This window comes from Bombina bombina, chromosome 1 (genome assembly GCF_027579735.1).
Source record: "Bombina bombina isolate aBomBom1 chromosome 1, aBomBom1.pri, whole genome shotgun sequence".
NCBI lineage: Eukaryota > Metazoa > Chordata > Amphibia > Anura > Bombinatoridae > Bombina > Bombina bombina.
In genome coordinates this window covers 965,878,126-965,950,214 of record NC_069499.1, presented here as the reverse complement: position 1 = coordinate 965,950,214, position 72,089 = coordinate 965,878,126, and the positions used below count along the sequence as shown (strand labels likewise).

Sequence of the window (72,089 nt, the reverse complement as noted above, 5' to 3'; positions counted from 1 at the left end):
ATTTATGGCTGTGGGCTTATGTTTTCTATTAAAAATAACTCTTTAAAAAATAACAGATCATAGATTTAGAGCACATGGGGTAGATTTATCATAGTGCGAGCGGACATGATACGATGTAGCGTATCATGTCCGCTGCACATTGATAAATGCCAACAGCATACGCTGTAGGCATTTATCATTGTACCAGCAGTTCTTGTGAACTGTTGGTGCAATGCCGCCCCCTGCAGATTCACGGCAAATCCGCCGCTAGCAGGGGGTGTCAATCAACCCGATCGTATTCGATCGGGTTGATTGCTGTCCACGGCCTCAGAGCAGACGGACAAGTTATGGAGCAGCGATTTTTAGACCATTGCTTCATAACTTCTGTTTCCAGCGAGCCTGAAGGCTCGCGCGGAAACAGGGGCATCAAGCTCCATACGGAGCTTGATAAATTGGCATCTATATCTCAACATAGAATTTTGAGGTTTAATATTGTTTTATATTTTTGCTGTTTCACATTTTAACAATTTCAACAAACAGGAGTTTTTTTGCTTAAATTGGAAATAAATGATGAAATTTTGTTTCCAAACTCTGACCAAAGTATTAATAATATATACCAATTGCAATTTAGCACACTTTCTTCTGTATAAAGCCTCAAATACTCAGGGGCCTATTTATTAATGTGCAAGCAGACATGATACAATGTAGCGTATCATGTCCGCCGAACATCGATAAATGCTGTCAGCATACGCTGTCTTGTGAACTGCTTGTGCAATGCCGCCCCCTGCAGATTTGCAATTAAATCTTGTGTCAATCAACCCGATCGTATAGGATCGTGCGGATTCATGTCCGCGGCCTCAGAGCAGGCGGACAAGTTATGGAGCAGTGTTCTTTAGAACACTGCTTCATAACTGTTGTTTCCGGTGAGCCTTAAGGCTCGCACGGAAACAGGGGCATCAAGCTCAATTCAGAGCTTGATAATTCGGCCCCTCAGTTCTAATTTATTTTTTTTTCTGATCCCCAAAATTATTTTCATATATTTATATCAGCAAACTGAAGTTCACTTTCTCTTAGGTTCACTTTCATCCATATAATAAAATGCATACTCTTCATTCTTGTGAATTAGTAAAACCATCAGTCAGAATGTGTTACCTTGGTGACTTTGCAAGCCTGATGATATCTGGTGACAACTGAAATATTTCTTATGTAGTTTGAGTTTTTTGCACAAAACATATCAAAAATATATAATAATAACTTTTTTTCAACTCATAATACCAGCGCAACCCGACGTGCACAAAAAGATTACTTGTAGCATAATTAGCGCTCTAGCGGAAGCCCTTAGTTGTTTGGCACTGAATGCATTTACAAATAAATGTAATGCTTGTTTGTTTTTTTGTTAGATAGCCACACAAATAAAAAAAAAATGTTTTTTCAATAGATATGAAGGGCTAGATTACAGATCATTTTAGAATATTAGTTTAGTCTGCAAAAGTACTATAATATAGAAAAAATAACCATACAAAAACAAAGTATGTTATGTTTCGTAACTAGTAAATACCAGCACACAAATCATAATTTTTAATAATCATAATATTTTAAACACATCTTATGGTCCCACATTTGGCATCAGTTCACTAGCTGAAACACCAATAAATTATTATTTTTGTCACTTTTCACCATCTGGCTTTTTCGTAGAGAAATAGTAGGTTTTAAATATCTAACCATAGAAAATATTTAATACATTTTCATTGATTTTTCAGAAAAGTGACTTAACTTATTTCAAAGTTGGAAATCCTTTATTAACATAAAGGGTCTCATACCCCCCTAATTGAATCAGAAACTTAATTATGGTTGAATCCAAGGGGATTGAATAACCTCTCATTTGAAAAACAGAGTTCTCCTCTTTCAAATGAGGGGGTCATTAAGGTCTAAACCCCCTATTCCGTCCTCCAAACTGTCATAGCTTATCTAAATAAATAAGACAACACACACCATTCGCGAGGGAGGGGACCCCCAGACCGGCGCCTGGCGGGCAGAACCCCTTCCTTATTTCCGGACCGTCACTCTTCTCTCTTTGTGCCCACTCCCCAGGGCATTGACCACCCGCCTGCTGAGGCATATCCAACCAACCTGGTAAGGCGACCCCTGTCAACAGAATCGTACAACCCAACAGCCAGGGGTGGATGGCTATATTAAAGACTCGGTCTTACTGCAGGCTAGCTCAATTAAACCTACCCCTGCCGAGTCGGCTTACCCTACTTAGCCGCTTCTTTGCCGCCAATCTCTTCTTCCATGGGACGGGTGGGCGGGAAAACCTTCTCCTTGAAGTCTGGAAACCGAAAGAGGCTGGAATCACTGCTGCAGGACCCTATAAAGGTAAGAACAGACACCGCCTCCCCAAATGCAACATTGTAACAAACATGGCTTTAGCATTTCTCCAGACTTCAAGTTGGTAATCCCTTAATGTTGTTACTGGCCCACTAGAGGGCCCTCCACTATCATAAGGTCTAAACCCCCTATTCCGTCCTCCAAACTGTCATAGCTTATCTAAATAAATAAGACAACACACACCATTGTTGGGAGAAAAAGGACCGGTTACGGTCCACGTTTATTAAATAAACGCTTTAACTAGTGCCTAAGCGTTACTCTAATTACGCTTAGGCACTTAATCAAACTATCATCAAAACTTGGCAACACGTTCGTAATAAATCATCGTTGGCAGCATCTCTCCCTATCCTAGCCCCTACTAGCAGATGGTCAAGGCCCCTTCCGATACCTGCAGCGTGCCACCCGGCTGACATGCCCAATGGCACTCAGAGAGAGTTGTGATGTTGAGAGATCTTCGGCCCACATTCGCGAGGGAGGGGACCCCCAGACCGGCGCCTGGCGGGCAGAACCCCTCCCTTATTTCCAGACCGTCACTCTTCTCTCTTTGTGCCCACTCCCCAGGGCATTGACCACCTGCCACAAGAGCCAGGCGAACTCTTGCCGCCAAAACAAACCAACAGGCACCTATTCATTAACCACAACCATAAACAGTAACAATATTAACTTAACAGTAACGATAATAACAGCAATAACATAACCACATTTTTGAACTTTACGAAATAACCCTCAATAGGGCTCCCCTGATGTCCTTTAGAAAAATGTCCAGCCCAACGTCCGTCAGGTGGACCCCATCTGGTCTAAATAGGTCCTTTTTGTCGGCCGTGATAGTTTCGTGCCTAACCACGAAACCCCCCAAGCCCGTGACCGTCCTTCCCATCTCCCTATTGACCTTTTTGCGCACGTTATACGCGGCCTTCTGGGTGACAATGTGTCTCCAATGCAGTCTTGCAACCACATTCGACCACCCCACCGTCACCTCCTTCAACCAAGTGTGCACCCAATGCACATCCGCTGACATTCTTTTTATCAGGTCCAATGCGGGCAGTGCCCCCAAATCATTTCCCCCGAGGTGCGGCACTAAAATATTAGGCCGCCCCCACCTCCTGTGCGCCTCCTGCAAGAGCGCCGGCAAATCAGCCCACAACAATCCCCTGCGCCCTAACCACCGGAAGCTTGCCTTGGACGTTGGGAATCCAAGTTGCTGTCCCTCCGGCGACCTCAGCGCCCTGATGTGAGCCCAGTGGACGTATGAATGCCCAACAATCCACACGCGAACTGGCGGGGCTTTCTCAATTACAACACCTGGTAAAACAGAGAACACCGTCATGAATTACCCGCCAAATTGGACCACAATTCAACCCCAGCCACCAGCAATTCCCAGCCCCCAAACTGCTACTTAATTCTGCCCCTTAGTCGGTCTAATGTATGTTTTATATTGCGTAGACTTCCATCTACCGAGACGTTTAATCTCAGCTGCTGGGAGGCACTTCTGTGCCGCACTAGTCGCTGCGCCTATTCTAAATGAATGCGGGGCAATCCTTTGAGGGTCCAACCCAGCTTTCTCGGCCACCTTGGTGAGCACCCTACGGAATTGGAACGCAGACAATGCTGACCCGTCCTCATGTATGAAGAACAGCTCACCTCCCGCCGGTCGTGCAGACAGGTACTGTTCCACGCAACTGGTCGGACAACTGTCAACACAATCCTGCTTAGTAAGTGGCAACCACGTCCCTCTACCCTCTTGGTCAGTTTTGGACCTTGGCACGAATAATAGAAGACCCCCGTCCGTCACCCGTACGTGTTCAAACCGAACTCCTCCTGAGCCTTTCACCTTAGCAGATGCAACGAGCTCACCCACTCTGAGAGCTCCTGCAAATGCCACTGCGAAGGTAGCCCTAAACAGCAGCCTTTCATATTCAGACTTGCAAACCAAAGCCACGCTCGAGGCTAACCGCCTCAGCCTGTCCTGTGTTATTGGCTCCCTCCGGTCCTTCGGCCGGGGTGCCACCCTTCCCCACCCTTTCAACACCTTCCTGACCAGGAAGGCTCCAGAGTGGTCCGCGTGACCCAGCGCTTTGTTAAAAAATGCAACAGCCGACAGTCTTCCTGCCGCACCTGCTCTACTGACCCCGTCACGCCTCAGCTGCGCCAACCAGTCTAAAATATGCACCCTTTTGGCCCTTTGTACCTGCACGCCCCTTCGTAGACAGAAAGCTTCCCAGCTGTTCCAGTGGCTCCTGTATGCTGACCACGTCCTGGGCGCCAAAGATGCCTTAATTAACGGTAAGATGGTTGCCCAATCTTCAACAACTGCCAAAGAAAAATTGGGCATGTTAGACCCTCAGCCGCCGCCATGGGAGCTGCTTCCCTAAACTGCTCCCCATTTAAATCGAGAGAGTGCATCAGCTATAACGTTATGCACTCCCGGGACGTGTTTAGCGGTGAAGTGTATGTTACGCTGCAAGCAGCGCAACACCAAGTGCCTCAAGTAGCACACGACTGCTGGTGAGGACGCCAACAACCTGTTAATGGCGTACACCACACTCATGTTGTCTGTCCAGAACACCACCGACCGATTGGCTAACCTGTCTCCCCAAATTTCAATAGCTACAACGATGGGGAATAGCTCTAACAAAGTAAGATTTTTAATGCAACCTGATGTCACCCACTCCCGTGGCCATGGAGCCGCGCTCCACTCCCCATCCAAATATGCCCCATAACCAAAACCCCCGCTGCATCCGTGAACAGGTTCAGCAAACGGTTAGGTACCGGTGGGCGTCTCCATAAGCACACCCCGTTAAAGCTCTGAAGGAAATGATCCCAAACCGCTAGATCTTCCCTCACCTCAGATGTGACGCATACCCCTTTGGAGTGGCCAGTCGGGCTCCTCAATAGGCCCTCCAACCGATGGTTAAAAACTTGTCCCATAGGTATAACCCGCCCGGCGAAATTCAGTAAACCCAGTAAGGACTGGACATCCCTGACGGTGACCTTATCCCTACTACTGACTGTCCGTACCGCCGCCAACATACGCGTCACCTTCTCCAATGGTAACCTGCATATCCGCATCACCGTGTCAATTTCAATTCCCAAGAATGTGAGACACGTGCACGGGCCCTGTGTTTTATCGTCCGCAAGCGGGACGCCAAAACGCCTCATCATATCCTGCATAATGCCATGAGCTGTTCGCACTCTGTTGAACCTGCTCTCCCTACCAATAAGAAATCATCAAGGTAGTGGGCCAATGCTCCCCCCCCTGAAGCCTTGAATACCACCCAATGGAGGAAAGAGCTGAAGCATTCAAACAACGAGCAGGACAGGGAGCACCCCATCGGCAAGCAACGGTCCACATAATATGCCCCCTCAAACTTCATGCCCATCAGTCTGAAAGCCGAGGGGTGCAGGGGCAGCAAGCGGAATGCTGACTCTATGTCCAGCTTAGCTAACAGTGCGCCCGGACCGCATGCCCTAACCACGTCCAGGGCCTTATCAAATGATTGATAATGTACCAAACTCATCTCGGGGTCAATGGCGTCATTGACCGAACTCCCTTTAGGGAAGGACAGGTGATGTATCAACCTGAACTTTCCCTCCTCCTTTTTTGGTACGACCCCCAATGGCGAGATCACCAGATCTCTCAATGGGCAATACGCGAATGGGCCAGATACCCTGCCCAATGCTACCTCCTTAGCCAACTTTTCCCTCGTAGGCTGTTTTCAGGTTCCTGTGCACCGCAGAACCCCTAGCCGCCCCTGTAATTGGAATGTGAAAACCCCCCTCCAACCCAGACCTAAGCAATTCTGCCGCTTCCCGGTCAGGGTAGTTATCCAGCCATATTTGCATGGCCGGTAACTTAATCGGGGTTGGTGCACTTAACCGCAATTCCCGGCTTAGGGGCTGGTTTGATCTGTCCCTGCTCTCTCCTCTTTCCACACTCAAGTCCTGGGTGTGGTCCCGCGCAGAATTTACAGATGTGCCGAAAGGAGCAATTACTCCCCCTGTCACACTGCTTGTCTTGGAATTTACCTGGCATTGCTGCGTCTGCCGTGCCACCACCGGGGAGGGGGAACCTCCCTCCAACCCCAGTTTAGACCACAGGTGCATATCCTGGGTGCCAAAATGCAGCAAGGGGTTACCAACCATCTTCCTCCTGAAGGCCATGTTATACTCCCGCCATGCGCCTTCCTTAAATCTCGTGTGTATATCCTCCACTGTTTCCTGGTATTTAAACAGGTTGTGTCCCTGTAAGGGCCACCTGTCTACATAGCACGCGGCTAAGACACGGAAGCATTTAAGCCATTCCTCATATGTCTCCGCCCTACGCACCCTCTTAGGGCCAGACCCGTCGGCCGCCCTCTCTTTTGCCCTATAAGCATCCAGGGAGAGGTCAAATACATTAATGTATTTACCCTCCTGAATCTTCTTTACGACCTTCTGTTTCAGATGTCCGTAAAGTGAGTGTACTAAACAGGGGTGTGTCCCCTTGCGCCGCCACCTTACGGGGCACCGGGCCCACGGGGGGCATAGTGCCCCCTGGTCCCTGTGCCCCTTGAGCCTCCATTGTATGGCCTTTGGCCTCAGTCCTGTCCTTAGCCTGCGCAGACGCCATCTTTTTATCCATCGGAACATTCTGCGCCGCCCCTTCCCCACTAGGCCTAGATCCTCCCCGCTGTCAGACCCAGACCCACTTGTGGAAGACCCTGTGTCAGTGTGCATAATGTCAGGTGCATTGCACTCACCGTCTCCTGGCATCTCAGCTCCTGTTGGCCCTTGCAGCGGTGCTCTCAGTTGGCTGTTGCTGGGCCCTGCCACCACCAAGACACTATCTGATCCTGACTCCATTCGTGCTGCCGACTGTTCCGGCACCTGCGGGGACAAAATAACTTGGGGAGTACTCCGTTCAACAGGAGGTGCATCAACAGAATCACCCCTCCTTTCCCCCCTTGACTCTCACCCCCGTGCATGCCCAAAGCTCTAGCCACAGCACTCCTAACAGTCTGTTCCTGCACCGCCCCCTCCTGGGCGTGAACACTGAACCCAGGCAGGGGCCTAGCGCCGTGAATCGCCCGCAGTGCTGCTTCAACTGCCCTCCTAATGGTGTCCTCACTCACCCCTCCTTGCATTGGCACCATATCATACTGCCTGTCATGCTCCATGCCAACCTCTCTCATACGCTCGACAGCCGCAACCTGGCTTGCCTGCTGATAACCATGCGTTATCCCTGCATGGGCCCACCCCCCCATGCATGGCGATACCCGTCTTGGGAACCATGTGGCAGATCTAACCTGTAAGTTTGTCTACCCTCTCTCTCCCTAGGCCCCGTGTGCCCACTCATCACACCTTCATTCCTCCTGGCCACCATTTGTCCCTCATCTGCAAACATTCCCCTATGTTCTCTGTATGTGCTCCGCTCACTCGCCGCAGCAAACACCTGAGGCCTTCTTCCCACACTTTCATACAATTGTGCCTGCGCCTGTGCGCTGGTGCCTGGCCTCTCATCCGCTCTCATCATCACCTCAGAGCCCATCCGCCACTGACCGCGATTCACCCCTGCTTGCGCATGCGCACCAGCCCCTGGCCAGCCCCTGGCCTGTCGGTCAGCCTCTCATCCTCACCACACAACTGCCGCGCCCTGCTCGGACCCGCCACCTCTGGAGCTCCGGTCGTGTGAGGGTGTCTCTTCCGGCTCCCAAGATGGAGGCCGCTACTCTCCTCCTCCCCAGATGAAATCTCGGAGGAGGAGTTCTCGCGTGAGCCGCCATCAGAGGGAGCCATTACCGCTGCGCACTCTGCACTGACTGTGTTAGGCCTCACGGTCCCTACCTCACCACCGGCAGCCACAGGGGCCCCCAAGCCCTGCGCTTGGCCTGATAAGGATTGCGCTAGGGCTAGGACTGCCACCATGGCCTCCGGCGACAAGGCCGCAAACTGTGCCCCAATGCCCGGCCCTAAGAAGCCCTGCCTACACTGCGAGGCCTCGTGGCCACTGCTGGGCCCACCCGGGGCCTCCCTGTCTGCTTCCCCTGACCTCTGGGCCTGCGATCCCCCAACGGGTGCTCCCTCTAGGGTCCCCTCACCCTGGGACTGACAACTAGGGCCTCCCTCCCCCAACCCCATCCCATTCTTCCCCTTCCCCTTATTGAAACGCCTGACTGGTGGGGACTTTTGGGGTGTGGGGGGTACCAGATCCTCAGTCTCAAGTTCTTGTATTTGCTTTGCAGGTCCCTTCTTCCTGGCAGTTAGCTCCACCACCTCCCTGTAACGCTTGGGAGGCACAGTTTTCCTCCTAGATCTCTCCATGCTCCACTCCTTTGCAGCAAACTTCAGAAAAAACTTCTCCTTGAAGTCTGGAAACCGAAAGAGGCTGGAATCACTGCTGCAGGACCCTATAAAGGTAAGAACAGACACCGCCTCCCCAAATGCAACATTGTAACAAACATGGCTTTAGCATTTCTCCAGACTTCAAGTTGGTAATCCCTTAATGTTGTTACTGGCCCACTAGAGGGCCCTCCACTATCATTTTCCATCTACCAAAAACAGGGGGAGATAGAAGCTCCATTAGATCCCTTTCAGCCCAGGGTAAATAAGTGCTGCTGTATGTTATTTTAACAATAATCTTTGGCATCTAACAGGGACATGCAACCCCTGATTTGAAAGGGCAGATTCTCTGCTTTCAAATAAAAAAGAATGTAAGTGATCTGGGTACTGAGATACGGGCCTTTAAAGCACCCACCAGACAGAGACTTACTCACATGCGATTGCTTTAGTGACATTATCACACATGGTGATGCCATTGCATCTTCTCCACTTAGGGCTCATTTCCTTTGAACCAATAAAAATGGAGCCATGAGTAGTTTAAAACTCTATTTTACTACCAGTTTCCAACGAAAAATGTTATGCAATGCGTGCAGTCACTCTTTTTGTATATGTATGTTAACTTTATAATAGCGATTCCAACCAATATTGGATTGATCGAAAATTGTGCCATAACAGGTTCATTGCTATGGTAATCTAGCCTTACATTATAAAAGTTACGTTTCGCATCTGCGCTCCTTACTTGTGATTGTCTCCAAAGAAAAAGACACAGGAGTTAGTTGTGGTGCTTCGATATAGTTATTTTTGTGCTAGGTTGAAATGAAGAGGTTTCTTTTCATATTTAATTTTATAGTAGGCAACATAATATTTAGGAACACACATACACGTTCATACATTAGTTAATATATACACATTAGTTTAAACACAAGCACAACCTCACACACACATGCAAACACACATTTTTTTATTATTATTAATATCACACATAACATTTATAGATATTTGTAATTTATTTTATTCATCTAATTAAGTCTATATCCCAGCCCCATCCGCTTTACTCCACGCTACCTAATAAAGTCGCGAAAAAATAACTTTCAATACATAATCTTGCACTCAGTATCACTCACGTAAAAAAAAACTGTGCATAGATTGCGATTTTGCGGAAGTGCAAAGTTGCGCTCTGTATGTAATCTAGCCAAACATCCATTAATGTTTTAAAAACATATATTTCCAAACCCTATGATGTATATTGAAATCCATATTTTTAACTCTTATGGATATGTTGATTTCATAACAAACGTACAATTCTATTTCTATTTTTCTTCAAAATAAAAGTAAGCCTTCTTTGTAAATTCTTAAAATGATGTAGTTTACTATGTGTTCAATTAATGAGACATTTTGTGATAGTATTAACTTGCAATATATATTTTTGGATAAACTGAAATAGGTAAATCAACCTGATGTGTAATATATGTTCAGGATACATTACAATGAGCTGCTAACCAGGCATAATACATATATAAAATTGGTATACATATACCTTTAAAATTTGGAAATTTAAGTATGGGTGGTCTAGTCACCGGTATGCAGTGACCAAGTGCGCATGCACAAAACGCGTCTGCTTTGGAACTAGACCACACTTACCTGTGTTTGCTTTTATATAGAGCTTCACCTCTTATGTTTTTGAGTTTGGATTAATACATTTTGAAAATTTTATCCGTTTGAGGATTGTCCTTTGTTGGGAGCCAGAGTGCACTACTTTTGGATTCCTATATATTTCCAAACCCTATGATGTATATCGAAATCCATATATTAAATTCTTATGGATATGTTGATTTCATAACAAACGTGCAATTCTATATCTATTTTTCTTGAAAATAAAAGTAAGTAATCATAATATTATTTTATTATGCAGGTTCAGAGGTTTAGGAGGAAGAGGCAGCTTTTGAGGAGCACAGCAATGTTCCATCCTTTAGAAAGGAAGAGGAGGACGTTTTTGGGCACACTAGCTTTTCTTCAAAGGCATACCCAGAGGAGGATGCTTCTGGTCCCTCTCCAGCATCTTCTGGGAAAAGAAACTACCAAGTTATTGGTAGCATAGAAGGCCCATAACAACCAAAACATCAGTATCAGCAGCAGTTGTCTCAGCATCCCCAGGAGCTATATCATTATCCAAGTCAGATGCTGCATATTATCCTCTGATGCATCATATATCACAGCAGCAGCAATCTCCGATGCATCATATACCACAGCAGCAGCAGCAACCTCCGATGCCTCATTTGCCACAGCAGCAGTTTCCTCAATGGTACTACTTCCAATGCAGCATCATCCCCCGCTGCATCAGCCACCACCACCCACCACCACCAACAATGTATGGGCCACTTTGCCACCAGGGACATATGCTCAACAGCAAAGACCATTCTATAAGCTAGGAACACCATCCCATTCACCACAACAGAGGCAGTCAACTGATTCTCTTATAGATTATGTGTGTGAAACTGCACCCAGCAGAACATTCCCTTTGCACCTGATGTAACAGTTGATGTTCAGTCATGACAGGAGAGACTTCTACATCAAATCTATTAGAACATGCGGCTATCCCAACTCCAAAAGAAACAAGCTTACAGGAGACAGCAGAACCAACTGGATATCTTTAATGTTACTCTTTTCTGCCTTACGGAGGCTATTGAAAGCCATACTGATAGGCCAGAAGCACCATCCTCACTCAGTGCTACTTCAGCTGTCATCTCACTGCAGGCACCAGAGTCTGGGGTTGTGCCCTCTCAAGGATTGGTTAGGCTTTGCACAAGGAGCCACACATCCACCCCACATACCTCTTCTCCCAGGGCCAAGTCACAATGCCGGCATTCATTTTTTTTTTAATAAAATAAATAAAATACATTTAGTGAGACTTCCAGCTCACACCTACACCAATTTAACAATTTTTTATAAAAACAAAACCTGAATATTCATTAAAAAACATGTACTTGTTTTTAATATTATTGAAGCAGCTATTTACTTTACAATGGCAGCTTAAAGTATGCCATAGTTTTTTTTTTCTTATGTTATCAATTAAAGGGACATAAAACCCAATGTTTTTTTCTTTCATGATTCAGAGAAAACATGCAATTTTAAACAACATACCAATTTATTTTTATCATCTATTTTTTTTTGTTCTCTTGGTATCCTTTTTTTTTTTAAAGCATATCAGGAGCTGCTGATTAAAGTCTGCATATGCATGCCTTATGTTATTGGCTCACCTATGTGCTTTGCTGTTTCTTCAACAAAAGATACTAAGGGAAGGAAGCAAAACAGATAATAGATGTAGATTGGAATATTGTTTAAAATAATATTTTCTATCTAAATCTTGAATGAAAAAAAATGGGTTTTATGTCCTTTTAATATGCATGTTTACAGCTTATCTAAAATTATGTGTCCTTTCCCTCTGAGCTGGACGCCAGATGGGGAACACAATGATTGGAGGAAGACGGATGTGTCATTGATCTGTTAAATGCAGTACGAGATGCAGGCGGAGGAACAGCTTAAAGGGATAGCATTGCACTACTGACAGGAAGCTAAAAATATATTTTTAGCTAATCACAAGAGACAAATGTGTGCAGACACCAATTAGCAGCAGCTCCCACTAGTGTATGATGTGTGCACATTAATTTTTTAACAAGGGATACTAAGAGAACGAAGCACATTTGAAAATGGAAGTGAATTTAAAAGTGTCTTAAAATGACATGCTCTATCTGAATCAGGCAAGTTTTATTTTGACTTTCGTATCCCTTTTGTCATTCAGTGGTAAATATTTTAAAAATGAAGCGTCTTTCAAAATGTTAATGAATTAAAGTGCCCCTGTTTTAATGATTACTTTTATATACTGGGCAGTCATTTAGTTAAAGGGACAGTATACTATAACATTGTTTTTCCCTTATTGTGTTTCCAATTACTTTTTTACCAGCTGCAGAGTATAAGATGTATGAGATTTGCTTTTTTATGGCTTATTTGTGTATATGAATTGGCTGATTTTGTGTTTTGAAGCCACAACCTAATAAAATGGTTTGAGCTTATAGGTATAATCAGATCTCATTACTTTATCACATTGTGTACATACACCTGCTTCTTTATCTAATATCTGTCCATAAACCAATCACCAATATTTGGAGACAACAATGGAACATTAACATTGTAATACCTTATCTCTTCTATAACCCACTGGGAGTGTAATTTCTTCTACGAACTGTGTTAACACAGCTTGGCCATGAGGCCAAAAACTTTCAGGATGGGTGGGGATACCACAGGCTAAATAAACTAATTCAAATGTCAATATATGGGTAATCTAAATACTTGTAAACAATTTATATACACTCGAGCAGGTAAAGTGGTCCTTGGGAACAAATTAACACTAACCTCTGAAGATCCACTTACAGTTTTTGAAGACCCGACATCCATCCTCAACAAAGCTGGCAGAAGTCTTCATCCAACTGGGCAGAAGTCATCATCCAGGCGGCATCTTCTATCTTCATCCCCGGGGAGCGGGTCCATCTTCAAGACATCTGGCGCGGAGCATCCTCTTCTTACTATGACTCTTCCAGAATGAAGGTTCCTTTAAATGACGTCATCCAAGATGGCGTCCCTTGAATTCCGATTGGCTGATAGAATTCTATCAGCCAATCGGAATTAAAGGTGAAAAAATCCTATTGGCTGATGCAATCATCCTATTGGCTGATGATAGTATCAGCCAATAGGATTTTTTCACCTTTAATTCCGATTGGCTAATAGAATTCTATCAGTCAATCGGAATTCAAGGGACGCCATCTTGGATGACGTCATTTAAAGGAACCTTCATTCTGGAAGAGTTGTCGTAAGAAGAGGATGCTCTGCGCCGGATGTCTTGAAGATGGACCCGCTCCACGCCAGATGGATGAAGATGCTGTCTGGATGAAGACTTCTGCTCGATTGGATGAAGACTTCTGCTGCTTCGTTGAGGACTTCTGTCGGCTTTGTTGAGGATGGATGTCGGGTCTTCAAAAACTGTAAGTGGATCTTAAGGGGTTAGTGTTAGGTTTTTTAAGGGTTTATTGGGTGGGTTTTATTTTTAGGTTAGGGTTTGGGCACTGAAAAAGAGCTAAATGCCTATTTAAGGGCAATGCCCATCCAAATGCCCTTTTCAGGGCAATGGGGAGCTTAGGTATTTTTAGTTAGGATTTTATTTGGGGGGGGGGGTTGTGTGGGTGGTGGGTTTTACTGTTGGGGGGTTGTTTGTATTTTTTTACAGGTAAAAGAGCTGATTTCTTTGGGGCAATGCCCTGCAAAAAGCCCTTTTTAGGGCCATTGGCAGTTTAGTTTAGGCTAGGGGGGGTTATTTTTTTTTGGGGGGGGGGGTTATTTTTATAGGGCTATTAGATTAGGTGTAATTAGTTTAAATATCTCATAATTTATTTTTTTATTTTGTGTAATTTTTGTGTTTGTTTTTTGTAATTTAGTTAATTGTATTTAATTTAGGTCATTTATTTAATTGTAGTGTAAGGTTAAGTGTTAGTTTAAGACAGGTTAGGTTTTATTTTACAGGTGAATTTGTATTTATTTTAGCTAGGTAGTTAGTAAATAGTTAAAAACTATTTACTAACTAGTCTACCTAGTTAAAATAAATACAAACTTGCTTGTGAAATAAAAATAAAACCTAAACTAGATACAATAAAACTATTAGTTATATTGTAGCTAGCTTAGGGTTTATTTTACAGGTATTTAGTTTTAAGTAGGAATTTTTTAGTTATTAATAGTAGGTTTTATTAAGATTTATTTTAATTACATTAAAGTTAGTGGGTGTTCGGGTTAGGGTTAGACTTAGGGTTAGGTATAGGGGTTAATAAATTTAGTATAGTAGTTGCGACGTTGGGGCAGAAGATTAGGGGTTAATAAATGTAGGTAGGTGGCGGCGATGTTAGGGGCAGCAGATTAGGGGTTAATAATATTTAACTAGTGTTTGCGATGCGGGAGTACGCGCTTTAAGGGTTAATGTGTTTATTATAGTGGCGGCGATGTCCGGAGCGGCAGATTAGGGGTTAATAATTTTATTTTAGTGTTTGCGATGCAGGAGGGCCTCGGTTTAGGGGTTAATAGGTAATTTATGGGTGCTAGTGTACTTTTTAGCACTTTAGTTATGAATTTTATGCTATAGATTTGTAGCGCAAAACTCATAACTACTGACTTTCAGTTTACGGTATCAATCTTGGCGGTATAGGGTGTACAGCTCACTTTTTTGCCTCCCAGGCAGACTCGTAATACCGGCGCTATGGAAGTCCCATTGAAAAAGGACTTTTTTAAAGCTGCAGTAATTACATTGTGTTAAGGCCAAAAAAGTGTGCGGTGCCCCTAAACCTGCAAGACTCGTAATACCAGCGGTAGAGAAAAAGATCCTTAATGCTGCTTTTTCACTCATACCACAAAACTCGTAATCTAGCCAATTGCTTGCTAATTTAGAACAAGCTAATAATGTTTATCAAGTTTTATATAAACTTAAAAATCTATTAATTATTACTTTTTCTATGTTGAAAAACCTTGCATTAATGCCTTCATTCATGTTTTTATTGAACATTTATAGATTCATGCCTAGCATGAATAAGGCACTTTTTTTCTCTTTAATAAAGTGCATCTCAACATTTAAATAACGTGATGTCTATGGAACATATCTTGTGAATGGCTTTATATAGAAATGGTGCATACATTTGATTTGGCTTCATATGAACAGGCACATGTTCTCCCTGGGACCAATGCACAATACATTTTGTGAAAATATAGCTCAGTCCATAATAAAGATATGACTTCACAATTTTGAAAGATATTACTTGAAAATCTTTTTCGAATCGGACAAATGAATGCAAAAGTATAGTATGCTTGAGTAGCCATAATAATAATTATAATAATAATTATTTAATTATTATTTTTTCTATGATATATAATACTAACATGTCATGATGTTTTTTGTTTTTTTTTTAATTTAAAAAAAAAAAATCATTTAGAAAAGGGATATGTTTGAATGAATGTAATTATGTAATAATAAAAGTTATCATTATTAAAAATGTATTACTTTTTCCCTTTAATATTGTTTTGTGATTTTCAAATATTATTACTGGTTTTGCAATGTGTCAGCTCAGTGGATTGGATGTAATGGTAATGTATGCAGCATCCAAGATCTGATACCAATATCATATTGTGTAGGGAGTGAGGTTATTATTATATTTTACACGTTCCCTTGCTCTATATTACTATAACTGAATCAGCCCTTGGATGATGTATATGTTCCTAATACATACACAGCACTGTATTTCAAATACATATTCTTACCTTATGACTTAAAGGGACATGAAACCCAAAATTTAAAATGAACGATTAAGATATAAAATACAATTTAAAAGATATGTAATAGCTAATAATATAAAATCATTGTATTCATTCTCTTGGTATCCTTATTTGAAGTTATAACAATGCACATTGGTGAACCGATAAAGAGCTAGATTATGGGTGAAGCTGTATTTTGCACTCCCTCTTGCACGTTAACTTGGAATAGCGCGTATTACATTACAAGTTGAATGTAAAAAGTTTTCACACAAGTTTTCACACAAGCGCACACAAAACACCAACCTTTGAATATCATGAACATGGTTCTGAATCACCATCTGCTCACTAGTGATGTCGCAAACATTTCTGCCGCGAATAGTTCGCAGCGAACATAGCATGTTCGCGTTTGCAGCGGACGGCGAACATATGCAATGTTCGATCAGCCCCCTATTCGTCATCATTGAGTAAACTTTGACCCTGTAGCTCACAGTCACAAGACACATTCCAGCCAATCAGCAGCAGACACTCCCTCCCAGACCCTCCCACCTCCTGGACAGCATCCATTTTAGATTCATTCGGAGCCTGCATTCTTAGTGAGAGGAGGGACAGTGTAGCTGCTGCTGATTTAATAGGGAAATCGATAGCTAGGCTAGGGTATTCAGTGTCCACTACAGTCCTGAAGGACTCATCTGATCTCTGCTGTAAGGACAGCACCCCAAAAAGCCCTTTTTAGGGCTAGAACATCAGTCTGCTTTTTTTTTTTTTTCCTGTGTAATCTAATTGCAGCCTGCCTGCCAGCTCAGGCTCACAGCGTATACTGTGCCCACTTGCCCAGTGCCACCACTCATATCTGGTGTAACAGTAGTATACATTAAAAAAAAAACAAAAAAACTTTTTTTAATTTTAAATAATAGCAGTCATTTTCCTTCACACGTGTGCATTTGAGGTCCTGCCAGGGCACAGTGTGACACCAGTGCAAGTCATGTCTGCTAAAAAAAGTAGTGTAAATTTAAAATAAAAAAAAAACTTTTTTTAATTTGAAATAATAGCAGTCATTTTCCTTCACACGTGTGAGTTTCAGGTCCTGCCAGGGCACAGTGTGACACCAGTGCAAGTCATATCTGCTAAAACAGTAGTGTACATTTAAAAAAAAAAACAACCTTTTTTTAATTTAAAATAATAGCAGTCAGTTTCCTTCACACGTGTGTGTTTCAGGTCCTGCCAGGGCACAGTGTGACACGAGTGCAAGTCATATCTGCTAAAACAGTAGTGTACATTTAAAAAAAAAAAAGCCCATTTTTTAATTTGAAATAATAGTAGTCAGTTTCCTTCACACATGTGCGTTTCAGGTCCTGCCAGGGCACAGTGTGACACCAGTGCAAGCCATATCTGCTAAAACAGTAGTATACATTTTAAAAAAAAACAAAAAACTTTTTTTACTGTGAAATAATAGCAGTCAGTTTCCTTCACACGTGTGCGTTCCAGGTCCTGCCAGGTCACAGTGTCACACCAGTGCAAGTCATATCTGCTAAACAGTAGTGTACATACATTTAAAAAAAAAAAAAAAACCTTTTTTATTGTGAAATAATAGCAGTCAGTTTCCCTCACACGTGTGCGCTCCAGGTCCTCCCAGGGCACAGTGTCACACCAGTGCAAGTCATATCTACTAAAACAGTAGAGTACATACATTAAAAAAAAAAAAAACTTTTTTATTGTGAAATAATAGCAGTCAGTTTCCCTCACACGTGTGCGCTCCAGGTCCTGCCAGGGCACAGTGTCACACCAGTGCAAGTCATATCTACTAAAACAGTAGTGTACATACATTTAAAAAAAAAACTAAAAACTTTTTTTACTTTGAAATAATAGCAGTCAGTTTCCCTCACACGTGTGCGTTCCAGGTCCTGCCAGGGCACAGTGTCACACCAGTGCAAGTCATATCTGCTAAAACAGTAGTGTACATTTAAAAAAAAAAAAAAACTTACACTACCTGAATGATACAACATCATACCTGATGTTTTAAAGCACATTATTCCAAACAATTTAGGAATGTTAGGTGATTTATGCCCTTTATGGATTAAAACCAGACTCTGCATCAAATATGTAATTTTCCATGGGAGTTTGCCATGGATCCCCCTCCGGCATACCACAGTCCAGGTATTAGTCCCCTTGAAACAACTTTTCCATCACTTTTGTGGCCAGAAAGAGTCCCTGTGGGTTTTAAAATTCGCCTGCCTATTGAAGTCTATGGCGGTTCGCCCGGTTCGCCGCTTCGCAAACTTTTGCGGAAGTTCGCGTTTGCCGTTCGCGAACGCAAAATTTTAGGTTTGCGACATCACTACTGCTCACTTATATCTCTGTAAAAAATAACAACGTTGGACAGCAAGGTAACGGTCATCTCTATATGTTTTACACCCAACTAGATTGACACAATAACTGAACCGGGCCTACGGTCCTAACCTCCATTCAATTGAGTGCGACCTTCTAATCTATTGCTCCAATAACCGTATGCCCTGCATTCCAAGATAATTGGATTACCTTCTCAAGTGTTCCAGACCTGATCTGACAGTTGATTGGTAACATTGAGCTGGACTACTGCAAAGCTTCTGCTTGCCTCATTAGCACCATTGGGTGCATTACACTTGTGAGTATTTTTCCAACTTTCTCCATTCATATCATCTGTTTGGGTGGTACTAGGCCATTGTGGTGCCTCTGTTTATCTTCTGTGTATTTATACAAAGGTTATATTCCCCAGAGGGTCTAGTAAGCTCAGACATAAAATAAAACTTAGAATAGCGGGTTTCATAGAGCATATAGTTAACATGCACTTATTAGATAAACACGGCTTCTACCAATCATATTGGTTAAAAAAACGGCTTCCATATAAACATCTTATTCCCAGCATATTAAGTATTAGCGGGAGAAAAACGGCATCCGAGCAAGATCCTTTATATTGCTCATTATATTCTTATTCAAATGATATGCGCTGTGTGAGCTAGGCATATAGCATTAATCACATATGTGTATAGAGAGAGATATATGGCTGTTCCAATGTTAGTAATTTGATAAAACGTCAGTGTGTAGTGCTAGGCAACAAACCGCCTCAGTATTGAAATTCATAGTCATACCTTGGATTCTGTTGCGTGATGTGCTCAAGCTACGTGGTAGTGTAGCGTATGTGCTGTTGCGGTCAGCCCCTCTCAGTATGCACATGGCTAATTAGCATATTGGTGACATGTGTAACAGGCTGGAATCGTTATATATCACAGGCTAGGATCATTATCAGTACATATCATTTAAGCAGCTTACTTGTCTATATATACCCAATCACCAACTCTAAGTATCTCAAAGGGTAAAATAGGTGATCTAAATAGAGTAGCTAGAAGTGAGTTGGCAGCTGATCACAGGTAGAAAGGGCTGTATATGTGGAGTAGCTAAGACGTTTGTTTGTCTCACTTAGATATGTGCCAAATATTGTAAGAGCCATACTGGTATATATAGTCCTATATGTCTGGGTCAGTCCTTGTATGTCAGTGTATGAATTTAGATTTAGTTTAATAGCTGGGAGGGCTATAGAAAAAATATGATAATGCAGAGACATGCCTTATAAGTTTGTAATACACAAAGATACATGTAAATACATACAGGAGATAAATTATAACATGGACTATATCAGTGTGCCAGACCCTCCATAGAGGGTAATATCAGACTACATATAGTATAATAATTGGTCAGATCTTTAACAAATGGCAATCAGAGATTTATGAGTGAGCTATATATGATAGATACCTTGTATTTGGTCCCATTGGGATCTAAAAAACGCCTGCATATATCTAATCATTGGTCAAGTGTTTAACAAGTGCCAATAAAGGTAGTGTATTTAACCAGAGTCAGGTCCCATTGTTGCCTTTTTAACTTGCTCCAAGGTAATGTGTATAACTACAGTCACGTCCTATCCAATATTTCTCAGTAGCAGTGTCCTCAGTATTATTCCTGGTTTCATTATCATGTCAGGAATATATACGTGCTGTCCATTTCTATGCCAACCAACGCTAACCCATATTGATGTTTATATCCAAGCCAAGGCGAGCCCCACTATAACATGGAGCAAGCAGTGGTATGGTACCCCAGTAGAAGGTTTCATAACATCAAGATTATTTGGTGGTACTCACCTTCCGACAGTGTTTTAAGTGTTTTCAATGAAAAGTGAGTAATTTTTCACTTTTTGGCAACTTTTATGTTCTATGGGATATATATATATACAGTATATATATATATATATATATATATATATATATATATATATATATATATATATATATATATATATATATATATATACAGTATCACAAAAGTGAGTACACCCCTCACATTTTTGTAAATATTTTAGTATATCTTTTTATGTGACAACACTGAAGAAATGACACTTAGCAACAATGTAAAGTAGTGAGTGTACAGCCTGTATAACAGTGTAAATGTGTTGTCCCCTCAAAATAACGCAACACACCGTCATTAATGTCTAAACCATTGGCAACAAAAGTGAGTACACCCCTAAGAGAAAATGTCCAAATTGAGCCCAATTAGCCATTTCCCCTCCCCAGGTCATGTTACTCGTTAGTGTTACAAGGTCTCCGGTGTGAATGGGGAGCAGGTGTGTTAATTTTGGTGTTATTGCTTTCACACTCTCAAACTGGTCTCTGTAAGTTCAACATGGCACCTCATAGCAAAGAAATCTCTGAGGCTCTGAAAAAAAGAATTGTTGCTCTACATAAAGATAGCCTAGGCTATAAGAAGATTACCAAGACCCTGAAACTGAGCTGCAGCACGGTGGGCAAGACCATACAGCAGTTTCACAGGACAGGTTCCACTCAGAACAGGCCTCGCCATGGTCGACCAAAGAAGTTGAGTGCACGTGCTCAGCGTCATATCCAGAGGTTGTCTTTGGGAAATAGACGTATGACTGCTGCCAGCACTGCTGCAGAGGTTGAAGGGGTGGGGGGACAGCTTGTCAGTGATCAGACCATATGCCGCACACTACATCAAATTGGTCATCCCAGAAGGAAGCCTCTTCTAAACATGATGCACAAGAAAGCCCGCAAACAGTTTGCTGAAGACAAGCAGACTAAGGACATAGATTGCTGGAACCATGTCCTGTGGTTCGAGGAGACCAAGATAAACTAATTTGGTTCAGATAGTGTCAAGCGTGTGTGGCGGCAACCAGGTGAGAAATACAAAGACAAGTGTGTCTTGCCTACAGTTATGCAGACTAGCAAAAGTATAAATAAAGCGCTGAAGCCTAAAGATTACCACAAGCTGCTCCCAGACCACCTCCCAAAAAAGTGGTACATAAAGAGAAAAACAATACAAATAGAGGGCGCTTGTAAGCTAGAGGTAATTCACCACATTTATTCACAGACAAATTGTCCAAAATACACAAGAGATAATGTATGTACAAATAAAATAAATGCTAAAATAGAGGGACGTCTCCCTATAAGATTAAATATAAAAAATGTTCACCACAATAGTATAGTAAAAGAAAAAGAAAAAAGAAAAAACAATAACCTTTGCCAAATAACCACCGTAAAAAAGCACAGATGAAAATTGCAACTTTGGAATGTCAGATACCAATTAGTTATTGTAGAGTTTTGATGGTATTTCGTCACCAAAAGTGTAGGATATCCCCCGGTCTAATTAGACCAAAAAGTAACGACCCAATATCAATGCAAATATGTTGCAAAAGTGTTGCAAAAGTCAGTTCCTCATGCTTATAAAAAATGGAATAAACTTGAAGTTGTTGTTTATATAACCTGTCAAACCTCCTAATAGGAGGATAATAGCGTGAATCTGTCACTGTTCGGATGTTATAGAGAAACTGAGAGAGGTGGTGTTTATCCCACTAAATAACCGAAACAGCCATAAGATATAATATACTGTCGGTCTTACCAGATTGCTGGTGTATCTGATCGGCGTCTCGCCACTGGGAAACCAAAACAGCCGGTAGGTGTATGATATAATGTCGGTCTTACCATATTGCTGGTGTATCTGATCGGCGTCTCACCACTGGGAAACCAAAACAGCTAGTCGGTGTATGATATACTGTCGGTCTTACCAGATTATTGATGTGTCCGGTCGACGTCTCGCCTTATTCAATTACCGCTGCTCTTTGTTTTTGGCATCAGTGATGTTGGTGAAGTCAGCAGGTTCCTGGTGATATTATATTTTGTTCCGAGATGTGGAAGCCCGCAATTAGCGTATATCACGCGCTGGTAGACTAGGTACCTAGTAAATGAAAAGAGTTTTTTCTTAACCAGGAAAAAAAAAACAGCTTGTTTTCCTTTCAACGCGTTTCACCCATTAGTGGGCTTTTTCAAGATGACAGCTGCTCCTAGAACTTGGTTTAAAAACTTGCGGCTTTCACTCCATTGGTTGTGTCCCAAATTAATTGCTTCTTAAGGTGGATTTTATTTAAGGTGGTATGGAACGTTCATGTGTTTAACATATATACACTTTATCTGGATATTTCTCTTAGCAATTGATGCATTGTTATTCAACAATTGTTGTATTAATATTACAAGGCAAAAACTGGCGGTGGCAAAGACATAAAAATAAAAATATGTTATTTAAAACACAGATGTTATATTTTTAGAGACTAATCATTATTTATTCGAGCAGACTTTATTTAAAGACAAATGTTGTGTTTAAAACATACAGTACAGTTTTTTCATGGTGTTTTACACACGAGAGGCATCAGTCTTATATATAAATAATGAAAGAGAATAATTTTAAAATACTATTTGTTAAGAGGAAATTTACAGTATAAAGCTAATCTCTAAACAAACTACATAACTAGATTTTACTAGAATAGCAATAATAAAATGACAAACAAGGTTAGAGAGTTTGGGAATCTATATAATGGCCTATTGGTAGACAACGGCCTATTAGGAAGCAAAAAATCGATGCTATATTTAATTGGCTCTTATCCAATAATGCATTTACTGCCATCCTGACACAAAATTTTAAGTAACTTAACATTAATAGGTCAGTAATAGTATTCGTTATTAAATTTAGTTTATGGTACAGACCATAGGATAAGTGATAATTTAATAATGAATATAGGGTCTAAACTATGCTGACCCTAGACTCCAAGGAAGGGGGATAGGTCCAATTCTGAGTTCAATCCTTTCGGAAAGAGAGTATCTAATTTGTATATGATTTCTGATTCTTTCCTTAAGAGTTTATTTTCAAAATGTCCTCCTCTCCAATCTCCTCTTACTATACATAGCCCCCAAAACTTGAAATGCTCTAAGTTGTTGTTATGGGTTTCTCTGAAATGTTTATATAAATGAGTGTCGAGAGTCCCTTTTTTCTATATTACAGAGATGCTCTCTAATCCTATCTCTCAACATTCTAGTAGTTTCACCAATATATAATAAATTACATGAGCATTTAATTAGATCTATAACTCCTTTTTGTGAACATCTAATGGTGTCTGTAATATCAAAACTTTCCCCACTATTTCTTATTTGGATCAAATTATTTTTTGTGCTGAACCTGCATGCTCTACACGTGTGGCATGGAAAAAAACCTTTTAAATATTGCCCTTTAAGATCTTTGTCTGTCATATTTTTCCCATCTCTCTTCAATTCACTTGGGGCCAGAATTTGTTGTAGGTTTTTAGCCTTTCAGAAGATCAGAAGATCTCCTATCAGTGGATCTTTTTTTAAAATATGCCAGTGTCTATTAATTATTTTCTTTATTACCATATGGTTTTCACTAAAGTCTGTTAGGAAAGCTATATTATATTTGTTACTATCTTCTGTGGTAATTGGTGTGGCGTTATCCTTATATTGTATGAGAGAACTCCTCTCTGTCTCTGAGGCTCTGTTAATGGCTCCACCTAATTCCTGATCAGTGTAACCCCTATCATTGAACCTTTTTTGTAGGATGTTCACTTGTGTTTCAAAATCAATTTGCCTTGAACATCTTTTTCTAATTCTCAAAAACAAACATGCAGAGCATGATCTCCTCCCTTTGGAGACTGTGCCGCAGGGCAGTATTCCAACATGATAACGACCCCAACACACACCTCCAAGACAACCACTGCCTTGCTAAAGAAGCTGAGGGTAAAGGTAATGGACAGGCAAAGCATGTCTCAAGACCTAAACCCTATTGAGCATCTGTGGGGCATCCTCAAACAGAAGTTGGGGTAGCGCAAGGTCTCTAACATCCACCAGCTCTGTGATGTTGTCATGGAGGAGTGGAAGAGGACTCCAGTGGCAACCTGTGAAGCTCTGGTGAACTCCATACCCAAGAGAGTTAAGGCAGTGCTGGAAAATAATGGTGGCCACACAAAATGTTGATACTAATTTGGACATTTCCACTTAGGGGTGTACTCACTTTTGTTGCCAACGGTTTGGATATTAAAGGGTGTGTTTTTAATTATTTTGAGGAGACAGCAAATTTACACTGTTATACAGGCTGTACACTCACTGCTTTACATTGTAGCAAAGTATAATTTCTTCAGTGTTGTCACATGAAAAGATATATATATACATTGTTTTCATACAAATACACATTTGTGTTGAAAATCGGAATTTCGTTTAATTTTTAACAAAACAAATATCTGAATGAATGCACAAAGAAAATAAAAGTAAACGAAAAGCTACTGACAAAAATTGTTAGTATTCATAAAGTTTACTTTTTTTTTTTTAGGGGCTAATACTTACCTTAGCGTGCTCTCCAGTGCACATTAAGGTAAGTATTGTAGCTACAGGTGAACTTTTCCCCTTGAAACACTTACATTAAAAAAAAAATTGGCTGCACATCTAGTATACATTCATGCATATACTGTACATATTTAGATATGAGCGTGAATGTATCTCTATGTCAAAGCCTTTTGCATACCTTTTTTTAAATATAACTATAAATTTTTTACATATAACTATAAATTTAGGAACTGAACAACTAGGATTGATTGCAATTGTTTTTATCTTAATGGGAACTAAGCATCAAAAATCTTACTTATCCTCTTTTACACCTAGTTCAGCATGCTTAGATGTTTGAGACCTACAGCTTCCGACAGTGTTTTCAATGAAAAGCAAGTGCCATTTTTCACTTTTCGGCTTCTTTTATGTTCTATGGGACGTATATATATATATATATATATATATATATATATATATATATATATATATATATATATATTTATATATATATATTTATTTAGTTTTACAGCTGCCTGTAATGAGGGCTGTTAAAAGAGCTGATTTCTTTGGGGCATGCCCCGCAAAAAGCCCTTTTAAGGGCTGGCAATAGAGCTGTTTACTTTGGGGTAATGTCACGCAAAAAGCCCTTTTCAGAGCTATTTGTAGGGTTAGACTTAGGTTTAGTGGTAGGGATAGTTTAGTATTTTAGGGGTTAAATAATTTAATATAGCTGGCGGCGGGGTAGGGGGATTAGATTAGGGGTTAATTAATTTAATATAGCTGGCGGCGGTGTAGGGGGATTAAATTAGGGGTTAGTTAATTTAATATAGCTGGCGGCGGTGTAGGGGGATTAAATTAGGGGTTAATTAATTTAATATAGCTGGCGGCGGTGTAGGGGGATTAAATTAGGGGTTAATAATTTTAAAATAGATGGCGGCGGTGTAAGGGGCTCACTTTAGGGGGTAGTTTAATGTAGTTGGCAGCGGGGTAGGAGCTCACATTAGGGGGTTATACTTTTATTGTAGGTGGCGGCGGGGTCCGGGAGCGGGGGTTTAGGGGTTAATAACTTTATTAGGGATTGCGGCGGGGGATCGCGGTTGACAGATAGATAGACATTGCGCATGCGTTAGGTTTTATTTAGCAGATCGCGGGTGACAGCTAGATAGGCATTGCGCATGCGTTAGGTGTTAGGTTTATTTTGTAGCTAGTTTAGGGAGTTACGGGGCTCCAATAGACAGCTTAAGGCTTACTACGGCTGCTTTTTGTGGCGAGGTGAAAATGGAGTAAGATTTCTCCATTTTCGCCACGTAAGTCCTTACGCTGTATATTGGATACCAAACTGCGCTGGTTTGGTATACCTGCCTATTGCCCAAAAAACTACGGGCGACGGCAGAAATATACGAGCGTAACTTCTAGGTTACGCCGTATATGTGATACCAAACCAGCGCAAATTTCAGCGTCGCCGGCATTTGCGGGCGATGCTGCATATCGGATCGGGCCCCAGAGGTGAAACCGTTAGGAGGACTACAAGTCATCCTCCACAGTCAGAGCTCAGTTTAGAGAACAACATGTCATCCTGCACACTCTAGTGGTGAAAGTATTCCTGTTTATTTCTTGGGTTATTCAAAGGTTTTGTCTATTTAGACTTTTTTTTACATTGATAAAACACTAAAAAGTCACTTATTAGGTATGTGATTGCAATTTCAATGTCAATGAAATGCTAACAATAAGAAATAAGCTTCTACCGTACCTAGTGTGTGCAAATATACACGTGCATGTGTGTTCATATATGCACATCTGAGTGTGCATGTATGTGTGGGGGTAAGCAGGCATGTATGCTTGTGTGAATAAGTGTGCACATGCTTGTGATACAAGAGTTCCTCTTGCACCCCTTTGTGTAATTTATGGTTATAGAAGGAATATTATAAAGGCTGAGAAGCTCTTATATTAGAGCAGAACCCTGTGTTTGAACAAGTACTTTCATACCCAATGCCTTGTTAAACTTACGTGTATTAAAGGGACAGGAAACCCCAAAAATATATGTAATGATTTGGAAAGAACATACCATTTTAAACAACTTTCCAATTTACTTCTATTATCAAATTTGCTTAATTTTCTTGTTATCCTTTGCTGAAGGAACAGCATTGCACTACTGGCAACTAGCTAAACACATCTAGTTAGCCAATCACAAGAGACAAATGTGTGCAAGCACCAAACAGAGGCTAGCTTCCACTAGTGTAGGATGTGTGCATATTTTTTTCAACAATGGATACCAAGAGAACGAAGCACATTTGGAAATTTAAGTGAATTTAAAAGTGTCTTAACAATTACATGCTCTATCCAACTCATGCAAGTTTAATTTTGACTTTACCTTTAACTCTGCTATAAAATCAGTCTATGATAAAATAATGTATACAAGCCTTTCATTAGAAATAGCATTGATACATTGATCATTCTTTAATTTTAAAAAAAAAAGTTTGAAATATGCGCAGGAAGATTTCTTTATGGAATCTGATGAACCTTTTTTTTTCTGTCTGGCTCTAAATGTTTTTACTTTTCACACACAGCTGCAGCCTCACAATATGTCCCTGTTCCCCCAGTGATACAGCATGTACTCCTGTCTTTGGCTCATTTCGTTCTGTGTGAGGATCTGTACCTGCAGGATCAGCATTTTTCAGTATATGGTAACTCTGTGCCTATTTTTCAGATTGTCATTGGGTTTTGTGAGCTCGATTCTCAGACCTTAATGACACTAAAAATGGGTTGCAGGGAGGGGGAATGCGAATGCAGTGACAGAGATAAGGCAATGCAGTAATAACTTGAATTGTTGAACAACCATTCAATTCCAGGGACTCTGGGGGTGCCAAGCAATATATTCTGAAAGCCTGTGGTAGCAATTAAGATGTGGAACAGACAAACAAGTCCTAGCCACGTATTGATGAGTGAACAAACACTGAGTAATTACAGTAATCACTTTCTTTTTATATGTCATTGCTATGTTTTGATGTTAACATTTTCATAGCATAATTTAACAGTTTTCTTTTTTATTAAACTAGACAAAGCAATTATTTTTTATTTTTTTATTTTTTTTTACAAAACAATTATTTATATTGGGGTTTTTTTTTATCATAGAGAATGATAAGAAAGTTTTAAAGACACTTTAATAATAAAGGGAGTTATTATATAAATAAATATAGAGTTAAAAAAATGAAAGCAAATATTTTTTATTAAATTCATTATTTTAAACAGGTGCAAAAGGTTTCTCTAAATATACATCAATATGGATAGATGTAGATAGAAATCCCTGTATAGCTTTAGGAGCACAAACTGCTATAGTTTTTTAATGTAATCCTCATATTCTGAGATGATGATATGACATAGATGATTACTAATAGCACCATTACTAAGCATGGGCATAACTTTGTATTCCGCCTTCGTTTTACAGGTCGCCACATTGGGCTTTTTATGGCGCTATATTTATTCCTGTGAAAGTACAAAACACAAAGATCTGTGCAAATGCCGAATACGAAATTATTCCCATGTCTCGTAATGCCAATGTATTTTACAAACGAATGCCAAATACAAAACTCCGCCTATGCCCAACCTGCGCTGCTCTTTAAACAATCTTACTACTTTACCTTTGTCTACAAGTCACAAAATTGTCTGAAGTTTGTATTGTTTTATCATAGTTAAACATTTGTGGAAGAACTGTTAAATAAATTAAAATATTTTTTCACAAATAAAACATACAAGAAAAAGTATCTTGCAAACTGTAGTATTTATTATAATTAACCTGTAAAATCAACTTCCAAAGCTTTGTTAAAGGGGCATAAAACCCTTTTTTTCTTCTTTAATGGTTCAGATAGAGCATAACATTTTAAAACAGAATTCCAATGTACTTATACATTAAATTTTCTTCATTCTCTTGGTATCCTTTTATAAAGAGCATCAATACACTACTGGAAGCAAGCTTAACACATTAGGTGATCTAATGACTAGAGGCATATAAATGCAGCTATCAATTAAGAGCTAGCTCCCAGTAGTCCACTGCTACTCCTAAGCATACCTATGTAGGTTTTTCAACAAAGGATACCAATAGAACAAAGCAAATTAGATAACATAAGTAAATTGTAGACCTGTATTACAATGTAAAACTGCATGTTCTATCTGAATGATGAAATAAAAAAATGGGGGTTTATGGCCCTTTAATGAAAGGCTAAACTGCATGCCTGATGAGAAATATATTCAGCAAGTATAATACTACTAATAATAATAATAATAGCAATAGTAATAATTATATATTTTTAAAATTGTATCTTTCCTAATAAAGAGCTTTGTGAGGACATTGTGAATTACTTTTATCAGTGTGGTTTTTACCTTTAAGGGGTACATCATGCAATTTGTAACTAAGCACACACACAAAAAAAACTATGGATCTTTTTATTCCAAATATTTTTGTTAATAATTAATTTATGAGAACACAATTTGAAATTGTGTTTACTTTGATTTAGAGCGCATCATTTTAAGGAGCTTTTCTATTTACTTTTTTTTAAATCTAATTTACTTTGTACTCTTTGTTTCCTTTGCTGAAAAACATACTTATGTTGTCTCAAGAGCAGCAATGCACCACTGGGAGCTAACTGGTAACTGGTGGCTAAACATTTGTCCCTTGTCACTGTCTCACCATATGTGTTCAGTTAGCCCCAAGTAGATCATTACTGCTAAAAAGATGGTTTTAACTATTAAGCCCTTTGCAGTTGTTAAACACATAGTTATATGCATGCAATAGTGTTATAATGAAAGACTAAAACCTAAAAGCATTTCCTTTTTTGCTCTTTTATGTCAATTTAAATTCTAAAAACTCATGTTGCTGTATAAGGTAGTTCAAGTAGCTTTATCTCTCTTTATTTATCCTCTAAGAACTGCATTATTGGCAATGGTGTGGAAAAACCTAGGCAAGATGAAATAGAACATGCTTGAACAATGCATAAAGTTACAATACTCAGTCTTGCAATGTCATGTTAAATACAAAATACCTGTATTGCTCTTGTACTTCTGTAATATAAAATATGAATGTGTCATGTATCTTTAGGCTATTAATAAAATATTTTTTTATCTCTAGGTCAAATTTAGACAAAGCTAATCTCGGCCAAGAGACGACCTGGCCCTGAAGTTATAACAAAATTATTCACTCAAAGGTGCAGTTACCAGTACAGTGTTAGAATTAACCCCGACCCCTGGATCTTAATTATGTATTACAGCTATCCGTATTACAGTCAAGAAGCCTTTATTACCTTTAATTCCAATTTTATAACTTTTTGTTTGATCTTTCCCAGGATTTAATCTGATGAAATTCAGTAGAATAAATTATCGTTCCTCCCGATCATTTGACTGCGGCTTTTAATATATAATTTATCTGCTGGTGTATATTATTTATGAAAGATTGATTACTCTTTCATCTCAATATCCTTTTTTATGTCAAGGGAGCCTTGATTTTAACACTTTCTATTTTGGATATTAATGCTAGTTCATAAGCTGAAAGAGGAATACTAACGAGTGAACCAAATGACTGATCCAAGCCTGTTAAGATGAAATGAGCTTACATATTCTATAAAAATGCTCAGTTTAAGTGACACTGTGAAAAAAAACAGAATAAGAAGCAATGGAGGCTCAATAGTTGGGTGGAATAAGTGAGAAATCCTGCAGGGAGATTTAAAAGTATAGAGCTACAGAGAAAAAAAATGTTGGTATTTATTTAATGCTTTCAAAATCTATTGTGATGTAAAAACATAAATAGCTAAATCAAATTTAAAAGGAAATGTGGTTTTCTTGCAGCCAAGGGCTTTGAAAATGAAAAATGTCAAATGATGTCATTTGTATCACTGGCCGTGACATCATTTTGTTCTTATAAATGTATTTATTGCAGGTATAAACCAAAACAAAAAGCCTATATGAGAAAATATAAAATATGTTTAACAATGTTCACTTATGGAAAATGCAGATTTTACATTAAAGGGGCATCAAACAGGCAGATAGAGTACAAATAGCACACATATGAAAAATCCATATTAAAACATGGAAAAACACACTAAGGGCACACTAAAGTCAAAATTAAAGGGACATGAAACCCAAAAGCAAAACCAAGAGCATGCAAATGTCTGGACCACTATATGACAGCAATTTTGCAGTCATGTATGGCTCCAGACACCTACCTCTTCAATAAAGAATGCCATGGGAACAAAGCAAATTTGATAATAGAAGTAAACTGGAAACTTTTTTTTAAAATTGTATGCTCTGTCTTAATCACAAAATAATTATTTGGGTTTCATATCACTTTAAACTTTCAATTACATTTTTTTTACAATTTACTAATATCAAATTTGCTTTGTTCTCTTTATATTCTGTGTTAAAAATTATTTAAAGGGACAGTGTACACCAATTTGTATATAACTGCATGTAATAGACACTACTATAAAGAATAAGATGCACAGATACTGATATAAAAATCCAGTATAAAACCGTTTAAAAACTTAGAAGCTCTCAGTTTAGCTCTGTTTAAAAGGTTACTGGAACACCCACTGCAGGTGGGAAATAGCAGACACTTCCCCTCCCCCTTCCTTTGCATATGAAAAGACTATTTAGACAAACAGAAGCAAGCTGGAGTATGTATACGTTGGTATTCTCCTAAAACTTTGGGGCTTGGTTAGGAGTCTGAAAATCAGAGCAATGTTATTTAAAAATAAGCAAAACTATACATTTTTAAAAAAATAAAAAATGATGGGCTTTATAAATAGATAATCTACAAAACATTTATGCAAAGAAAAAATGAGTGTATAATGTCCCTTTAATTAGGATCAAAGCAGCTCAGGAGTGTGCACGTCTTCAACATTGAATGGCAGCAGGCTTTGCAGCAATGCTATAACAATGTCATACATTTTTAGAAACACTTCTATAGAGTGCTAAATACAAGTGCCTACCTAGATTTACTCTTCAATAAAAGATACAATAAGAACAAATCATGATTGATATTAGAAGTAAAATGAAAAGATTTTTAAAATTGCTTCTCTGTCTAAATAATTGTAGTTTTGACTTAAAGGGACATTCCCTTCAAACTTGAACTGCATGTGGATGAATTACATCTTTTAATAGAAACATATTTGCAATATACTGTACATGTATTGGTAAAAATGCCTCTAGTAAAAGTTATGAGGGTTTTAGTGTTAACATTTTTCTCTGCACGTGCATGTGAAGCATAGCTAGATATTCTCAGTGTGCCAGAATTTTAACCCCTTAGTGACCACATCACTTTTCAATTTTCTTACCGTTAAGGACCAGGGCTATTTTTAAATTTTGCTGTGTTTATGTTTAGCTGTAATTTTTCTCTTACTCATTTACTGTACCCACACGTATTATATACCGTTTTTCTCGCCGTTAAATGGATTTTCTAAAAATACCATTATTTTCATCATATCTTATAATTTACTATAAAAAAATTATAAACTATGATGAAAAAAATGGAAAAAAACACTTTTTCTAACTTTGACCCTCAAACTCTGTTACACATCTACAACCACCAAAAACACCCATGCTAAATAGTTTCTAAATTTTGCCCTGAGTTTCGAAATAACCAATGTTTACATTTTATTTGCTTCTTTTGCAAGTTATAAGGCAATAAATACAATATGCATTTTGCAATTTCAAACCTTTTTTTTTCAAAATTAGCAATAGTTACATTGTAACACTGATATCTGTCAGGAATCCCTGAATATCCCTTGACATGTATTTTTTTTTTTAGTAGACAACCCAAAGTATTGATCTAGGCCCATTTTGGTATATTTCATGCCACCATCTCACCGCCAAATGCGATCAAATAAAAAACAACGTTACATTTTTCACAAACTTTAGATTTCTCACTGAAATGATTTACAAACAGCTTGTGCAATTATTGCACAAATGGTTATAATTTTAGCTTTAGTGTAGTTTAGTAGACAACCCAAAGTATTGATCTAGGCCCATTTTGGTATATTTCATGCCACCATTTCACCGCCAAATGCGATCAAATAAAAAAAAATGTTACATTTTTCACAAACTTTAGGTTTCTCACTGAAATTATTTACAAACAGCTTGTGCAATTATGGCACAAATGGTTGTAAATGCTTCTCCGGGATACCCTTTGTTCGGAAATAGCAGACATATATGGCTTTGGCATTGCGTTTTGGTAATAAGAAGGCCGCTAAATCCCGCTGCGCACCACATTTGTATTATGTCCAGCAGTGAAGGGGTTAATTAGGTAGCTTGAAGGGAGCTTGTAGGGTTAATTTTAGCTTTAGTGTAGAGATCAGCCTCCCACCTGACACATCCCACCCCCTGATCCCTCCCTGACCCCCCTCAGCTCTCTTCCCTCCCCCACCTTCACAATTGTCACCACCATCTTAAGTACTGGCAGAAAGTCTGCCAGTACTAAAATAAAAGGCATTTATTTATTTATATTTTTGTTTCTTTATTTATTATGCAGTGTTGCATCCCCCCTTTGCCCCCAACCTCCCTGATCTCCCCAAACAGCTCTCTAACCCTCCCCCTCTACCTATTTGCCGTCATCTTGGGTACTGGCAGTGAACTGTTTAGTCAAAATTTTGCTTTTTTTTTTAGCAGATTTATAAAATACACAATTTTTCTGTAGTGTAACTGCCCCCCCCCTCAATACCCTAACCTCCTCCCTCTCCCAGATTCCTTTCCCAACAAGTATTTTTTATTTCTCAGAACAGGAAGCGGATAGGCAGGCACTACTCCAGACGATAAAAAGTAAAATATATACGCCTAGATTTAGAGTTTTGCGGCCAAAGGGGTGCGTTAGCTACGCGTGCTTTTTTTCCCATGCACCTTTTAAATACCGCCGATATTTAGAGTTCACAGAATGGCTGGGTTTTCAGTGCGTTAGGCTCCAAAAAGGGAGCGAGCGTAGAGCATAATTTAATGCCACTGCAACTCTAGATACCAGCGGTGCTTACGGAAGCGGCCAGCTTCAAAAACGTGCTCATGCACGATATCCCCATAGAAAACAATGGGGCTGTTTGAGCTGAAAAAAAACCTAACACCTGCAAAAAAGCCGCGTTCAGCTCCTAACGCAGCCCCATTGTTGTCTATGGGGAAACACTTCCTAAGTCTGCACCTAACACTCTAACATGTACCCCGAGTCTAAACACCCCTAACCTTACACTTATTAACCCCTATTCTGCAGCCCCCGCTATCGCTGACACCTGCATATTATTATTAACCCCTAATCTGCCGCTCCGTACACCACTGCCACCTACATTATAGCTATGTACCCCTAATCTGCTGCCCCTAACACCGCCGACCCCTATATTATATTTATTAACCCCTAATCTGCCCCCCACAACGTTGCCGCCAGCTACCTAACTTATTAACCCCTAATCTGCCGAGCGGACCGCACCGCTATTATAATAAAGTTATTAACCCCTAATCCGCCTCACTCCCGCCTCAATAACCCTATAATAAATAGTATTAACCCCTAATCTGCCCTCCCTAACATCACCGACACCTAACTTCAATTATTAACCCCTAATCTGCAGACCTACTGTAATAAATGGATTAACCCCTAAAGCTAAGTCTAACCCTAACACTAACACCCCCCTAAGTTAAATATAATTTAAATCTAACGAAATAAATTAACTCTTATTAAATAAATTATTCCTATTTAAAGCTAAATACTTACCTGTAAAATAAACCCTAATATAGCTACAATATAAATTATGATTATATTATACCTATTTTAGGATTAATATTTATTTTACAGGTAACTTTGTATTTATTTTAATCAGGTACAATAGCTATTAAATAGTTAATAACTATTTAATAGCTAAAATAGTTAAAATAATTACAAAATTACCTGTAAAATAAATCCTAACCTAAGTTACAATTAAACCTAACACTACACTATCAATAAATTAATTAAATAAAATACCTACAATTACCTACAATTAAACCTAACACTACACTATCAATAAATTAATTAAATACAATATCTACAAATAAATACAATGAAATAAACTAGCTAAAGTGCAAAAAATAAAAAAGAACTAAGTTACAAAAAATAAAAAAATATTTACAAACATCAGAAAAATATTACAACAATTTTAAACTAATTACACCTACTCTAAGCCCCCTAATAAAATAACAAAGACCCCCAAAATAAAAAAAAATGCCCTACCCTATTCTAAATTACAAAAGTTCAAAGCTCTATTACCTTACCAGCCCTTAAAAGGACCGTTTGTTGGGCATGCCCCAAAGAATTCAGCTCTTTTGCCTGTAAAAAAAAACATACAATACCCCCCCAACATTACAACCCACCACCCACATACCCCTAATCTAACCCAAACCCCCCTTAAATAAACCTATCACTAAGCCCCTGAAGATCTTCCAACCTTGTCTTCACCATGCCAGGTTCACCGATCGATCCAGAAGAGCCTCCGATGTCTTGATCCAAGTCCAAGTGGGGGGCTGAAGAGTGACGTCCATCCTCCGGCTGAAGTCTTGATCCAAGCGGGCAGAAGAGGACATCCGGACCGGCAAACATCTTCATCCAAGCCGCATCTTCTATGTTCTTTAATCCGATGACGACCGGCTGATCTTCAAGACCTCCAGCGCGGATCCATCCATCTTCACCGACGACTTCCCGACGAATGACGGTTCCTTTAAGGGATGTCATCCAAGATGGCGTCCCTCGAATTCCGATTGGCTGATAGGATTCTATCAGCCAATCGGAATTAAGGTAGGAAAATTCTGATTGGCTGATGGAATCAGCCAATCAGAATCAATTTCAATCTGATTGGCTGATTCAATCAGCCAATCAGATTGAGCTTGCATTCTATTGGCTGTTCCGATCAGCCAATCGAATGCGAGCTCAATCTGATTGGCTGATCGGATCAGCCAATCGGATTGAACTTGATTCTGATTGGCTGATTCCATCAGCCAATCAGAATTTTCCTACCTTAATTCCGATTGGCTGATAGAATCCTATCAGCCAATCGGAATTCGAGAGGACGCCATCTTGGAAGATCCCATTGAAAAGATAGGATACGCAAATGACGTAAGGGGATCTGCGGTATGGAAAAGTTGCGGCTGGAAAGTGAGCGTTAGACCCTTTCTTGACTGACTCCAAATACCGGCGGTAGCCCAAAACCAGCGTAAGGAGCCTCTAACGCTGGTTTTGACGGCTACCGCCCAACTCTAAATCTAGGCCATAGTCTTTATTTATCCAATTTAAAAGAATAGACAGACATGGCAGCAACTGAGCAGAAAGTCTGACATGTTTCGCACCTCAGTAGGTGCTTACTCATAGACTATTGTCTGTGTTTAAACCCCACATGTTTATAGGCTGGAGCAGTAATTGGATTAATTGCTTCATGCCCACAAATATGAAACAATTAGAGTAAAAACAAACTCACAGTAAACACTGAAATTTCATTGCATACATTAGAAAGATAATAATAAGATGTGCAATATCAACCTAGTAAACTAAATAAATAAATATTTAAATAGTATACAAAGAAAGTGAACATAAAAATATCAACAATTTATTATATAAAAATCTGAATATTTAAATTATTGGCAACTTGCAGATAATAATTAGAAGATCTCAATCTATTATGCATTCTTACTGTAAAGGGAAGTATATTTTAAAGGGAAATATATCTTAAAAAATTCAAAAAAGATGCATATAAACGTTAAGAATTAAGGAGTTAATAGTTAAAGGGCCACATTAGAGAAACAGATAAAAGAAATATATATAAATATATATGTTTGTGAAAATCTTATATAGGCTAACATGTTATGTACCTAACCAAAAATACCAAGTTAAAAGATGTCTACATAGATATGCTCAAGAGATATGTGATTTCTAAAGGCCACAAATAAAGACATACTCCTTTGTTTTTGTTCTTTTGAAATATAAGTTGACTTTAACTGATGATATGAAAAATAATTTAATTATCTATAAAGAAGTTTATGTCGCATTCTCTAGTCATGCCTGATGGAGAACGTGTATGTAACTTTAAAATCCAGTAAAGTTCTTTTTTCTCTAATATTTTGTCCCTATTTCCTCCTCTTAAAGGGATATTAGCTATATCTATGACCTTTAATGACAGACGTGCTTTATTGGTTAAATGTAAATTGTTAAAATGATCAGCCACTGTAGAATCTGTACTAAAGTTTTTTACGTCACGGACATGTTCATTAAAACGTGTCCTGACTGTACGAGTAGTTTTACCTACATACTGAAAAAAAACAAAGATTACATGTTAATAAATAGATTGCATATTTGGAACCACAATTGGCATAAAAATCAATAGGGTACGCTTTTTTGTCATTCTGGCACAAAAAATACTCTTCCTGCGAGACATTGGGACATGCTAAGCATGTTCTAACTCTACATTTGTAAGTTCCATTTTTATTCAGCCATGTGATTACATTCTTTGGCTTTGAAGTATCATTCCTTACTAGACTAGGTGATAAAGTCTGTGCTAGTGTCTTAGATTACTTAGGTACAAATTTGTAACTTTTTATAAGGGGCTGTAAAACATCATCAGATTGTAACAAGTTTAAATGTTTTTTCAGAATTTTAACTATTTCTCGATATTGTTGGCTGTAAGGTGTTGAAAAAACTGTAGCCTCATTAAAATTAGAATCTGTATCATACATCCTATAATGCAAGTTTTCTTCCCGATTTTTAGTTTCATGATATTTAACAGATTTCCTCATTTCTTCTAATTGTTGTGGTTTGTAGCCTCTTGCTGCTAGCCTATCCCTTAATTCTATAGATTGCCTTTCATATACATTATCTATTTTGGTATTTCGTCTAATTCTAAAAAATTGAGATTTCGGGATGGACTGTACTAAATGATGAGGATGTTGGGACTGTGCATGCAGGATGGTGTTGCCAGCAGTTGGCTTTCTATATGTACTGGTGATCACAACATTGTCAACAATCTGAAGGGTGAGATCTAAATAGTTAACTTTCTCCGATTATAAACTCCAGTAAATTTTAGATTCATATCATTATTGTCACAATAATTTAGGAAATCTGAAAATATACTATCATCAAGGGGAATCTTAAAGATAAAAAGCAGATCATCTATAAAGCGCACATAAAGTGCATTTTGTTCACTCCAAGGATTGTTAAAGGAATATAGATATATTTGTTCCCAAAATGCTACATAGATATTGGCAAACGATGGGGCAAATTTTGCCCCCATCGCTGTGCTGCATGTTTGAAAAAAGTATTCATTATTGAATAAGAAGTAAATGTGTGATAACAAAAATTTCAATACTTCACAAATATATTCAATCTCAATAGTAGCATAAAGTGAATCTTTCTGCATAAAATATTTTACTGCCATAATACCTTGATTTTGAGGAATTGATGTGTATAGGGAAGTAATATCTATTACACCCCATGAGTATTCAGTGTGCCATGTAATCTTATCCAAGGTAAGCAAAAGATGCGAGGTGTCCTGTAGGTAGCTCAACTGTGACACAGCAATAGGCTGTAAGATAGAATCAAGCCATGCGGCTAAAGGCTCAAACAAAGAGCCAATGCCTGCCACAATTGGTCTACCCGGAGGACACCTCGCATCTTTGTGTATTTTTGGTACATGATGGAAAATGGGACAAATAGGGTTATCCGGAATAAGTGAAATTTTATCTGTTTCATCAAAAATGCCCAAAGCAATACCATCATTTACTAGTTGTATCAGTTCCCTTTTAAACAAATTAGTAGGGTTTCTTTGTAATTTATGGTATGTATTGTCATTCAGTAATTGTTTATATGCCTCATTAAAGTAGGCTTCTTTGTTCATGACTACAATGCTGCCCCCCTTATCTGAGTTACGTATTACTATATTGTTGTTATTCTGCAATGTTTTTACAGCTTTACGTTCATTAAAAGTCAGATTAGGGGGAGCAGCATTGTGTCTTAAGTTGTTCTCAAGTGCAAGGATATCTTTTTGTACAGCTTTTTGAAATGCATTGATATAGGGACCCCTAAAATTTGTGGGATAAAAGTCTGAATGCTGTTTTTTTGGTTTAGGAAAAGATGTTGTTTGATAATTCAAATTTTCATCATTATACATGTCAACCAATGTAGTTAAAGTGCAAGCTTCTTCCAAATCTATATGTTCTCTTCTATAATGTCTCTGATGGTTAGTCTCAACCATGGAACAAGCATTGTCTTTAAATTTATTCAGTGCAAAATACCTTTTCAAGGTTAATTTGTGGACAAATTTGTTTATATCCAGGAGTGTGGCAAACCCAGAGAAATTACTAGTTGGTGCAACTTTTGAAAGCACATTTATTTCATGGATATTCAATATAAAGTCTGACAAATTTACTATATTGAGTCCTTGATCATTATGGTCCTTTTGGGGATCCATAACACTTTCGATAGCACCTGGTGTTAGTGTCCCTTCTTTTTCTTGTTCTTTCCTTCTCCTTTTATTTTTCCATCTTCTTCTTCGTCTTTGCTTCTTTGAAAATTTATCCTGGTCTTTGGTTTGGCTGCTAAAGGTACTTCCTCCACTTCTTCTATTGACGATTCCTGTAAAAAAAGAAGAAGGGGAAGGGGAAGAGGAGGGAGAGGACATAGAAGAGGAACATGTGGAAGCACATGTACTTCTTGCACTTGCATCTGAGTCAGTTGAGTCACCTTCATCAGTACTAAAGACCACTTTCCTTTGATTTTTGTTTTTTAGTATGGATTTTGGTTGCTATTTTTCTGTGGGTTTATGCTTTTTACTTTCTATCCTGCCTATCCGCTTCCTGTTCTGTGTTATTGCGGCTTGATCCTCCGATACAGGCTACGCTGTTCCAAGAATTTTAAGGTAACTGGTTTTTAGCCCAGCAGGGCTTCTGGGTCAGAAGACTGTCCGTCAAGGTTGCGGTTCCTCTCTCTTACTATTTTTTATTTCTCCCCTACCTTTCCCTCCTCCTCCTTCCCATATACACTCAAAGTCTCAGCACTAATCACGCACTAGCGTTCCTCTCTCTTACTATTTTTTATTTCTCCCCTACCTTTCCCTCCTCCTCCTTCCCATATACACTCAAAGTCTCAGCACTAATCACGCACTAGCGCTCCACTTTGAAATGGCTGCCAAGTTCCGCTTACTGATGACATCATGATCTGGACTGCATATGGCATCCAATCACAAAAGGCTCACTAGTTGGATTCAACAGACTGTCAATACTATACAGCAGAGTGTTTAGATGTAGCTCAGATTGTAATATCATTGGTGAGCAGAGCTTGGCAGCAATTTCAAAGTGGGTAGAAACAATATTTATTTCAAAATAACTTTTTTACTGCTGCATGATATAGTAAGGGGTGCTACACTGCAGGGGGCAATTTGCCGCTTAATCTAAGGTAAGTCCAGGGCCACCATCAGGGGGTGACAGGGGTGACTGCTGTCAGGAGCCCAATGGGCCAGGGGGGCCCCATGAGGCAAAAACTAAAAAAATAAAAATGTTGTCAGCCACCAGTGGGTAATACAGCAGAGTGCTAATTGAGCATGGGAAATGTTATTACAAGGAGTAAACTATTAGCATTTGTGAGACAGACACAGTGTGAGACAGACTTGGAACTTTGTTTGTACAGTGTGTGCCTGAGTCAGACAGCAGATCTCTTTCATTTGCAGAGGAGGTAGGACTTACTTAGCAAATGTTTTTTATTTCTTTGTGCAATTTTGGATTGTAACTTCAGTGTGGTAGTAGTTGTATGGTGGGGCCAGGGGTCCCTAAAAACAATTTTTTTTAGCAGCAGTGTATTTATGATTATCTGACAATGCTGTAGAAATTCTATATTTAAAACCATGCAGAAATGTTTCCTCCTCAATACACAAATGGTAGGTGCCCTTTTTGGCGGATATGCATTTTATATATATATATATATATATATATATATATATATATATACAGTATATATATATATATATATATATATATATATATATATATATATATATATATATATACATATATATAATTCCAGTTTACTGCCCCTTTATGCAAGGACTTTCCAGCTGCAAGTAGGCATTTTATCTAAGATTTTTACATCTGCATAACATGTTATATTCTCAGACTAAGATTTCTCATTTTTGAAATGAGACAGGTTAGCTTAAAACTGTTCAGTTTACACTATAGCTGACTTAATTTTGAAATACATATCAGCAAGCCTAAATCCTGCATTTAACCAGATCTAATGGTATGAGTACCACAGCTTATGGTTCCACCAAAACCATATAGAGTACATCATTTTCAAAATCCATAAGTACAGCTGACAGATGGGAACATTTGTACACTATATTTGAATTGGGGCTCTTGGTTGGGGAAAATGAGGAAAAAATCAAACAAACATATGTCAACCTTTTAAAAGTACTTTTCTTCATCTAACCATCTACCCAGATCATTAATGTACAAATTTGAATTCACAGAATTATTTTTGTTTGCACACAAATATGATTCTTTAAAAAGTGATCTCTTAATTTCTGCAATTTTTTTTATCATGCATGTCACACACTGTTGATTTAGGGGATGCAAGGTGCATAAATGTTTCCTCATGTGAGTGTTTCTGTGGGTGTCTGTGTTTATGTCTTTGTGCTTTGGTTTGTGTCTCTATGAGTGTGTATGTATTTTCTGTGGGTCTCTCTGTGAGGGTGGGTGGTGAATGTCTTTGTGCATTTTCTGTGGATGTCTGTGAGGGTGTGTGCATGTGTCTATGAGCTTTTTCTATGGGTGTCTCTGTGAGGGTGTGTGTATGTTTGTCTATGTGTATTTTCTCTGGATGCCTCTGTGAGGGTGGATGTGTATGTCTGTGTTTTCTGTGGATGTCTCTGTGAGGGTGTATGTGTATGTATATATGTATGTCTGTGTTTTCTGTGGATGTCTGTGAGGGTGTGTGTGTATGTATGTCAGTGTTTTCTGTGGATGCATGTCTCTGTGAGGGGGTGTGTTTTCTGTGGGTGTCTCTGTGAGGGTGTGTGTATGTCTTTGTGTGTTTTCTGTGGATGTCTCAGTGAGGGTTTGTGTATGTACAGTATGTCTTTCTGTGTTTTATGTTGTTGTCTCTGTGTATGTATGTCTTTGTGTGTTTTCTGTGGGTGTCTCTGTGTGTGTTTGTATGTCTTTGTGTGTTATCTGAGGCTGTCTCTGTCGGTGTTCCCTTGGGTGTATGTGCAAGTTTGAGTTGGTTATGTGTGTGTGTGTCCATTGTCTGTTCCTTTTTAGGATATTTTAACCTTACTACTGATTATTCACATCTTTCTACAGACTTTGAGACTAACGAGACCTTTCCGGAAGTCACCAATCTACCATTTAACATTTAAATTATTGTTTAGGCAGTTAAAGGCCCTTCCTTTCAGCCACTGCATGCTCTTGTAATCATTTAGTTGGCATCTTCCTTTACAAAAAGATAATCAGAACTCCATATTTTGTTTTCAAAATCTCCTTTTTTTTACAAAACGGTAGTTTACCTCATTACTTGTCAGGTCAATGTAAACAAGTGCAGAGTGTCTGTTTGGGTGTCTGTGTCTGAGTGTGTTTCTTTGCGTGTCTGCTAGAGAGTCTATATGTAAATCCTTATGTGTGAGTGTGTGTGTTTCAGTGTATGAGTGTGTCTGTGTGTTTGTATGTTACTACCTTTACAACATTACCAAGTTTAAATAGACACTTATGAATAAAGTGCATATACGTTTTAGTCACTTGGTCATAAATTGCACATGTCAAAGGAGGGGGGGGGGCTGATCCATGGTCAGGGCCCCCAACATTTCTAATGGTGTCCCTGGGTAAGTCTTTAAGATGACTAAGGTATAGATTTTCCCATTAAATACACTTTTGAAACAGCTATAGCTTTTATTAGAAGCATTTTTGCAAATACGTGTATATTACAAAAATGCTTCTATCCCCAACTGAAATGCATCCACGTGGATTCCAATTTTGGCTGTAATGCCCCTTTAAGAGTTTTTTTAAAGAAAGTTTGTCTGTGAAAAAGATTACTTCTGGCTAATACTGGATCTGTTAAATTTGAACTAAGTTTTTCCTTCATTATTTTTAAATATTTGTGATAAAATGCTACATGCATATTTTATACAGAAAGCTTAAAGGGTCAAGACATGTTTCTTTCATAATTCAGGCACAGCATGTCTTTTTTAACAACTTTCTAATTTTCTTCTATTAGCACATTTTCTTCATTCTCTTGGTATCTTTTGTTGAAAAGCAGGGACATAAGCTCAGGAGCATGCAAGTGTCTGCAGCACTATAAGGCAGCAGTTTTTCAAGAATGTTATCCATTTGCAAGAGAGCTAGATGGCAACACTATTTTGTGCCCTAGACACCTACCTAGGTATCTCTTCAAAAAAAGAATAGCATATGAACAAAGCAAATTTGATAATAAAAGGAAATTGGTAAATCACAAAAGAACATTTTTGGGTTTCATGTGCCTTTAAAGGACTTTGAGAGTGGTTTCCAAATCATTAACTAGAAAACAGCTATTGACAAAGTCTAGGCTGATATGAAAATCCCTATAGTTCTACAGGTGGACAGGGCAATACCTTTATAGACATTAAAGGGATATGAAACCCACATTTTTTCTTTCATGATTTAGAAAGAGAATGCAATTTTAAACATCTTTCTAATTTACTTCTATTATCTAATTTGTTTTATTCTCTTGATATTCCTTGCTGAAAAGCATATCTAGATATGCTCAGTAGCTGCTGATTGGTTGCTGCACATAGAAGCCTTCATGTGATTGGCTCACCCATGTGCATTGCTTTTTCTTCAAATAAGGATATCTAAAAAATGAAGCAAAATAAATAATAGAAGTAAATTGTAATGTTGTTTAAATTTGAATGTTCTATCTGAATCATGAAAGAAAGATTTTGGGTTTAGTGGCCCTTTAAAACAAAGACCTGTTTTCACATTGTTGGCTATAATCAGCAGTTGTTAAACAGTAATAATAGGGCTTCACAAATGCCTGCATCAGCTTTTGTTTTAAACACAGTCAAACATATTTTTTTACCAGCTTGTACAAAAATCACCAGGTGATAAGGACAAAACGGCTATTTCCCACATATATGTGAATAAGAAGTTTACATATATACATGTATTTAATACACATATCCATCATTTCCAGCACCACTAAGAGGTTTCTAGGAAACAAAAGGAAGCAGAAATTCCAACCAAGATAGTCTAGAAATAGCATTTCCTAATTCCGTGCTTAACCCTTTAAGGACACAGCTTTCAGTTTGCTCAATTGTTTTATGACGGAAAAATTCCGTCATATGTCCTTAAGAGGTTAATGTTTCTTTGTGTTTCATACAGTTTCATGATAGTTACAGTAATTTCATATTTTTTAAATTGGATTAGCAATTGCTTTGTCATGAAAATAATTTAAGTTCTTGCCATTCTTTCTTGCTTGTTTGGAACCGCCAATGTTTGCATGTTTTTTTCCAGAAAATAATAATAATATTTTTCTTAATTATTGCAATTTACAACATCTAGAACCTTATGTTGCCATCTTATTACATTAATAGAAATGCCAAAAAAACAGACATAATTCTGTACAGTGAGCTTTGGGTGACATTTGAAACTTAGTCACTAGAAGTGTCACGACTTACAGTATGAGAATTATTAAAACCTCATTTTAGAAGATGGGATTAGTTGCGACTATTTTCTTCTTATGGAAATTAAATAGTTATTTTTTAATCTTAGATTGAAATCTCCAATCACAAAATGGTATTCTTTCAATCAATGACTGAAAACACTTTCAAAAATACTTTCAAAAGATTTATACAATATAATTATCGAGCAAATTATGCCTATATAATAATGGAATTCATATTGATTAACACTTATCAGGATGTTTAAGATTACAAAAAGCTAATTTTAGACATGTAAATGATTATTTTCCTTAGACACTGTACAAATACAGAAAGAGAAGTGCTCTCTTAGGAATGAAAAACAGTTCAGTAGCTTGTTCTAAGACAATTTATCACCTGGAAGCAGCCACTTTTAGCTCAAATGTGCATTTCAGAAAGAATAACTTTACTGAAATATAACATACCGATCCTGCTCAAAAAGTTCAGTCCAGTCCCAAATTACCAAGCAATTACAGGGAGTGCAGAATTATTAGGCAAATGAGTATTTTGACCACATCATCCTCTTTATGCATGTTGTCTTACTCCAAGCTGTATAGGCTCGAAAGCCTACTACCAATTTGGTCTAATGACATCAACACCCTATATCAGGTGTGCATAATTATTAGGCAACTTCCTTTCCTTTGGCAAAATGGGTCAAAAGAAGGACTTGACAGGCTCAGAAAAGTCAAAAATAGTGAGATATCTTGCAGAGGGATGCAGCACTCTTAAAATTGCAAAGCTTCTGAAGCATGATCATCGAACAATCAAGCGTTTCATTCAAAATAGTCAACAGGGTCGCAAGAAGCGTGTGGAAAAACCAAGGCGCAAAATAACTGCCCATGAACTGAGAAAAGTCAAGCATGCAGCTGCCAAGATGCCACTTGCCACCAGTTTGGCCATATTTCAGAGCTGCAACATCACTGGAGTGCCCAAAAGCACAAGGTGTGCAATACTCAGACACATGGCCAAGGTAAGAAAGGCTGAAAGACGACCACCACTAAACAAGACACACAAGCTGAAACGTCAAGACTGGGCCAAGAAATATCTCAAGACTGATTTTTCTAAGGTATTATGGACTGATGAAATGAGAGTGAGTCTTGATGGGCCAGATGGATGGGCCCGTGGCTGGATTGGTAAAGGGCAGAGAGCTCCAGTCCGACTCAGACGCCAGCAAGGTGGAGGTGGAGTACTGGTTTGGGCCGGTATCATCAAAGATGAGCTTGTGGGGCCTTTTCGGGTTGAGGATGGAGTCAAGCTCAACTCCCAGTCCTACTGCCAGTTTCTGGAAGACACCTTCTTCAAGCAGTGGTACAGGAAGAAGTCTGCATCCTTCAAGAAAAACATGATTTTCATGCAGGACAATGCTCCATCACACGCGTCCAAGTACTCCACAGCGTGGCTGGCAAGAAAGGGTATAAAAGAAGAAAATCTAATGACATGGCATCCTTGTTCACCTGATCTGAACCCCATTGAGAACCTGTGGTCCATCATCAAATGTGAGATTTACAAGGAGGGAAAACAGTACACCTCTCTGAACAGTGTCTGGGAGGCTGTGGTTGCTGCTGCACGCAATGTTGATGGTGAACAGATCAAAACACTGACAGAATCCATGGATGGCAGGCTTTTGAGTGTCCTTGCAAAGAAAGGTGGCTATATTGGTCACTGATTTGTTTTTGTTTTGTTTTTGAATGTCAGAAATGTATATTTGTGAATGTTGAGATGTTATATTGGTTTCACTGGTAAAAATAAATAATTGAAATGGGTATATATTTGTTTTTTGTTAAGTTGCCTAATAATTATGCACAGTAATAGTCACCTGCACACACAGATATCCCCCTAAAATAGCTATAACTAAAAACAAACTAAAAACTACTTCCAAAACTATTCAGCTTTAATATTAATGAGTTTTTGGGTTCATTGAGAACATGGTTGTTGTTCAATAATAAAATTAATCCTCAAAAATACAACTTGCCTAATAATTCTGCACTCCCTGTATTCTCTGAACAAGGAACATGGCAACCCCAGAAGATTGTTTCGCCCTTCCTTGGGACTCATCAGTGAGATGCAGCCATCTTCCTCTAAGTACAATCCATTTTCACAATCCATTTTCAAGAGACTTTTTAGCACTTTTTCAAGTCCAGTTTTGACTTTTTAAATTCAACACCCGAAAGCACTTGATAAAGCCTTGAAATTACATTTTAGACATCTTTGCAACTATTTCAAAATTGAATGGAAACAGTCTATTATCTTGCACTTTTTCAAAACACTCTGAATGGAAATTCAGTATAGGTATATTCATCACTATTGCATAGACATCTACAGTAGACAAGGTATACATTTACACACACAAATCCACAACAAGCGTGCACTCGCTGGAAATTTTTAAATGCTTTTCTTATGCACAAGTATCAAATGTGAAGTTTTTCGGGGATCTCACCCCTTCATCAGACTTAGTCAACTAGTCTGATGAAGGGGTAAGATCCCTGAAATGTCATGTTTGATACATGTACATAATAAAGCATGTTTAAAAATTTCTAGTGAGTGCACGCCTCTCCTGGAATTTATTTATTTATATATACAGTATATATATATATATATATATATATATATATATATATATATATATATATATATATATATATATACACACACACATGTATATGTGTTGCGTACATGATATCTTGTACAGCTAAGAGGATGTGTAGGAAAAATCACATCAGGACCCGGCATCTACAAATGGGGTGTAGCAATCTCTTAATGTAAATGTTTAATTCTAAGTTGCACTTACACTATAGTGATTGTCAATAACAGTACAGGTGCCTTTATAATTGGGATTTAAAATGGTATTGCACAATCATGAGTTTGAAATTAATCTATTGCAATTCATTTCCATCCGCACTGCTAAACCCTCTGAATACCATTTGTATGTTGGCATGATGGGTATACTGTGTAATCACTTTTAATCTTTCACAAGTATTGTTTTTAACAATATTTATTTTGTATTGTTTGTTAAAGCATCATTTGTGGTTTGTGTGATCTTAAAACAAAATGTAGACTACAAATTTAAATTGAAGAGACTTTTTATAATTTATACTATATATGTAAACTGTAAACCTGGGTGATATTTTAATAGGCTGATAGGGGAATCCGTTAATGTGATATACTTAGATTTTTTCAAAGACATTTGATACAGTGCCACATGAAAGATTAATGTACAAAATAAGGTACTGAGAATAGCTGAAAATGGTAGCTCATGGATAAATACCTGGATAAAAGTCAGGGAGCAACGAGTAGTAGTAAATGGATCATACTCAGATTTGACAAAGGTAATCAGTGGCGTCCCCCAGGGATCAGTACTGGGCACTGTTCTTTTTAATATTTTTTATGAATGATTTGGAGCAAGGATTAAATAGCAGCATCTCTATTTTTGCAGATGATACAAAGTTGTGCAAGGTCATTATGTCAGAGCAAGACAAACTTGCTTTACAAGGAGATCTGCAAATATCTGAAGTATGGGCAGGTAAATGAAAAAATAGATTTAATACGGGAAAATGCAAGGTTCTGAATTTTGGAAGTAAAAATAAGCAGTCAATGTATTATTTAAATGTGACCAGACTTAGTCAAACATGTATTAAAAGAGGCATTGATTCAAGGAAGGAAAGCATCATTTTGTCACTATATAAATCCTCGGTAAGACCTCACCTTGAGTATGGAGTGTATAGGCACTTGAGAGGTGACATGATTACTTTATATAAATATATTCAAGGCCCATATACAGAGATGGCAGAAGCACTGTTTATTCCAAGAAAATTGTTTTTGACAAGAGGTCACAATTTGAGGCTGGAGGAAAGGATATAGGTGCATATGTATCAAGCTCCGAATGGAGCTTGATGCCCCGTGTTTCTGGTGAGTCATCAGACTCGTCAGAAACAGCAGTTATGAAGCAGCGGTCACAAAGAGCGCTGCTCCATAACCTATCCGCCTGCTCTGAGCAGGCGGACACACATCGCCGGAAATCAACCCGATCGAGTATGATCGAGTTGATTGACACCCCCCTGCTGGGGGCCTATTGGCCGCAAGTCTGCAGGGGGTGGCGTTGCGCCAGCAGCTCTTGTGAGCTGCTGGTACAATGCTGAATACGGCGAGCGTATTGCTCTCCGTATTCAGCGAGGTCTGGCGGACCTGATCAACAGTGTCGGATCAGGTCCGCCAGACCTTGATAACTATGGGCCATAATCTTTTAAGAGCAATAAAATTGTGGAACTCGTTACCAAAGGAGGTAATGGATGCTAACACCTTAGATACATTTAAAAATGGTTTGGCTACATTTCTGGCTAGAAACAGAATTCAGGGATATGGTTGCTTGTGTTAACTGGGTCACCTTTTAATGGGATTAAATTAAGATCAACTGGAGCTTTTTGTATGTATATTAGATTTGTATTGGTTGAACTAGATGGACTTCTGTCTTTTTTCAACCTCATCTACTATATTACCATAAGTGCAACATTTTAAATATAGTTCTTATTTAACTGTATTATTTTGTTGTGAGCCAATTAAAACAATGGAATTGGTCACAGCATCTTGAATAAAAGTTTAATGTTAGAGTTAACCAATAGCTATTTATCATTGCTTTATACTTTTCAGAAGTATGCATCCTGTTTATGTGAAAGAAAAACAAGAGTGTTTAACTTTCTAGAGAGTACAAGCATTTATTTAGTTTAAATGTGTAGGATTCATAGTGGAATATGTCAATATAGCTGTAAACTAAACTTTCCTGAAAAGTAATGCCAGGCACCTTATTCCAAAATACACTACTTGATATTCAGCACTGACTTTCCTTGCACAAAGCACATTACTTATTTATGATAGGTTGTGCATATGACATATCAGTACATTTTTGCATAGCATCTGACAACAAAGCGAAGTCAAGTCAGCTTCCAGCTAACCCATGTATGACAGATGTCTTCTGGAATCAAGCTGAGTTGGTTTCTGGTGCATTTCTGTACACAGCTACAGCGTAACAATCATTTCTGTTAAGTATAGCAGAGAAAAGACCTGAAAAGCAACAAAATATTCTTGTATTATTCTTAACCCTTTGTTGTTCAACAGGGCATAAAAACAAACTTTTTATCACGTTAATTCATGTAATACCTTTACAATATTTAGAGATGCAGAAAATGCCTGATTTTCTAAAATACATTTAAAAGTATATCTTTTAAGCCTTATAATTTTTATCTAGTAGTCATAGTATCTGAAAATATTTATGACTAATGTTAATCTATTCTAGGCCCATGTAAGGGTTTTTCAGGTAGGACCCAAAAAATTATTAAATATACAATTTTCCTCAAACAGTCCCAATTGTACTATTTTGCTAAATATTACGCTGTGGTTTTCTGTCTAAAGGGACATATAAGTTAGGTATATATACTTACAGTTTGTCAGAATTGTTACCACAATTTGTATTGTTTATCAGACATCCGAGTGGCTTTTTTGAACATGTGGCTTATCTTTTTCTCTATAGCCAATTAGGAACAAATATACATTAGCTGGTGCGCTGATCAAACAATTGCTATGTACTATGTTGTAGGATAAATGTTGTGGATCTGCAGGATACACTCCAACATCTTTGAGGAAGTGAAAAAGAAACAATTCTCAGAGGTCAATTTGACTATGCAATGTAAATAATGGAATTATATTTAATTGCATATTTTTTTTTACTGTGCATAATTCAAATATTTATGTAAGATTTTGCCATAACCTCTAGTCTTTAAAACTTCTTTACTTTTTTTACGTTGCATTTAATTATTAAAACATATTACCTATTACACTTGTGCATGCGGATTTAAACGACAGCAAAACAAATCACTTCTTTTACTGTAACTCTTGGGTTTGTTTGAAAATAATAAATAAGCTTCTTAAATGAATAAATAAAATAATAAAAGCATAAGACAACAAAATGAAGTCTATTGATTCAAGTGTTTAAAAGGGTTTTTCTGAAAGCGGGAAGACCTTCAGTTTTACAGTTTTACACTATTCAATAACAATGAAGCAATGTCCTTGATTGTTGATTGATTCCTGTGTCAGCCAATTAATATGTAAGCTTCACCTTTTTTTCCTAACAAACCTGACCCCATTAAAAAATAAAATAAAAAAAATAAACAAAAGTAAATAAAAAGCAATATGTTTGTGCTTTTGCTGGATTAAAGCAGTAGCACTAGATACTACTTTAAATTTATTTAAATTGACATGAAACCCCAAATTTATCTTGCATGATTCAGATAGAGAATACATTTTTAAACAACTTTGAAATTTACTTCTATTTGCTTCATTCTCTTGGTATTCTGTTTAAGGAGCAGCAATGCACTAGTTAAACACATCAGTAAGCCTATGACATGAGGTATATATGTGTATTCATAAATCAGCAGCTATTTCCCAGCTCCTGAGCCTACCTAGGCATACTTTTCAACAAATGTCTGTCAGACAGAGCAGGAGCGAGCTGCATTGTGTCTAATGGCGCGGTCGGGCCGGGCTGTGACTATACAGCTGGCCCGATGCGCTCAGTAAAAACAACAGACCCGCTCAGCAGAGCCCAGAGAGCGGGTCTGTAAAACTGCGATATTTTTTAAAAATAAAAAGGCAATATTATGATTTAAAACGTTTGGCTAATGTAATGTTATATAATTCTGCACTATGTGCAGAATTATATAACATTTTTTTTAAGGTTTACTGTCCCTTTAAGTTTAAGCTGCTCTCTAGCTCTATTTCTGCTGCACTGAAAACATTACCTATAGAAACCAAATTAATTATGTTTTACTGTACATATTTAACATTCCAATGTTCTTCACTTACAGGATAATGTCCTTTTTATTGTAAATACATTTTTCTTTATATATATATATATATATATATATATATATATATATATACCTGCAAATCTATTCCTACAGATATATAGGTATAGATATGTATTTTACATGACCAGTATGAGATATATTTATAAAAATGATATATTTAAAGTGATGGTAATTTTTACGTTATAAGTGCACAGATTATGATAATATAGATTATCAGTGACATAGCCACTGTTTAATTTTTTATATCCATCTATATATTTATATAATTTTCTTCTTCTTTTTTCATTCCGGCATTTGTTAGCTCCGCCCCCTGTGCCCTTCCTTGATTTATGGGAGATCCGTATGCTCATGCATTCCTTGAATGATCAGAACAACAATGACGTTTCTAACGCATGCGCAAAAGATCAGTTCCCCCCCCCCCCCAAAGGCAAACATGCCAAAATGCCACAATTGTGATTGGACCACGTAATAAAAAATAAAAAAAGGCACTTAGTGGCAGGGCTGCCAGAGTGAACAATAGAATCGGAGCTGTTTTGTTTAGACTAAACCAGTACGTTAGTTTTTAAAATTTTTGATGAATGAAACTCATACTCATTTTTTTGCAGTTAGATCGATTAATGATAAACAACCTTGTTTGTTACCTTTGTTAAAAAAAAATAATCAAAAATGCCATTAACTGTACAGTTACACTCTATTTTCTTCAAATAGAAAATAATGTACTTTTTATTATTAAAAATAAAAAGTACATTATTTTCTATTTGAAGAAAATAGAGTGTAACTGTACAGTTAATGGCATTTTTGATTATTTTTTTTTAACAAATGTTTTGTCTAGCCCAACAGTTAACCTGAGCTCTGAAGTCAAACTATCCTGACATGCGTTAAATTAAATAGTGCTCAATCGACCGTTTTTACTTTCAACTCTGACACTGAGATATAACCTCTATCACTCACGCCCGACAATTAGAACACCACTTGTAATCTAGCCCTCTATTGGTTTCATGTCTGTCCTTATTTGTCTCCATATATCCTTCTCAGGTCTTTGGATCGTCATTCTTTCTATATTCCCTTTCTCAGGGGCATAACTATACCCAACTGGGTCCCAAGGCAAATATTGTGGCACCCCTCATGTCAGTCTTTTCTGGCTATTTGTAATTAGTAGCAGATGAACTGGCAGCCATATAGGGGGACAAAGAGACGCTTGTCTGTGACTAAGTGTTTCCCTTCCCCCTTGGTTAGTCTGCACCAGAGGATACTTCTTGTGCAAATGCAATTGCAGTTTTCTTCTGTACAGCAAGACTATGGAGGCTACCGTATTGTAAAGGCAGATCCATTTGCTCTGGCTGATCTTACTTTTCAGTCACATGTTAATTCCTTTATCCTCACTTATTAATCAAATTTGATTATTATAATGTCATATCTCACCAATCTTAATGACTTTGCTTGTCTATAGATTGCATTTCCAATTTATGCATGCATTTTTATATCTCAACCTCAGTTTAAAATTTAATTGACACTGTTGTTTTCGTTTTTGAATGCCTGTGTATGTTCTTTCAGTTTTTATCACTTATAACCTGTTTTCTTGTCATCTAAACTCTCACCTCTCTTTATAACCAGAGTTTGGCTATGAAGCTATGTACTCTGTTTCACTACTGTATGATCTGTCGGTTATGCTACCAGCGACAAGAGGTACTCTACCTAATTCTTGGCTGCTAGTTGGCGTGAGGTGGAGAGGGCCTTGCCAATAGGTGCAGTGTTGTAATTAATTTTTGGGAATAGCTTATATTTATCAACTGTATCAATGCTGTATCTTTGTATGAATCTATAAATGATTTATTATGAATTTGACATGTTTAAATCCATAGATTAGAGGTTCAGTTCACTTCAAGTAAATGTTTAAGTACATCATCCATGCCATTGAATTCTGTGAAATAGTGGTTATCTGTGTTAATTGCTTACTGACTAAATTTGAAAAAAAATATGTTTTAATCCATTGTATTAACTGTATTGCAAGTAATGTGAGATAGAAAGGGTTAAAGTTGTTCTACCCATCAATATCAGGAAGGGTGTGTGTTCACATTTACACCAATAGCATTTGTATTAACCTTTTAAAATGTGCACTATACCTGTTGTAATGTATGGTTTATTATTATGGTGATCTGTTGCCTAAACGCCTAAGAACATTTTACCGTGCTATTTTTGGATGGGTGTATCTGTGACGCTTTTAATTATTTTTTAAATAAATACTTTGTTTATATCTATTGCTATCCTGCTTGGAACCATTATTGCTTTATTTGCAGTGTTGCAAATCAGATCCCATGGAGGTGATCTACAAAACAACTGGGTTCATAAACTTACAGGCTAAGTGGGTTCAAGGAGTTGACAAAAGGGGGAGAGGAACTAAGGTAAGAAAAAGTTTATCTTATATTGCATGCATCTCTGAACAGTAGAGTCTTTAAGGAGTACTTGAAACTTTCAAAACTTGGAGCAAGGCAGAGAGTTCTTCAAAATAGGAGACATTCTGGAGAGGTCCTGTACACAGGAGTGTACAGAGGTGAAAAGAGAGGAGGAGAGAAGTAGGTTATGAGTAGACAAGAGAGGAGGGAATTGGAGGGAGATTATCTGGAGATTAGGTCTGAGATATATGGGGTAGTAGTATTACTGAGGGCCTTGAATGTATAAAGGATTTTGTGTTTTAATTTTGGAGGCTAGGGAGAGCCAGTCAAGGGGTTGGCAGCTGAAGAGTTACGTGTAAGGAATATCAGCCTGTTAGAGGCATTCATTATGTATTGTAAAGGAGACAGACAGCAGCAAGGGAGAACAGAGAGGATTGAGTTGCAATTGGAAACAGACAGCAGATAGGGAGACTAGAGAGGATGGAATTGCAATGAGAGAGTGAAATAAAATCTTAGTTGTCTCATGTGTGAGGAAGTGTTGAATTATGGAGAGGTTTTTAAGGTGGAAACGACAGGAATTAACAAAAAACTGAATGTGCAGAGTGAAAGAAAAATCTGAGTCAAGACCCACAGACATCGGGCATGCAGAGTTGAGATGATGTTATTTTCAAAAGTTATAGAAAGAGGAAGGGTAGACATTTTGAAAGAAGGAGAGAAAATAAGGAGCTTGATTTTGGAGAGATTTAGCTTAAGGTAGTGAAAAGACATCCAAGATCAGATACAAGAATGACAGTTAGTCACACGAGTTAGCAAGGAAGGGGAAAAGTATCAGAAAGGTAGGTTTGGGCATCATCTTCATACAAATGGTATTGCAACCTATGGGACTGGGACATTATTAAGGATAATGTATTGATTGAGAAGAGAATGGGAACCCAAGGACAGAGCCTTGTGGTACCTAAGCAGAAACTTGTAAATGGGGCAGAGGATACAACAGAGAAGGCTACACTAAAAGTATGTTTAGACAAGAAGGAAGAGAACCAATAAATGGCTGTAAATCAAATGCTGAAGGATTGAAGGGTTTGGAGCAAGGGAGTGTGGTCAGTATCAAAGGCTGCAGACAGATTGAGAAAGAGGCCTTTCGATTTTGCTGTAAGTAGGTCATTAGTAACCTTAATGATTGCTGTCTCTGTGGAGTGTTGGGAGCAAAATCCAGATTGCCTTCCCAGAAGCTTTGAGGTAAGGGGAAGTAAGAAAATAGGGCAGTAGTTGGATGGGGAGGTTGGATCGAAAGAAGGTTTTTTTAGAGGATAAACGTGACTAGAGCATGTTTAAGAGATGAGGGAAATATACCCATAAGGAGGTAGAGGTTTAAATGTGTGTGAGGATAGAAGAAAGGGTAGAGAGAGGAAAGGGAGTAGCTGTGAGGGGATGGGATCAAGGGGACAGGCAGTAAGGTGAGCGAACAATATAAGGGAACAGACATCTTCCTCAGTAAAAGGGACAGAGCTGAATTTGTGGCTTTGTGGGGTTTGGATTATTGCAAGCTGTTAAGGGGGTTGGAGATTGGTAGCATGTTGAGAGATTATTAGCATCAATTTTGGTGTTAAATTGACCGGCAAAATCTTGAGTTAAGAGAGAAGTTGTAGTAAGAGGTGGGCTATTGAAAGTGGAGAATAGACTTTTCGGTTTGAAGAAAGAGTAGAGATAAGAGTAGAGAAGTAATCCTTCTTATTGAGGTTAAGGGCAGAATAATCAGAGTTCAAGATAAACTTCTAGTTAAGAAAGTCAGCTAAAAACTGTTGCTCTGCAGTGGGGAAACATCTGCCTAGGTAGCGTATTTGAGGAGCATGGTGGGGTTGGTGCTGAGTGCGTAACTTCCGAGCTATGGTTGGAGGGGCCAAATTGTCAAGAATCAATGTAAAAGTGGAATTGTAGTGACAGATAGATTGGTCAGGGTAGAAAAAGGAGGCGATGAAAGAGAAAAGAGGTTTGAGAGATGTTGCTGATCTAGTGACTTAATGCTTCTGTGGTGTTAATGCTTCTGTGCCGTGAGGGTTAGATGGAGTGAAAGTTGTAGGAAGTGCTGTGATGTTGCAAGTGAGGAGATGACAGACAGAAAGAGGAAAATGGGAATTTGTGAAGTTAGAGAGAGTACATTGATAGCTGAAAATCAGATAAAGGGAGTGCCCGTATTTGTGAGTGGGGAGTAAGCCCATTGTGACAGACAGCAAGATGAAGTGAGCTGGAGAAGTTTTTTTTGCAGAAGGGGCAGAGGGATTGTCAACAGGAAGGTTGAATTTCCAAGAATGAGGGCAGGGGTGTCTGAGGAGAGGAAATAAGGTAACCAGGCAGCAAAATGATTGAGAAATTGAGTTGAGGACCCTGGGGGGATGGGTATAAAACCGCAAAACATATAGAGAGGGGAGAAAATAAGCAAATCATGTGAGTTCAAAGGAAGAAAATGTGAGGGAAGAGAAGTGATATATTTGTTCAAAAGTTTAACAAAGGAAAGTAAAATACCTACACCACCTTCTTGTCTGTTTTCAGACCTAGGAGTGTGGCTGAAGTGGAGACCCACATGTGACAATGCAAAAGTGGAGGCTGTGCCTGGAAGGGGAGTGCCAGGTTTTTGTGAGAGCCAAAATGTTGAGGGAATGGGTGATAAAAAGGTCATGGATAGAAGTGAGCTTGTTGCAAACAGAGCAGGAGTTCCAGAGTACACAAGTAAAGGGTGTGTTGCCTTTAGAAACAAAAGGCATACTTGGGTGGGTGGGTGAGTTTAGGAAGCTGTGCTGGACCAGGATTCAGGGAGATAAACCAGCAGATAGTATGAGCAAGAGGATGATAGGCATAAGATGAAAAACAGATTTGCAGTATTGAGAGTATCTTTTGGGATGAGGTTCAGGGAGGAGAGGGAGATTTTAGGAATGTGTGAAGTTCATAAGAGCAAAATGTGTGAAGTTCATGAGAGCAAAAGTGAGGTGAGGGTAAATGAGATGGGCCAATGATTGTAGCAAGCGGTAAGGCTTAAGGAGTAAATTATTTAAATAGTTTGCTATAGAGACAAGAGGTAGCAGAAAGGAACATGAAGATATGGAGCATTTTTACAAAAAGAAGGAATCAGTGAAACACAAAAAAAACAGTATTACAACAGCACTTGCCTTGAGTTTTGTCCTTTGTTTACTCCTTGTTGAATTCTTGTGCTTAAATGACCACTTAAGAAATGTGAGCAAATATTAAGATACTGCTAACTGCCCTTGCAATGCATTCCCCAAACTAGTGTTACATTTTTTAGGGCAGATCAGTCAGCTGGGTTTAGTATTAGAAAGACAGCTAGATTACGAGTTATGCGCGGTATAGGGAAATTAACGAATGCAACAAAAGTTTTGTTATTTAAACCCCTATAGTGCTGCCATTACAAATTTTTAAAAACCTGGCTTGTGCATGCATTATGGTGCTTTTAAGCTCCATAATGCACAAAAACAAGCGCTGATTTGACGTGCTCATGCAAGCTTTCCCCATAGACATCAATGGGGAGAGCGGGTCAGAAAAAAGTGTAACACCTGCGATCGCGGAAAGAAAAGCTCTGTAACGCAGATTCATTGATGTCTATGGGGAAAAAAAAAACCTAACGTTTAAATCAAACACTCTAACAGAAACCCCAAGTCTAAACACCCCTAATCTGCTGCCCCTGACATCGCCGCCACCTACCTACAGTTATTAACCCCTAATCTACTGCTCCCGATATTGCCGCCACCTAAATAAAGTTATTAACCCCTAATCTGCCACTCCCGATATCGCTGCCACTATATTATAGTTATTAACCCCTGTTCCGATGCACCCCAACATCGCTGCCACTATATTAAAGTTATTAACCCCTATTCTGCGGCACTCCAACATTGCCACCACTAAATAAAGTTATTAACCCCTAAACCTTTGGCCTCCCACATCACTACCACTAAATAAACCTATAAACCCCTAAACCGCCAGCCCCCCAGATTGCAACAACCTAAATTAAACTATATTAAACCCTAGACCTAACCCTAACCCTAACGTAACCCTAACCCTAAACCTAACACCCTCTAACTTTAACATAATTAAAATAGAGCTAAAGTAAAGTGACAATTATTAACTAAATAATACCTATTTAAAACTAAATAATTACCTGTGAAATAAAACCTAAGCTAGCTACAATATAACTAATAGTTATATTGTAGCTAGCTTAGGTTTTATTTTTATTTCACAGGTATGTTTGTATTTATTTTAACTAGGTATACTAGTTAGTAAATAGTTATTAAATATTTACTAACAATCTAGTTAAAATAAATACAAACTTACCTGTCAAATAAAACCTAACCTGCCTTACACTAAAACCTGAAAGTACAAAAAAAAAAAAACTACTATTACAAAAAATAAAAAAACCTACCATTACAAAATATAACAAGTGAAATTATCCGAAAAAATAAATAATATTCCTATTGTAATACCCTTAAAAGAAAAAACCCCCTAAAAAAAAAGCCTAATCTAGAATAAACTACCAAGGGTCCTTAAAAGGGCCTTTTGGGGCCCTTTAAAGGGCCTTTTGTAGGGCATTGCCCTAAAGTTAACAGCTCTTTTGCTACAAAAGAAAATAAACACCCCCTAACAGTATACAAACCCCCACCCCCCAAACCCACAAAATAAAAATAAACTAAAACCTAATCTACCATGAAAAGGGCATTTGTATGGGCATTGCCCTTAAAAGGGCATTAAGCTCTTTTATGAACTGCCCAAGCCCTAATCTAAAAATAAAAAACCCACCCCAAAATGAAAAAAATACATTACACAAAATAACAAATGATCAAAAATAATAAAAATTATTCCTATTCTAATACTCATTTTAAAAAACAAAAATAAAATAAAAAACCTAATCTAGAATAAACTACCAATAGCCCTTAGCCTTTTGTAGGACATTGCCCTAAGTTAAACAGCTCTATTACCTGAACAACAAATTACAAAGACCCACTGACATTACAAACCCCCACCCCCCCAAACCCACAAAATAAAAAAACTATTTAAAAAACTTAAGCTCCAATCATCCAATAGATTGACAGCTGCTTAAATCCTATTGGCAGAATTAAACAGCCAATAGGATTTTAACAGCTCTAATTCCTATTGGCTAATACAAATTTTTCAGCCAGCAGGAATGCAAGGGACACCATCTTGAATCACGTACCATGCATTGAAGATTCAGTGTACGGCGGCGACCGTATGAAGAGGATGCTCCGTGCCAGAAGTCTTCAGGATGGACCCGCTCCGCACCGCCGGGATCAAGATAGAAGATGCCGCCTGGATGAAGATAGAAGAGGCCGTCTGGATGAAGACTTCTCGCCGCCTGGATGAGGACTTCACCATCTGGATGAAGATAGAAGAGGCCGCCTGGATGAAGACTTCTCGCCGCCTGGATGAGGACTTTGCCGCTTGGATGAAGATCGTTCAAGCAGGACTTCAAAAACTGTAAGTGGATCTTCAGGGGTTAGTGATAGGTTTTTTAAGGGTTTTTTTGGGGGGTGTTTTTTTTAAGTTTAGGCTTTGGGCTTGTAAAAGAGCTAAATGCCCTTTTAAAGGCAATTTTCATACAAAAGCCCTTTTCAGGGAAATGGGTAGGTTTTTTTATTGTGGGGGGATTGTTTGGGTGGTGGGTTTTACTGTTGGGCGGATCTTTGTATTTTTACAGGTAAAAGAGCTGTTTAACTTAGGGCAATGCCCTACAAAAGGCCCCTTTAAGTGCTATTGGTAGTTTATTGTAGGCTAAGGTTTTTTTTAAATTTTGGGTGGGCTTTTTTATTTTGATAGGGCTATTAGATTAGGTGTAATTCTTTTTTATTTTGCATAATTTAGTTTGTTATTTTTCATAATTTAGTGTTTGTTATTTTTTGTAATTTAGTCTTTTCATTATTTGTAATTAGATAGTTTGTAATTTTTAGAGTAGTGTTAGGATTTTTTTAATGTGTATTTTAGTTTAATTTAATTGGTAGTTTAATTTTAGTTTAATAATTATATTAGTTTAATTGTTATTTTAAACTTAGTTCTTTTAATTTGACAACTAAGTTTTAATTTATTTTAAAGGGACAATCAAGTCCCAAAAAAACGTTCATGATTCAAATAGAGCATGTAATTTTAAACAACTTTCCAATTTACTTTTATCACCAATTGTTCTCTTGGTATTCTTAGTTGAAAGCTAAACCTAGGATTGTTATATGCTAATTTCTTAGACCTTGAAGACCGCCTCTAATCTAAATGCATTTTGATAGTTTTTCCCCACAAGAGGGCATTAGTTCACGTGTTTTATATAGATAACATTGAGCTCGTGCACGTGAATTTACCATGGAGTTAGCTCTGATTGGCTAAAGTGCAAGTCTGTCAAAAGAACTGAAATAAGGGGGCAGTCTGCTGAGGCTTAGATACAAGGTCATTACAGAAGATTAGGGGTTAATAAGTTTAATATAGTGTTTGCGATGCGGGAAGGCCTCGGTTTAGGGGTTAATAGATAGTTTATGGGTGTTAGTGTACTTTGTAGCAGTTTAGTTTTGAGTTTTTGTAAAAGATTTTGTAACGTAAAACTCATAACTACTGCTTTTAGATGGTGGTATGGAGCTTGTCATTTTAGGGTGTAATGCAGGTTTTTTAGCCTCACTGCAAAACTCGTAATGGCAGCGCTATGGGAATCTCATGAAAAAACGTAATTTTTACATGTGTGTGACTGATGTTCCGGTACAGGCTAAAAGTCTTGCGGTACAGCTATACTGACAAGACTTGTAAGGCTGGGGTGCTGTTTTAATACTGAAATGGCCATTTTTTCAGCGTTAAAACACGGACGCAAAACTCATAATCTAGGTGAGAGTTAATGAAAGGTTCACAGAGAGTCAAAAAGGAGAAATTGGGGAAGTTTGATTCAGGCCAGGTCAGGATGAGATAACATAAAATAAAAAGACAATATAATTTGGAGGAAGCTAAACTTATGCCATACTCATCTTATAAATTTAGAAATTATAGCAAGTATTGACATGGGTTCAACATCACAAAGCAAATGACAACACATTAAAATATCATCACAGTAAATACAAGACTTATTTTACAGCCTACAATCTCATACCAAAAGAGACTTACACAGAGTGGAAAAGCAGTACAAAAACATTGGGGTTTGCAAGATATGTTACATCGGGGGACACAACTGACATACCTGAAAGCAAAACAGAGAGAGTAGGGTTAACTGATGTAGTGTTCATTTGTTCAGCAGATGGCAACAGGCAGGTTGTTTAGCTTAATAAGCAGCAGTGTGGTGAATGAGTATAATCCTTGTATAATTATTTTGCTTAATTCTTAATGCCTGCCTTAAAACATGCAAGCAAATAATATTTAGATACTGCTAACCCCTTGCTAGGTAACATATTATAGAGCTATGATGATTACACCTCTAATATACAGCAGTGCATGTGGTACCCAGGAACAGTTTTGGGAAGGCCACGGTCAGACTAAAGGCTGTGACACACTGCAAGCGATGCGGCGCGAGGCGAAGCAGCTGCTTTGCTCCGCGTCGCATCGCTTCTGAAGTTCAAATATTTCATCTCTGAGCGCTTAGCTACGCGACCTGATGCAGCAGAGTGCTCAGGGATGAAAAGGCAGGACACACTGAGCGCACACAGCCGCATGTACACGCTGCGCGTCGCTCCGCTTGCAGTGTGTCACAGCCTTTACAGTTGCTATGTGGATGGAGTCAGGATGGTTGTAAAGCTGCCATTGGTCATGCCCAAGATATTGAAAACTTTAACCCTTAAATTAGACATAGAAAGCTTAAATACACAACATTTTCCAGTGAACTGAGAAGGATAAACTGATTATAGTTCTAACGAAACAAGATGAGAAATATATCGAACAAAAAAAAGAAAATATTACAAAAAATGATCTGGTAATTCCAATAAAAGTAAAATATGAATCTTCTGAGAACATCGACCTTTGGATGTCTTGTATGAACACTGATAGTAGCCAATTTATCACGGACAGAACAAAACACTGATTTTACATTGTTTGAAAAGCATAAAATAAGAATTATCCAAGCTCTTCTCAGGGCATTTGAGGTTTTTCTCAGGTCAAAATAAGCTCAGGATTAGATCACTACGAAGCTAAATTTGAAGACACAAAGGGCAACCATACGTCTTAAATATTCTGAATGTCAGACTTCTGATAGAAAGTAATATAATAGCAGACAATGTGTACAGAGACACAATCCAATCGTCTCTCCTCCGTGAGCTGTATCAAAGTTTAATTTGTTTGAGAACTGAATTGTCCTTGTTTTGCAGCCTCTACTGGCATTTATAATGTTCTTATTAAAGTGCAGCAAATAGAAGTTTGGTAAAGGTCACTGTTTCTTTAACATTTGAGAAAAAGTAAGTTAAATGTTATTTAATAATAACAGCAAACAATCTTTCATGTGCATCTAATACGGCTCGTTCTAAGTACAGAATACTCAATTCACTGGAAATAGCTAAATCAGCGTGCAATGAGGGAATTTGGCTTATATAATTTGTATAAAAAAGAAAACTTTGATTTCTGCTCCCTGAGAGAGAGAGAGAGAGAGAGAGAGAGAGAGAGAGAATCTGAAAAAAAATATTGATGTCTTTTATTTCTCTCTCTATTTACAACAGAGTAGAAGAAATTAATACATCACAGCATCAAGTAAATATTAATGTTATGTTGTATGTGTTTGAACCTACTGAAATAAAAAGAAGAGTAGAACTATACAATTACAACATTAACATACAAGAAATAGAACAACTAGTATTTTCATTTGAAATTTTTTTTGATATATAGAAAATATATTAATAAACCATTCTCTGGAACTGCCAAGCAATCTGTTATCATTTATTTACAATGATTTCATTTGTTTTGCACTTTAGGGCCCCATGTAATAAAACCTGAACAAACAAAGTTCGCTTCTGCGAACCTGTCTGCCCATGATCGTAGAAAGAGAGCAGCAATTTTCTTCCGTATTTAACAATGCACAATTGTGTGTTTGTGCAATGCAACCCCCTGCTCACGCTAGTCCAATGGCACGCGAGTGAGGAATGTCCATCATCCCAGGTGAACGTGTCCGGGATGATTTAAAAGTTTGGAAGCAGCAGTCAGCAGCCCATGAAGGGTCTCCAAAACTACATACACAACTTGATAACTAGAAATGAGACAAGAAGAAAGGGCGCCTCCTAGTGTAGCCAATACAAAACTGGACAGATATAATCAGATGTAAATTTTATACTCACAAATTGTGAAGGCAAAGGTAATGCCAAGGTAAACGATCTGGGAACTCAGCAGTGTCCCAGTTGACTGTGCACCAAATGGCAGGGCAGCTCCTCCTGTTAAATTGTTATGGCAATCTGTAGAAATGGAAGATATATAGAGGGCGACTCCTAGTGCAGATCAGTTAGCATTGAATTATCCCACTAACAACTCCCCTTAGAAGAATACTCACACAGTGGGAAGCACACTATAGTGCTAATGCAGCCTGCTGGGTATATTGCAGTGGCCCAGCACACATATACACTCTGGCAATGAACAGTTTCAAGGTTTTTTGCGGGATGTTCCAATAAAACAATAGGAGACTTCATTGGATAAAAAGAACTTTATAAAAATCAATGAATCAGTCAGTAAAACACGCTACGCGTTTCTCAGAGTTAACCACTCTGTTTCCTCAGGCAAGTAATACTGATCAATGGCTGAAGTCTCCTATTTATGTAACCTAGAACCAATTAGGGTATGAGTTACACCCAGTGCACACCCTTTCTCTATTCTCACAGGTGCATTTGCCTTTCTAATCTAGAGCTGCATTACTTCACTATAATATGAGGAGTGCAGGTCCACAAAGTTATACAATATATAAAAAACAAAAAGATATATACACATAAGCATATAAAAACATGATACAACATATCAAACAACATTGTTTGCAAGCCAAAAAATTCCTATCTGTATACATACATTTCAAACTGATAGTTTCCTGGGTGATAGACCGCAATGTTTACAAACCAAATAGTTTATATATGTATACATACATTTCAAACTGATATTTTCCTATGTGATAGACATCCGTTGCCAAATTCCCATTGTCATCTGAGATAATCTTGTGTTGTCATTTTCCCATATCATGGAGACTGTGTTTGTTGTTTCAAACAACTAACCAATACCATCATGCGATGTGAGATGACTTATGTCCGTGTGTGATTATATGTTTATTGAACACCAGAACTTATAACTCTATCTTAATCCCTGTTTGTTATATCTTTACTTTTGAAAGCAACAATTTTTATTTTTATTTTTTTTACTCTTGGAATTGAGAATCGGCATCTGTGTTTATATGTATTGATCCAACCTGGTTTTGTTATATGCAAATATAAAGAGTCTGATTAGGGTCAGATTACAAGTGGCACGCTAATTTTTTTTTCGTTCAAGCGCTAACGTGCTCAAAGTAAAACATTATGGTGACCAGATTAGCATGTGTATTAAAGGTTGAAAGTAAAAGTTAGTGAGAGAGTGAAAGACTCAGCTGCTCTAACTTCAGAACTTTGGTTATCATGACCACACTAACTTCTTTTCCCCATAGACTTCTATGGGGCGTGCTACAAAAAGCACTATCAGTTATCATTCACTCGCTAACCTAACACAGCGATAGATTCGCTAAAGCTGAAAGTGCATTAGGAATACTTTACATTCCAATGTTCACTTAAAATTAAAATTTTCTTTTTTCTTTTTAATATTTCTATATATATTATTATTTTTTCTAAAATATATATCTATTCCTATATATCTATATGAATTTATAGATAGATAGATATTCAGCACTTTGCCATATACCTTTTAACCCTTTTAAAACCTTTTTAACAATATTAAAAATATATTTTTTATTAAAAGGTGTATATATGAGTGTAATAGTTTATCTCAATATGTTTTTGATGTGTTTTGAGACTTGCTTTTAATCATTAGGGGTCAATTTATTATTGGCCGAATTGGGCCAATTCACCCTGTTTCTGCGTGAGCCTTTAGGCTCGCCAGAAACAGGAGTTAAGAATCAGCGTTCTATAGACCGCTGCTCCTTAACTCATACGCCACCTCTGAGGCTGCGTACAGCAATCTGCCTGAGACTATAAGATCGGGCTGATTGACACCCCCTGCTAGCAGCAATCTGCAGGGGGTGGTATTGCACAAGCAGTTCACTAGAACTGCCTGTGCAATGCTGAAGACGGACAGCGTATGCTGTCCGCATTCATCAATGTCTGGCGGACATGATACGCTGCAGCGTATCATGTCCACCATACTTTAATAAATTGACCCCTTACACTTTACTTCAGATCTAAAATCACGCTAAATATTCTAGAGCTTGAGCGCAACCTATAACTTTCATCTTGCTCTAACCCTTCTCTGGTAAATGTATACAGTCCAGCTTATATTGCTTATTGTGAACTTGTAATCTGTCTCTCAATGAAGAATCAGAAGTCTTATAAACTTGCAGTGTTCTGCAGCACAAACAGTCTGCAGCAGTGTCTAAGGGGCCGATTTATTAATTTGCGAGCGCCACATCGATAAATGCCGACAGCAAATACTATCGGCATTTAGCATTGCACAAGCATTTTGTGTGAAATGCTTGTGCAATGCCGCCCCCTGCACATTTTCGGCCGCTAGCAAGGGGTGTTAATCATCTCGATCATATCCGATCGGGATGATTTCTGTCCGCCGCCTCAGCGGGGGAGGACGAGTTAAGGAGCAGCAGTTTTAGGACCTCTGCTTCTTAATTTAAGTTTCCGCAGCTGCTTCTTAAATCGACCCCCAAATGTTTATTATTGGGGATACAAAGATTTTTTTTAATGTTTATAGTCATAAACAAATAATAGGAATTCTATTAAATTCAACTACAATATACTATTTTATATCAAGAAAAGTTAACAATTATTTACAATATAAGTACTGTAAACCCATATATACACAGAATCTTATACACTGAATTAACACTGTTAAGACAGGAATGATGAAGAGAAAGAATTCTGAGCTCTATCTTAAGAAACATGAACAGACAGGATTTAAAAAATATTTTCCTACCAGAATGCAGGGGAGACGATCAGTGATTTAGCTACTGCACACATACTTACCAATTATCTCTCCTGTAAGCTCACAGTCTGGTACAGCATTAGGCACATGGTGACAATCTTCTTTTTGTATCACTGTTTTTAGCAGTTGCTGCATGACATAGCCTCAGCATGATACTACTAACCTTTTATGCTGACCTGTCAGGGTGCTGTGAAAACTGGTGATGTAAAACTCTATTATAAACAGATGTGCAATGGATGACGCATAGAGAAGGGGGCGGGGGTATGGTAGGACAGTACTATGGACCCAAGTCCTTCGATTAGACAAGCCCAGGCTCATCTTTTCTCTATTTTTTTATATTACATATATATTCTATTCAAAAATGTCTATGTGCATTTATATTTTGACTGGACTGTCCCTTTAATGTGCTTCCTATTACACTTACCCTTATTCTCTTGTTTCCTGTTGCATAACCAAGTGGGACAACTTTAGTTCCTGGAACATTAGAAGAAGGTATTAAGGGCAGATCTGAGGCCCATGTATGTGTACCATCTGTGTGTTTAATGTGCAAAAAAAAAAAAAAAAAGAATGTGGCTAAATGCCCTTTTAAGGGCAATGCAAAAGAGCTAAATGCCCTTTTAAGGGCAATACCCATACAAATGCCCCTTTAGAGGCAATGGGTAGCTTAGTTTTTTTTTTAGAGTTAAGTTTTTTATATTGGGGGTTTGTTGGGTGGTGGGTTTTACTGTTGGGGGGACTTTGTATTTTTTTACAGGTAAAAGAGCTGATTTCTTTAGGGCAATGCCCTACAAAAGGCTCTTTTAAGGGCTATTGGTAGTTTATTATAGGCTAGGGTTTTTTTTTTTGTTTTTTTTGAGGGGGCTTTTTTATTTTTATAGGGCTATTAGATTAGGTGTAATTGTTTTTATTTTTGATAATTTCGTCGTTGTTTTTTGTAAGCTTAGTGTTGATTATTTTTCATGATTTTAGTGTTTATTAATTTTGGTAAGCTTAGATTTTTTTAATTTTTTGTAGGATTTGTTTTTTTTGTTATAATTTAGATTTTTTAATTTTTTTGTAATTAGGTTTTTTTAAATTTGTAATTTAGATATTTTAATTGGTAGTTTTTTTATTTTATTAGATTATTTATGTTAGGTTAATTTATAGTTTAATGTTAGGTTTATATTTACTTCACAGGTAAGTTTTTATTTATTTAAATAGAGTTATATTGTAATTTTAATTTAAAGTTAGGGGGTGTTAGGTTTAGGGGTTAATAGTTTAATTTAGTGTTTTGCAATGTGTGGGGCCGGAGGTTTAGGGGTTAATAGGTTTATTTAGTGGCGGAGATGTGGAAGGCCGGAGGTTTAGGAGTTAATAAGCTTACGGTGATCGGTTTCTCCCTAACTGAGCCTGAGCGCTATCTCGCTGCCCTGGCTGCTGTCCAAGTGTGATCTCAATGAGCGATTTCACAACCTATGTACGGCAGCAGGTTGGTGCCGGGTATGGCAACAGGTTGGCACGAGTTATGACAGCAGCTTGATGCAGGGTCTAGCAGCAGGTGGCAGCAGGTTTGTGTAGGGTCTGGCAGCGGGTAATGCAGGATCTTCTCACCCTGCTTCTAGCTCCCAGCTCTGTAAATGGCAGCCCCTGTGGATCACCAGAAATCACAGCTCCAACATAGGCACATAGAAAGCGCAGCACAGCTGGTGAGGTGACACACAGGCAAATCAGCTGTGATTTCTGGTGATCCAGTTTCTCCCTAACCTTTTATTGAGTGCAGTGAAATGTGCAGCAAAAATGATTGAATAGAGGATAAGAGGCAAGTAAACGGGAAACCAAAGAAACCTGAGCATTCATGAGAATTATTTTTGCTAAATCGTAATAATGCTGCTTATTTTGCACACATTGACCTATTTGAAGCACAAAACAATCTGCTCAGCGTGTTATATATTAACAACGGAAGGTAACAGCAGATCTACATATAAAATTATAATTGTAAAACAACATCCTGTGAATCCGCAAAGACAAGCAGTAGTTAGGCATACAAAGCAATCTTAAAACAGGGGCACAGAGAGCTGAAATTGCAGGAGCGCGCAGGGACGAGAAGAAAGGAATGGATCCTGTTACTGCAAGCTTTTGGGAGACGTCAGAGAAGGAGGGGTCAGGCGGCCATTTCAAAAAGGCCAGATGAGATCAGTAAGTGTATTTTTCGGCCAAAGTTTATTTAGATGAAAATTTGGATACAGTTTACTTCTAAAGATCTTTATTTAACTAATCTAAAAAAGTTACAATAATTTTTAGGTTGACTGTCCCTTTAAGTATGCACCGTGCACCAGTTTTTTAAACACAGTACTTGCTCAGAGAGCCTAAGGTGCTTTTAACATCTGGTAATGACTCAATTTGTTAAGTGCTGACATGATACAAGCCCCTCTGATGATCTAAACAGCTGCAGTATTTAAATTGCCGGTGCTGTGAGAATATCTATTTATACTTCACGTGCACATGCAGAGAAAAATGTTAACACTAAAACAGTGATAACTTTTACTAGAATAATTTTTGCCAATAAATGTATATTGCAAATTTGTTTCTATTCAAAGATGTAATTCATCTATGTGCATTTACATTTTGACCGGAGTGTTCCTTTAATGGGGTTGCGTTACGGTGATCGCGATTCCGCATTTCAGTTTTTAATTTAACACTCTCTCCCCATTGATGTCTATGGGGGAAATCGTGCACAAGCATGTATACTCAGCCCTTGGCTTTTGTGCAATATGGAGCACATGGAGGCTTTTCAGAAACACGTAAAGGCAGCGCTATGGGGGTGAAATAACACAACTTTTGTTGCATTCATTTCGCACCCTGTTTAGCGCAAAACTCTTATCTAGGTGTAAGTTAGATAATTATTTTAACGATCCTATGCTCCATATTGTCTTGTTTGCAATGTCTTTTAAATAAAATGAAACACGTAAAGGCAGCTCTATGAGGGGTGAAATAACGCAACTTTTGTTGCATTCGTTTCGCACCCTGTTTTAGCGCAAAACTCTTATCTAGGTGTAAGTTAGATAATTATTTTAACGATCCTATGCTCCATATAGTCTTGTTTGCAGTGTCTTTTAAATAAAATGAAAGCCGGAGCTGGTGCTACTAGTACAAGCCAGCAACAGCACACAACAAAATGTCTTTTTAACATTTATTACTTTTTCAGTAGGGTCAGGATTGTGAAGAACAAAAGTAAAGGGTACATACTTAGCTGACACAAGACTCAATCAGCTGACAATGGAATTGCTCTTGAATAGTGTAAAACTACATTTTGCATTCAGATCTAAGGGCACATGTCTAATAGGTAAAAGCTTTGAATAACTAAAATTTACTGAAAATAAAAAAGCCTTTCCAGTCTTTAGAGTAACGGCTTTAATCACATGAATGAATAATCTACATGTTTTGTTCCATCCATTTATTTGTTTTTTGTTAAAGGTCGCTCATTTATTCCAAATGAATACAAAAAATACAGCAACATGAATGATTTGTTTGCTTTCGTCTGAATCTAAATGCTTATATGTGCCGTCTAAGGTCTAGATTACAAGTGGAGCGCTAATGATAGAGCAGCTTGCATTATCCATATTGAGACCCTGCACTAGTGCACAATCTGCTATTACAAGTTATTGGTAGAAAATGTTTACCAGAGAATATCAGTGTGGCTGGCATTTTTTTAGCATGCCCTATACTTTAAATCAATAGCACAGGCTGTGCTATCATCGCTCCTATTACAAATGGTGAGTTATATATTGTGCTCAAACATATCACTGAACAATTAAAGTGCTAGTGCTAGAAAAAAAAGCATATCAAAACACATGTATATTATATTAAAATAAAGTATACTACACGCAAACACATAGGGGACAATTTATCAAGTGTCAAGCGAACATGATCCCCTGTAGCAGATCATGTCCGCCCAACATCAATTTGCCAATCGGCCGTTAGCAGGGGGTGTCAATCATCCCGATCATATCCTATCTGGATGATTACCTCAGAGGTGCCGGGCGAGTTAAGGAGCAGCGGTCTTAAGAAAGTACGGGGGGTAGATTACAGCATCCGCTGCTTGATAAATCTACCCCATAGTGTGCTAGACTTTTTATGTGTTGTGTTAATATTTTTGTTTTGTAACTTTGGGTTTCTCACTGAAATTATTTACATACCGCTTGTGCAATCATGACACAACTGATTGTAAAAGCTTCTCTGTAATCAACAGAAAAAACAGTTCAGAAATAGCATACATGCATGACTTTGACATTAGAGGGCCGCTAACTGCAGCTGACCACCAAACTTCTGACATTTTTAGCAGTAAAAGGGTTAATAAGTTAGCTGGTAATTCCCCTTCACCTGATTAATTTTCTGCAGTGTAAAAGGGTTAATAAGTTAATAAGTTAATAAGCTTGTAATTCCCCACTTCCTGATCACTCTCAAACAGCTCTCTAACTCCCCACCTCCCAATGGGTTTCACCATCTTTCCTACTGGCAGCTGCCTGCCAATACCTAGTTTATAGCTATTTTTTTATTTTTTTTTATTAATATTGTTTTTTCTGTAGTGTAGGGGTTTCTCCCACCTCCCACCTCCCCATAATCATTAAATTACACCCCTCCTTTATTATATATCCCTCTTTTCTGTAGTGTAGCATCCCCTCCTTAAAAAAATAATAATTCTGCACCGTAGGGTTTTACACTGATATGTTATTCTGGAAAGGTTTTATTATACCAGTAGTACTCAACAGAGTGCCCTGATGCAACTATTTTGCTCCCCACCCAAAAGGTAACTCAGTAGCAATAAAATTTAATAATATTCATGCTGCTATGTATAATGATTTTGAGGATAAACAGATAGATAAATAGACAGACAGACTGGCAACCTGCACTAATAAAAGTCTCCCTTGCATTAGAATTGTACACATTCTGCAGAGCCCTTTGAATAGACTGGCTGCTATGGCTACCCTCCAACACTTGGGCCCTGCAGCCACTGTGCCAGTTCCACCCCAGTTTATATCCCTAGAATTAAAGGATTTTGCATCTAAATACACTTTGAAAGTTCTTACTGAATGTGATGGAGATTACAAAGTTGCCTGTGTGTCTTTTAGCTGTGAATTCCACTTTTATAATGCTTGGTTTTTGTGACTACATTTCCTATTGTTTATTTTTTTTAAACATAATAGAGATACAGTTGCAAGAAAAAGTATGTGAACCCTTTGGAATGATATGGATTTCTGCACAAATTGGTCTTAAAATGTGATCTGATCATCATTTAAGTCACAACAATAGACAATCACAGTCTGCTTAAACTAATAACACACAAAGAATGACATGTTGCCATGTTTTTATTGAACACACCATGTAAACATTCACAGTGCAGGTGGAAAAAGTATGTGAACCCTTGGATTTAATAACTGGTTCAACCTCCTTTGGCAGCAATAACTTCAACCAAACGTTTCCTGTAGTTGCAGATCAGACGTGCACAACGATCAGGAGTAATTCTTGACCATTCCTCTTTACAGAACTGTTTCAGTTCATCAATATTCTTGGGAGGTCTGGTGTGAATCGCTTTCTTGAGGTCATGCCACAGCATCTCAATCAGTTTGAGGTCAGGATTCTGACTGGGCCACTTCAGAAGGTGTATTTTCTTCTGTTTAAGCCATTCTGTTGTTGATTTACTTCTATGCTTTGGGTCATTGTCCTGTTGCAACACCCATCTTCTGTTGAACTTCAGCTGGTAGACAGATGGCCTTAAGTTCTCCTGCAAAATGTCTTGATAAACTTGGGAATTCATTTTCCCTTTGATGATAGCAATCCGTCCAGGCCCTGACGCAGCAAAGCAGCCCCAAACCATGATGCCCCCACCACCATACTTCACAGTTGGGATGAGGTTTTGATGTTGGTGTGCTGTGCCTCTTTTTTTGCCACACATAGTGTTGTCTGTTTCTTCCAAACAACTCAACTTTGGTTTCATCTGTCCACAGAATATTTTGCCAGTACTGCTGTGGAACATCCAGGTGCTCTTGTGCAAACTGTAAACGTGCAGCAATGTTTTCTTTGGACAGCAGTGGCTTCCTCTGTGGTATCCTCCCATGAAATCCATCTTGTTTAGTGTTTTACGTATTGTAGATTTGCTAACAGGGATGTTAGCATTTGCCAGTGACTTTTGTAAGTCTTTAGCTGACACTCTAGGATTCTTCTTCACCTCATTGAGCAGTCTGCGCTGTGCTCTTGCAGTCATCTTTACAGGACGGCCATTTCTAGGGAGAGTAGCAGCAGTGCTGA

At 38.2% G+C, this 72,089-nt stretch overlaps 1 long non-coding RNA gene across 1 annotated transcript; it reads right to left on the bottom strand.

The window, feature by feature from the left end:
• Positions 1–49,190: 49,190 nt before the first annotated feature.
• LOC128640628 (uncharacterized) lies at positions 49,191–65,981 on the bottom strand. The gene is made up of 4 exons (XR_008399368.1): positions 65,846–65,981; positions 60,822–60,894; positions 49,858–50,049; positions 49,191–49,480 (listed from the first exon to the last, which is right to left on the bottom strand). It is a non-coding gene; the product is annotated as an uncharacterized LOC128640628 (long non-coding RNA).
• Between the last annotated feature and the right edge of the window lie 6,108 nt (positions 65,982–72,089).